Source organism: Canis lupus, chromosome 31, assembly GCF_003254725.2.
Source record: "Canis lupus dingo isolate Sandy chromosome 31, ASM325472v2, whole genome shotgun sequence".
Classification (NCBI taxonomy): domain Eukaryota; kingdom Metazoa; phylum Chordata; class Mammalia; order Carnivora; family Canidae; genus Canis; species Canis lupus.
In genome coordinates, this window is record NC_064273.1 from 16,171,663 (window position 1) to 16,243,751 (window position 72,089).

The window sequence follows — 72,089 nt, forward strand, 5'->3', positions numbered from 1 at the left end:
CTTGCAGGTACTTTCTCTTTAGGCAGCCTGCCAAAGCTCTCTCCTGCCAATGAAAGTAAGCTGTGTGTGCTACTTTTTGATGGTATTGCCCATGATAAACCTTAAATGGTACAGGAGTTCATTTCAGATAGAGATCTGGAGCTAACTTATCCAACTTATCTGGTCAGAAAATCTTGCTGTAAATCTTTCAAAAACAAGATGACTTGTGAGATTTTTAGTAATCCTGGATTGTGTCTGGGGAGAAAATGTGACAGGAGTAGTTGTCTCTACGGCTTCAGTTAAGATCAGGAAATACATGACCCAGGCAAATTTAAACCCACGTTTAGAATAAGAATCCCAAATTTCCCCCAGAGTCCACAGTGGAAGGAAGAATTAAAAATGTGCACGCTTAGTAAAATTAAATTTTATTTACCTCTAGGAGTTTCCAAATTTATCAAATTCACTGCATCTGGTATTAGAATTTAAAGACTAAAACAGAAATAATTAATATCCAATAGGACATTTTCAAAATCAAAATCTGATAGCCAGTCTTGCTTTCTGGAGGAGATAAATAAATGGTAGTGTATATCTCAAAAGTGTTATCTGACCATTCTAGTTATCTAGATGAGCTAAAACTGTTTTAAAGAAAAGAGGAGGGGTGGGGGGCGTCCAGATGGCTCATCGGTTGAGTGTCTGTCTTTGGCTCAGGGCATGAACCCAAGGTTCTGGGCTCGAGTCCTGCATCAGGCTCCCTGCGAGGAGCTTGCTTCTCCCTCTGCCTGTATCTCTGCCTGTCTCACTCTGTGTCTCTTGTGAATAAACAAATTAAAAAAAAAAGCAGTATTCTCAAAAACTAATGCTGAGGCAAAAATTTTTTTAATAAATTAGACTTAGTTTGCATTCTTTTTTTTTCTTTTGCATAACAGTCACTGGGCATAACAGAGTTTTAAAGGAGATTTAAGGGAGATATTAAAAAATCGGGCATTTTAGAAATACTGAATAATGTTAATAGTTGGCTATAAAATGTTTAAATTCCTTGGAGATAATATTAAAAGATACCAAAACACAGTCTTGCTAACATAGACGGGCCTCCCATACTTAGAGAAAAGCAAAAAACTTCGAAGTGCCTTTTTCAGCCCTTAGATTTATTATATAATTATGAAGAAGTAATCCTCCTCCTGCCACTCTCATCTTGAGAGATTTCAGGCAAAACACTAAATCTCTCTTGACCTCAATTTAGCCATCTATAAAATGAGGGGGCAGGAGCAGATTATCTCTGTATCTTGTAACTATAAAATTATACGTTCTGTATTATTTCTCCATTTTTTCTTTCAGTTCCTCCTACTGAAGTGAAGACCTTAAAAATGTGTAGTACTTACTATATGCCAGGCCACTTAAAACTATTCGTGGAAGTAGACACAATAAAGTTCTGAGCTATTTTAAAATTCAATTTTATAGATAAGGATACTGAAGTCCAATAAGTTTAATATCTAGCCCAGCTTAATGCAGATTAATAAGGATATAACAGCAATTTAGTCTTAGGTTGCCTTGAATGCAAATCTCATATACTTCCACTGACTATACCATACACAACATAGTACATAACATTTAACATATTTGTTTTTTTTTTTTTTTTGCTTGTTTTAAAGATTTATTCATTTAATCATGAGAGACAAAGAGGCAGAGACATAGGCAGACGGAGAAGCAGGCTCCTCGCGGGGAGCCTGATGTGGGACTCGAGCCCAGATCCTGGGATCACACCTCAGCCAAGGCAGATGCCTAACTGCTAAGCCACCTAGGCATCCCTATATTTGGTATTTTAAATGTGCTTTTCAACTATTGATCAAATGTGCTTTGTAATTATGTCCTTTGAGTCAAATATACTAGAGAATTTTTTTAACAAGTTTCAATGATGTTTATTTGATACACATTTACCACCAAAATTTGATACTTTATAGTTGGAAGAAAGGACTAGAGAATTTTTTTAAAGATTTTATTTATTTATTCATGAGAGACACAGAGAGAGAGAGAGGCAGAGACACAGGCAGAGGCAGAAGCAGGCCCCATGCAGGGAGCCTGACGCAGGACTTGATCCTGGGACTCCAGTATCGCGCCCTGGGCCAAAGGCAGGCGCTAAACCGCTGAGCCACCCAGGGAATTTGTGTAGAACTATTAAAGAACATAAGATTTGTTTACAGAAAAAAAAAAATATATATATATATATAAAGATAAAGGAGACCATGCCTCTGATAAATCAAGAAGAAATAATTGAAAATAGTATTTAGCAGCCCAATCCAATCATACCCTCCAAAGCACAAAGGTTTACTTCTGAAAGAAGCTAAGTGTTAAGTTTCAAGAAAAATGATGGGGTAAAAACTATAACTCTTCATATTATCTAAGAGCATAAACTTGTTAACGATCTTAAAGAGAAAGTTCAAAAATATTGAAATGAGGGCTGCCTGGCTGGCTCAGTCCATAGAGCATGTGATTTTTCATCTCAGGGGTTGTGAGTTCAAGCCCCATGTTGAGTGTAGAGATTTTTTTTTAAGTTGAAGTTTAAAAATAGTTGTATAATAATAATAGCATTATATTGAAACATAAGAAAATGGTGGTTTTGTCCCATCGTGACAATAGAAGATCAGGTGATGGATGAATTAAATTATCATTATCCAATATTATTGGTGTCCCTGGAAGAAACCTTTTTGGTGAGATAAGGAGAACAGATAGATACTAATGTTATTTTTTTTAAGGAAGGAGAGATTGAATCTAAGGATTGTATACATTTAGCATTTTAAATAAGATTTCTTAGGGAATATAAACTATCTCTTGCCTTCCTATACGTTTATCTGTCCACGTGGCATACTTTAAACTCACACATATATACATATACATACACATTTTAGTAATCATTATTAGACACTTTTAGAGAGAGTTTAATTATTTTGTCCTAAAACTTTAATTTACATTTAATTTCTATATATTCAATTAATGATTTAACAATTATTTCCTTGATTAAAAATTACACATGCTCACTGTAGAAGATAGACTGCAGACAGGAAGTTACCATTGTTAATATTTCTTTTCCAACCACATGTATCAATTAACTCCTGAAACAATTGTGTTAGTAGGAAACCATTCTGAATCTCAGTGGTTTAAAACAAAAACTCATTTGGTCATTTTTCTTCAGGTCAGCTGAACATAGCTGCTCTAGACTGAGCAGAGACAGACTCAATTATAATTAACTATAGGTCTGGTTTAGCTGACATGTCTCTCATCCACCTTGGTCTATCTGATTATACAATGCATGTCCTCATCATTGTGGCAGAAGCATAAGATGAACTGAAGGGAAACATAGGATTCCTTTAAGGAAATTGCACATTATCATTTCCATCCATAATCTATTGAGCAAAGTAAGATTAAGTCCTACATCTAGTTTTTCCTAATATAAATCTTAAAAAGTTAGTTTAGTAAGAACTTCGTTTTATCAAGATTAATGCAGCTAAAATTTCTAAGCAAAATTTTTATTGAATTCAAGGAAAATGTTTTACAGTTCCCATTTATAAATCTTGTGATTGTAAGATAAACTAGTTTGCATTTATATTTTGCTACTCAGTAGACAAAACTTAAAAAATTATTTCAATAGTCTGCCCTTTCATTGTAAAGAGACTGTCATACATGTAATTACATGTAATTAAGTATGAGAATGAGATATCATCACCTTACAAAATTTAATAATTAAATTATCTTTCTATGGAAGCAAGTATCATAAGCGGTTTGGTTTTATTAGTAGTAATGTTAACTTTAAATATGTGAAGTCATTATGTGATATGTGAAGACATATGCTTGTCTCCATGATACAAACTATAGCTCTTAAGTGTCTTCAAAATTTATCTCTTAGCTTATATATATCTATCCTTTAGGTTTTTTAGAGTTTGACTGACTGAAATAAATAACTTTGATATGACTAGAAATTCAGTTCTGCATGTAGTTATCAACTAAGATTTTTAAGACAGTAGTTTGTATTGTAGGACAAATGAAAAGTTATCTAGATGGAAATTTCTATATATTGAAAATGTGTGTGCGGGTGATTATTCCTTCATTTTCAAATAACTTGGACTTTATATCCTATGATCAAATATTTTATTGTTTGTTTTACTAACAGGTCTAGAGGTTGGAAGCCCAAGATCAAGATGCCAGCGTAGTCAGGTGAGGGCCTTCTTGTGAATCTCAGACTTTTTAGTTATAACCTCACATGGCAATAGGAGGGCTAGGGAGTTCTGAAGGGTCTTTTTACAAGAGCATTAATCTCATTCATGAAGGCTTCACACTCATGACCATTTTTTTTCCCCCTTAATGATTTGTTTATTTACTTGAGAGAGAGAAGGTGAGCAAGTAGGGGAAGGAAGAGGGAGAGACTCTTAAGCAGACTCCCTGCTGAGTGTGGTGCCAGAAGCAGAGTGCTAACTCCTAACTGTGAGATCAAGAACCGGTTTAAACCAAAAATCTGATGATCAACCAGCTGAGCCACCCAAGTGCCCCGCTAAAGGCCCTATTTTCCATAGGCATCAGGATTTCAACATCACATTGGCATCAGAATTTCAACATATTAATTTGGGAGGACACAAACTTTTGGACCATAGCAAATGTATACTCAAAATCTCTTATTGGTGACACTTTTCACTGCAGTCTTCCACTGTGGGACAGAAAGCTTGCCCAGATATATTTCTTCATCCTTTGCTGGGCAGTGCAACTCACGGAAAATCATTTAGTGGGAGAAAAAAAGTGAGCTCTGAGTTATACGAGAAAAAGTAAAGTAGACCAGGAAAATCTTAAAAATTGTTTATAATCAATAAAAGTAATGACCTATATTAATCCATTCTTGAGTTAGACAATCTGTGTGATAACCGGTGGTTTTATCAGGAGAAAGCCATATGTATATTAAACTCTGAAGCTTTATTACACTAATGTCATAGATTATGGATTCCATAATTCCAATTATGGAATTGCTTCGATACAAGTCTAGTCTTAATGATGTCTAAGTTCACAATGACATCTACCTGATGTCACAACTACCTGAAATTTTTTTTTAAGATTTTATTTATTTATTCACGAGAGACAGAGAGACAGAGAGAGAGAGAGAGAGATAGAGAGAGAGGCAGACACAGGCAGAGGCAGAAGCAGGCTCCATGCAGGGAACCTGACATGGGACTTGATCCTGGGGTCCCCAGGATCAGGCCTTGTGCTGAAGGTGGTGCTAAGCTACTGAGTCACCCAGGGTGCCCAACTACCTGAAATTTTAATGTTAGCTCATGATCTATGTGCTTTCTTGTGGTGTGTGCAAATTTCTGTAATATTTTTTATTAAATTTTTTTTTAATTTAAATTTTGTTAGTTAACATAGGGTACAATATTGGTTTCTAGAGTAGAATTCAGTGATTCATCACTGACATAAAACACCCAGGGTTCATCACAATAGCCCTCCTTAATACCCATTTAGCCTATCCCCCACCCACCTCTGTCTATCATCCTTCAGTTTGTTCTCTATCTTAAGAGTCACTTGTGGCTGTTTCTATCTCTCTCCTTTTTTCTTTTCCCCCTTCCCATATGTTCATCTGTTTTCTTCCTGGCATTATACTTATGAGTGAGATTGTACAGTATTTGTCTCTTTCTGACTTATTTCACTTAGCATAATACACTGTAGCTCCATCCATGTCTTTGCAAATGGCAAGATTCATTCTTTTTGATGGCTGAGTAATATTCCTGTGTGTGTGTGTGTGTGTGTGTGTGTGTGTGTGTGTATCACATCTTCTTTATGCATTCATCAGTTGATGGATATTTGGGCTCTCTCTATAATTTGGCTCTCCTTGATAATGCTACTATAAACATCGTGGTGCGTATATGCCTTCACATCTGTATTTTTGTATCATTTAGGTGAATACCTAGCAATGCAATTACTAGATCATATGGTAGTTCTATTTTTAATATTTTGAGGATTCTCTATATACTGTTCTCCAGAGTAACCACTATGGTGCACCAGTTTGCATTCCCACCAACTTCGCATTATAGTTTCCTTTTCTCCATATCCTCACAAACACCTCTTGTTTCCTGTGTAGTTAACGTTAGCCACTCTGAGAGTTGTGAGGTGATATCTTCTTGTAGTTTTGATTTCTATTTCCCTGATGATGAGTGATGTTGAGCGTCTTTGCATGCTCCTGTTAGCCATCTGGATGGCTTCTTTGGAAAAATATCTGTTCATGTCTTCTGCTCACTTCTTAACTGGGTTATTTGCTTTTTGGGTGTTGAGTTTGATAAATTTTTTGTAGATTTTGGATACCAACCCTTTATATGTCATTTGTATATTTCTTTTAAGATTCTTTTGTCAGAGGAATCAAATAAGGTTATTGTGATTTTTAGTCTAGTTGAATTGGTTCATTAGCTCTATGATATATTTAAATGGGAGTTATAAAAAGTTGTATTTCAAATGAAATATTCAATGCAAAGATGTGCTTTTACTATCAATTAGGAGACAACCTAATATGTTTCCAATTTCTATTTCATATGTTCTGAATGATGAATGTCTTTTTCTGCTTAATTTAATGTCTTTTAGACAGTGCTTTGCAAAATTTCTTTAAGGAAATCAAAACAATTATCCAAATCTATATGAATAATTTTTGAGGCTTTTCTTTTGTCAGTCTGATATTCTCATTTTCACTATAATTTTGCTTCAAACCACTAAATATTTTCCCCAAAGATATCCTTCATTTTATCTCTTTTTATATGAAAAATTCTTATCCATGCTAGTATTGTCAAATAAAAAAAAATGGTAAGAAAGCAAAATGCTCTAAAATTACTTCATTATTCTTTTAACTCTTCTGTTTACTGTGCCAAAGTGATAAACATAGTCAGAAAACTCTTTTCTTAGGTGGTCCCTGAAACAATCACAAATGAATTATTCAATATCTCTTATTTTTTTTTCCTCTCTTCTTATTTACCTTTTCTTTTCTTCTCCCTGAATCAGAACTTTTTCAGTGTTCTGCATTGACGGTCACTTAACATGGCCTCAACATATATAATGAGATTCTTGGATTCAATTTTCTTTTATTTACTTAATTTTCATACACCCATTGTGAGAAGTGATGATTAGTTTTCAACTCTTGTCAAGATAATATAATTTAGAAATTTACCTTTAAGTTTATTGACAACTAGTTTTAGTTTCCATTGGCTGTAGGATTAGTATGAACATTAATATTTTAAAGACAATAAATGTAGGGAGGATAGATATTTTATTTATTTATTTATTTATTTATTTATTTATTTATTTATTTATTTTTAGGATAGATATTTTAAAGTTTGGTTTTTTTGTTGTTTTTTTGTTGTTGTTGTTTTGTTTTTTTAAGAGATAGTGAGAGTATGAGCAGCGGGAGGGGCAGAGGGAGAGGAAGCAAGAGAATCTCGAACAGGCTCCAGGCTCATCACAGACTGGATGTGGGGCTCAATCTCACAACCCTGAAGTCATGATGTGAGCTTAAATCAAATGTCGGACCCTTACCAGACTGAGCCACCCAGGTGCCCCAGGACGATAGATATTTTTAGCCTAAAGGTGACACAGAAAGACAGAGAATCTCCATCATTCCCTTCTCAAATTTTAAATTCCTTATTCCCTTTAAAAGTATAGTTATGTTTCTTAAGGCAAGTAAATAGCAGTCAATTATAATCTTTTAATAAAATTATGCCTAAATTAAATGTAAAAAACATAACTTCCCATACTTTAAATGACACTAATCTCATATATTATATACAACCTTTTGTGTCTTACATAAATACATATGATGTCCTCCATTGATCTCCAACTCCTAGGATTAATGTCTTTTGCAATCCCTTCTTTAATATGGGCTAAAGCTAATAGTTTGCTTCTGGTCAATATATCACAACAGAAATGAAAGGTTACCACTTCCATGATCAGGCTGTACAGGAATGAATTTCTCTTGCGGTGTATGCTATTTGATCCTAGGGATGTATGCTCAAAGATATTTGCTGGCTCATTCCCATGAAGATTCTTTCCCTGCTCCTATTAGGGGATGGTTATATACAATTTAATAGTGAAACTAACAAGAATGAATAGATGCTTACTCATTCTACTATAAAATAGAATCCTAGTTTGTCAATAACTCCCAGACCTGAGTCTGTCCACAGTCCAAGAGATTATCATAGAGGAAGGTTTTCTTAAATGTAGTCTTCCTATAAGAAACTGAAACAATTTCTAAGTTTGCTATCAGTAATGGAAAATATTCAGACATGCAGTGATCTTTAGAATAGTAGTTGTTTATTATGATAGATTCTAGGGGTCCCCATCTGTTAGTGAAGATGTAAATGATAATTGGTATGTTATCCATATCTGCTTCATGGTTGGCCCAGGGTACCTAAAACTAAAATAATCCTATGATATTTTCTCTAACCTGGAGGGTATTTGGAATGGATAATTTTGCAACAGGACAGCACTCCTCCCCGCTCTCCAACACCCCCCCCCCCAACGGTGGTGCCCTGACTTTTGTAGTGTGTATTTTATGGTGGGGGGAAAAAAGAAAGGACCAAAGCCCAGTAAATTCCCTTCCTCTAAAAAGTAATCAATAAAAATAATTGTCTCTTCTAGAGAATTAAAGAGATTATCAACTCAAACACTTGCAAGAAGTTCTGATATGGATTTCTATTTCCTCCTCTTATTTTTGAATTTGTCAGTTTGCTCAGGAAGCTGACCCATTCCAGTCCTCATCTTAGCTGACCTTTCAGCAGTTTTTATCATAGTTCATATTCCTTCATCCTTGAAACAGTATTTTCTTATGTTTTCCCAAATCCTGTACTTCTTTTTCCTTCTACATCCTACATTGTTCCCTCTTATCTTTTTCTGTTTCCTCGTCGCTTCTCAATCCTCTGATTTTTTTTAAATAAATTTATTTTTTATTGGTGTTCAATTTGTCAACATACGGAATAACACCCAGTCCTCATCCCGTCAAGTGCCCACCTCAGTGCCTCTGATTTTTGACTAGGCTTTGTTCTACCACTTCCTCCTCCCTCCATCAAAACTCCATCTTCTGATGTTTCATCCCATTTGATGGCTTTAATTGCCATCCACATGTTGATGACTCCCAAATTTATAACTTCAGGCCACCCCCTTCCTCTAAATTCTAGGGGGGTATACTTGCTTGCCTACTACACACCTTCACTTAGACATCCAATTTGCAACTCAAAATTCTCATGCCCAACAGTGAACTCTTGATCTTCACTATCACCACTCCAAACCTGTGCTTTCTCAGTGTTCTCTCCAGTTAAGGATGACAAATTCATCCTTCCCCTTTACTCATTTACTCATGGAAATACCTTGGAATTATTGGCTTCATTTTTCCTCTCATATACTATATCCAAAGTGTCAGTTAATATCTTGGCTCTGACCTAAATACACCAAAGTATTTTCTGAATCCAGCTGCCTTTCTCTGCTCCACTATCACCCTGATCCCAGATCACCCAGAAAGATGATCTTCATCTTTCAGCTGGAGTTTCTGAGACTCCTAACTGGTTTCACTGTTTCTAATCTTTCTTACCCCTCCTCAGCCTCTAAAGTCTATTTGCAACAGAGAAGTGAGAATAATCTTTTTTAAAAAAATCCAGCAGATTTTGCCTTCCACTTTAGGGTCTTATTTATTGATTGTCTATCTCCTCAACACAACTCTCCTGCTTACATTTTTTAGTCCATTGGTCACTTTCTCTAAAATAGCCATTCCCACTCCAATATTGCCTGTCTTCCCACTCTACATTTTTCCCTAGCAATGATTAACATCTGTCACACAATATGTTTTATTTATTCTATTTTCTATGTTCCTATGCTAGAATGAGTAAGAACCATATCCTTCTATGATTATAATACAGAAATGTCTATGAAAAAAATACATAACTTTTTTGACAAATGCCTAGGAAAGGATGGTGTCAGCCAAGTTCATACAAAGGCGTTAAGTAGCAGCATCTATGTAGCCAGGCCGTGGTCAGTGTTTGGGACAGGGGTAAATATTATCTTTAAGTATTATAAGTAATACTAAGTATTATATTTGTACTATTTAGTTGTTTAAAACCCATACTTAGGGGCACCTATGTGGCTCAGTCGGTTAAATATCTGCTGTGGGCTCAGATCATGATCTCAGGGTCCTGAGACTTAACCCTGCTTCGGGCTCCCTGCTTGGTGGGGAGTCTGCTTCTCCCATCCGCTCTGCCCCTCCTCCTGCTCATACTCTCTCCTGTGGAAGTTCTCTCTCTAATAAATAAATAAAATCTTAAAAAAAAATACTTAGAACTATGGCTAGCATAGAATACAACAATTCTGTTGAACACATTATTACAATTTAAAATAATTTGAGGGCAGACCGGGTGGCTCAGCGGTTTAGCGTCGCCTTCAGCCCAAGGGTACGATCTTGGAGACCTGGGATCGAGTCCTACGTCAGGCTCCCTGCATGGAGCCTGCTTCTCCCTCTGCCTGTGTCTCTGCCTTTCTCTCTCTCTCTCTCTCTCTCTCTCATGAATAAATAAATTGAAAAAAATATTTAAATAAAAAAAATAAAATAAAATAATTTGAATTTTAAAAATGAATTTATAATGATGAATTTCCCAAAAAAGAGCAGAAATATTGCTGATTTTATTTTAAATCTTCCTTGATTTCTGAGGAATATGAGTGTTATATGCCCTGTTATAAAATTTCAGTCTGTATCTTGTAACGAAAAAAATGTATATTAGCAACATAGTTATTTTTGAAGATTTTATACTGTATAGTTTTCTTTATTTCCTAGTGTTCAACTCTGCTCCTTTTTTCCCTCTTGGATCAACTATTACAATTGTTTTTAAAGCAATGTTGAAAACCTGTGGAGTAGTAAGCGTTTTTCTCAAGTTAGAGGTAAGATTGTCTATTTTATCAGCCAGTGCCAGTCCCAGTTGCTATGAGATATATTTCAAAGCTGATGTAAGCCTATGTATATGCTAACTGAAAAACTGTATTTGCCTTTTTCTCAAATGGAATTTTTCTGAGTTTAAATTGAACTAATTTTAAATATCCTGCCTAGATACAATTTCAAAGATGCATACTTATTACCCTCATGTGAAAACGGAAAGCAAAAGCATGCAGAGTATACAAAAGTGTTATCTTTTAAGTTACTTTTTCATTCTTCTTTTTACCTTTTTAAGAAATGATTCCCTGTGGTTATACAGAAAAAGTGAATATCCAAACACAGTAAGATTCAGTAAGATGCAAAAAATGATTCTAGGCATTCAACATCTGTCTCTTTGTAGGCTTTCAAAATAATTATGTTGGTATCTGCAGCATTGCTTTTCATTTGGTAGGTTTTCTTCAAATTTGGCTACGGTGCTCTGAGTTTTTTTACCAGATGGCCATTTTGTTAGTGACTTAGTAAAATGTTGATTTAGAAAAAATGCTTGTCAATGCATAGTTAATGCCAGAAATACAAATTTCAGTGTTGCATAACATGTGATATAAGCTGAAATTTGTATATGATATAGAATTTTAAAAATAATCAGCAATTCTTAATTTTTTATTATTCTGTTGGGAAAGTTAAATGTTATATAGACATAAATTAGGATAATTCTGTTAACTGTGAAACAAATTGGACCTTGTAATTTAGAAGAAGAGTCAAGATATAAATTCAAATATCCTATAATCTATGTATCTGTAACTATATCCATATGAATTGTTTATCTAAATATTCTATGACCCGAATTGAATATAATTATCCCTGCTTTGGTGCAAATAGACGTTTGACTTCGGGTAGATATATCAGTTGAAATTAGCTAGGCTTTACTGTAAAAATCTCATTTAAATCTCATGATTTAAATAAGTTTATTTTTTTGCTCATTCTACATGTCTTGTTATGTGTCATCAGGGATTCTTCATTAATGTGGCTAGATTTAGCAAATAAAAATAAAGGGTACTCAGATTTCAGATGAACAATGAATGCCTTTGTAGTATAACTATATCCCATGAAATAGGATCTATTTCTATAGGATCCCAAATTGTATAAATATGTGATATACTTTTAACTTTGTCATTGATGTTATCTGAAAATCAAATTTTACTAGGCATTCAGCATTTTATCTGACAACTCTACCTTGAGAGTCATTCCAGGAATCAGGCTAACACAACAGCAACAATCTCAGATATTGCTAGTTTTAGCAGGGGAAAGTGAATCTTGGAGTTTCCAGATTGAAACGCAAATGTCAGATCTCTCAATCTCATCACATTTTCTTTTTCTTGTGCCATTACAGACTATCCAGGAGAGTGTTAATATTTTTTTCCCATCTCTTATTTTACATAAATTAATTCAATCTCCAGGAGTCCTCCACAGGTTTACAAGCAGTATGTGATAATAGTCTTTGGGAGAGTACATTGAGAAGAACATGCTTCAGTATAATTATATTTTATTTTTTTATTAAAAATGAAAAAGTTTTTTTTCTATCTCAGTAAGTATGGTTAAGAAAGATATAAAGCTTTTGGTCATATCTATGTGATTATATGCTATATTAGTTAAAGGGAATTTTTGAAATTACATGATTATACCAAATGTCTATTAAGTTTAAGAATGAAAGAAAATAAAATAGGATGGCTAGACATCTTGGCTAATAAAAAGAAACTGCTGGAATAATTCAATTGTGCATACTTTTTAAAACTGTTACTGAAGATTATTTTTTAAAAAAAAAAACAGTGTCCCTATGTCTATTTTTATTTAGAACAAGTCTTGGGTTAGAAAGATTTAGAGCATCTGTTGTTCCATTATTTCAATATTTCTTAAGAAATATAGCTTGATATTGAATATATATTGTCACTCTCTCCCATAAGGGAAATATCAAATTATGAATTTATAATAAATAGCTACTTGAAGTTAATAACATACATTATCTATACATTCTAATAGTAGAGCAGATTAGGCTAATTTCAATGATGGATATTTTGATTGAATATGGGAGACTGTATTAAAGAAATTTTTTAAAATATTCAAATGTAATTAAATCTGAATGTTTTTTAGTTTGGGATGTTGAAATACTGGTGTGCATGAAGAATACAAGTGATGGAGATAAACAGGATGAGTTAACCAACATTCCAAGAATGTTTTAACCTATGTCTGTAATTTGTTCTTTCATTGGAAACACATCCGTTGATGTTTCTATTTACTTGTTTTTGCATGGAAATGAAGAATTTATCTTATGGCTCAGAAAACTCTCTATCCCTGAATCTGGAACTTCTATGGGCCTTTTTAGTTTTCAGGGTGCTTTGGCATTATTGAGTATTACTAAGTGGGGTGATAAGGATTTGAGACTTTGCTATAGGATCTGAAGATATCTGTTATCTTTGTGGGTAGTAATTTTTGGATTATTAATTTTGTTGGAAAAAAAAAGAAGGGACAATTGTGGAACATATGCTTAGTCCATTTGTACTGCTATAACAAAATGTCACAGACTGAGTAGCCTATAAACAAAAGAAATTTCTCTCTCACAGTTCTGGAGGGTAGAAAATCCAAGATCAAGGCAGCTGCAGATGTGGCATATGGTCAGGGCCTGCTTCCTGATTCATAGACAGTGTCTTTTTGCTGTGTCCTCACATGACAGAAGGGGAGATAGACATCTCTTGGGCCTCTTTCATAAGGGCATTAATCCCATTTATACATTTTTAGGACTCAATCTCCTTAAAAACCCCACCTCCGAATACCATCCCACTGGGTATTGGGTTTCAACATGTGAATTCTGGGGAGGTAAAAACATTCAGTTTATAGCAATCTCTTTCTGTAAACATACCAGTATTGTTAATAGCAATTATTTACATTTTAGGGCTATGTTTGACTTTCAAAACCTTATTGTTAGTATTAAAACATCTCTAAATCAAGTGCAAGCTTTAATATATATATATTCTTTGATTTCTTTCTCTTTTTTTTTTTTTTTTTGTGATAGTCATACAGAGAAAGAGAGAGAGGCAGAGACATAGGCAGAGGGAGAAGCAGGCTCCATGCACCGGGAGCCCGACGTGGGATTCGATCCCGGGTCTCCAGGATCGCGCCCTGGGCCAAAGGCAGGCACCAAACCGCTGTGCCACCCAGGGATCCCTATTCTTTGATTTCTTAACATGATATTATGCTTATCATAAAATAAAACAACTTGCCAGAAACTATGTGATTTGATTATATTCTTATTGTAGTATATAATCTCTTATTATTATCATTATTGACATCATCAACATTGTGGGAATCAAGGCTGTGGAAAATCAAGAAAAAGTTGCACAGTAGAAGTTCTACCAATGAAAGAACTCTCTCTATAGCTACATCCCTGTCTTATACAAACCTTGAGCAGTTGTTTAGATTAAATTGTTAAGGGTAGCAATTAAATATACATAACATCAAATAAGTACTAACTAGTATTTTCCCCTTCCATTTTCTCCATCCTAGCATTTTTACTGGCAACCATAGAAAGGTTTTGTGCCATATTAGACTTAAGAAAAAAGGAAGGATGATTTACACAAACTTGAGATGCCATCTAGAATAATTACACTTACTTTATTATAAGAGAGAATAAAAGTATTTAAATAAATATATTTTATCAATTCATTTGACGTGTATTTCTATGGTTAATATTGTAATGTACTGGCAGCTGATGACAGCTTAAAAGTGTTCTAGAATGCCATTCTAGCTTGTATAATTTTGTACATGTTTTCTAACAGCATTCCAAAATGCTCCCCACCAGAAGAAATGGCATTAAAAATTTAAAAACTTTACCACCCATAATCTTTACCACAAATCTGAGAAATACAAATCATAAAAGGATGTGGTCTCTATTTATAGATTAGTAAATCAAAAGCAAGAGACAGGCTGGAAGCCTTGTTAAAAAAAGTAACATTATTTAATAAGAGAATGATCATTAAAATAGTCCTGTCTAATGTAATTTCCACTTAAATAAATTATGCCTTTTCATTTCTCAGGTAAAAGATAAATCTTTGACTTCAATTTGTTTCATCTTTCAGCCACTTTTCATGGAAACTCAGTTTGGGCCTGTCAATAAGTAAGCCAAGATTTAAGGTTCTAAATACTCAACAGAGATGTAATGTCTGTGACTAGGGATGACAAAACCTCCCAAAGGCTCAGGTCTTATCATCTCCAAGCAATCACCTGGAATAAAAGGCATTATACACACCCCTTGAAGCTGTGACAATTTGTTTAAATCACAGAATGTGTTATCATCAAAGAACAGTTCAAGAAAAAATATGAATAATACTTTAAAAAATTCTAGTTATATAAAATATAAAAATAGACAATAATTTTCAAATGTTGAGAACTTAATCCAAGTAATATTTCGTAATGTGCCTTTCCTTTCTTATTCATTTCCTTTATGCCTTTTACCTCCTCAAGGTATTTCTCCTTCCTAAATATCATGAACATGTAACTACTGCAGTAGTTCCCCCTTATCTGTGAGGAATATGTCCCAGGACCCCAGGGGATGCTAGAAACCGTGGATAGTACTGTATCCAATATATGCCATGTTTTTCCTAGACATACATACCTGTGATAAAGTTTAGCTTATAGATTAAGCACAATGAGAGATGAACTAATGAAAAAAATACAACATACTGTAATAAAAGCTGCATAATGTGGTCTCTCTCTAAATATCCTACTGTACTGTACTCATCCTTCTTCTTGTGATGATGTGAGATAATAAAATGCCTACATGATGAGACTAAGTGAGATGAATGACATAGGCATTGTAATGCAGCATTCTGGCACTATATCAGGAGGATCATCTGCTTCCAGACCACAGCTGACTATGGGAAACTAAAGTCATGGAAAGTGAAATGTTAGATATGAGAGAACAACTGTACTTCTTAACCCTATGCCTTTTATCATTGAATGACTGTTTCTACCTGAAGTTTTGTTTGCTTTGCTATAGTCCCCTGATTCTCCTGTATGAAAACCCGCCAACCATTATTGGAAATGAAAGATCTATCTTGGAAGCACCTAGGAGCAGCTAAGGAATGGAAATGAGCAGGTAAATAGAAACCCCATATAGAATTCAGACAGTATGAAGGCAGAAACAGGAGCAGTGGAAGGAGAATCACTAGAATTTTCATGCATTAGTAGTTAATACCTTTCGTCTTGTTCATGATCATTTATGCTCCTCGTCTTTCAAATTTATATGTTTAGTTCAGATTACCATTTCTCTGCCACAATGTCAATCTATTTATTTTTCCATTGGGGTATAATAAAATGTTCAAAGTGAACATCATGATATACACCTTCAACACCAATCTGATCTTCTCATCACTTTCTATTTTCCATGGAAACCACCAGTGACATCCTGTTGTACAATCCAGAATGCAATATTCACTTTTGATATCTCACCAACTCCAACACCCATGTTTATCTCCCCTCATGTCCTGTCAATTTAATGTCCATATCTCTTCAGGACATCCATTTTCTCAATATTTACCAATCACACCCTAAGTACCACCATCTCATTTAAATTATACATTAGCTTCCCAGTTGATTTTTTTTCTGAATTACTATTAGCACCTCCTAGTATATTATCCATGTTTCTTCAAGGGTGTACTTCTTTAAAAGAATAAGATATTTCAATGGTTTCTCATTTTATTAGGATAAATAATTTTAACAAGGTCTCCAGTGCTAAGTGATCTAATTCTTGTCCACCTCTGCCACATGATTCTGTGCTTCCTCTACCTTTTGATCCCTACAATCTAGTAAGGAATAAGGTTCTTTGGAGTTACAAGCCCTCTTTTTTCATTTTTCTAGAAGGCATTTTAATTCCTTCTGTTACAGGATCATTATCTACTAGGTTTCTTCTGTCAGGAATGCTCTCACTTATTCATTCTCATTATAATTAGGAAATCTAAAGGCAGATAAGAGTTAGTTGAGCCAGATGAAGTAGTTAAACATATGCTCAAGTTATTAACTGAATGGAACTAGTGGCTTTGAGACTTTCTTAACCTAGAATTATGATAAGAGCAATTTTCATATAAATAGAGAAATGACTGTTGTATTTAAGTATAATGGATTCTCTATCAAATAATTTTTCTGATGCTCTAAAAATGAGAAAATAGAGGAAAGAGGCTCAATTTGAGAGAGAAAATATTTAATTTGTAGAAAATGTTTTTAAAAGCCATTTCATTTGTTAAAATAAAAATATCAAATGAACTATCCATATAATTCAGGCAATGTATATTCTTTCATTTTCCCAGAAAATTATTGTAAACTATTCTCTGCTAAAACAATTACCTGAAACATAATTTCAGTTATATTTTAGAGTTCATATGAAAACTCTTGGAGTTATTCTACAAGGACATATTCAAATTTAGTTCCAGGGATGAGGATATTTGGTTTCAGTTGTATTTTAGAAAAAGGGGATTGGTTAGATGACCTATGGAGACCCTTCAAGCTCTATAATTTTATGAGTTAGTTTCTTCCTTCTTCATGAAATTCAATCAATTTAACTTACAGTTCTAGTCACAGGAATAAGAAACATGAAGTCTAGGGTCTTTGGAAAGGGCTTTGCTATTGACCAAATTTTTGACCCTTGGCAAATTGTTAAGTTCTCTTTCTCTGTTTTCTTTAAATAGCACTTCCCAAAAGTACTCTTTAGGGCTGTTTGAAGTATTAATTAGATAACATATAAAAGGCACTATAGTAATATTAATTGTCTTCTAATGAGTGAAGGAAAGTTTGTGTATTTCCCTCTTCCAAAGCATGACTATTTTTTCTTTATTTTACAAAAGCACAATAAAAAATATAATAAGTTTAAATAAGAGTTCACTCAAGAAAAGTGTGACTACTGTCAATATATGCAAAGCAGTATGCTAGATACTAGGGGCCTTGTTTCAAACAAGTATTCTGATTGACTGTCTTTTGGGTTTACATCTCAGTGGAGGATATTACAATTAGGGTTCCAAAGGACAGGAACCCTGTCCTGTTCCAAAGGACAATGTGAATGAAGGGCTCCAGGTAGCAAAGAATGTGTTCAAATAAAAGAAGACTCTGTGACTAAAATACAAACAGCAAAGAGAGAAGAACAGATGTGGGATGGAAAAGTGGTCTTCAATTTTTCTTTGAATGCACACATCTTTTAAAACTATTAAGTATCCATCCATATTACATAAATATTTACTTACTTAAACTGGTTACTGTCTAAGTACAAGCACTAGCAGTGTATGTTATCAAAATATATTCACATAATAAAATTTAATACAATGAAACAAAATAAAGGAGACAGTAGGAACTTGTGTGTTAAATGTGCATAACACTAAATTTAATATATTTTTAATTTAAAAAAATATAGGGAAGCTTAATCTTTTTCTTCCAGCCCTAGATGGATTATCTTTTTCCCTTTTGTAGCATATACTCTACTAGAGAGATCAGCGGGAAAGAGCAAGGAGGAGAGAGATATCATGCAGATCTTTCTAATCCAAGGAACAATTGTAGCTTTATTTCATTTGCAATAGAAACCTCAGTGAAAGTTTTAAAACACTGAAATAAGGAAATTGATTTGCATTTTCAAAGTTAAAATGCTGATTCCTATGAATGAAACAAAAATTAAGACCGAAGAAAGGAAAATAGTTTGATAGCTATTGCAGAAGTTTAGTTAAAATAAGAAGGAAACTTCAAGTAGGACGTTTGCCATAAAAATGGAGAGAAGTAAAAAAAAAAAGTCACCAATAGAGAAGGTAAAAGAGTCAGGAATTGATGATATATGTGATGTTCATAATATATGAGGAGAAGTAAAATGGGTTTGAAAATTGTTGAATATTTGTGCTGTTGCTTAATTTTTTTAAAAAGCAGGAAATACTAGGCCAGAGTCACTTTCCTAGAATAAGATACAGTGAAGAGAGAATATTAGCTCTGTTTTGCACATGTTAATTTTGGATGCTAATTAAAAATCCTCATGCAGCTCTCCAGCATAAATAGATAAATGGATCTGAAGATGCAAATTTGAACCAACAGGGCTTCTGGACAAAGATGAAAATGCACATCAAAACTAAAATGAGACACCACCTCACAGCTGTTAGGATGGCTGATATCAGAAAGATAAGAGATAACAGATGCTGGCAAGGATGTGGATACAAGGAATTCTTGCACACACTTAGTGGGATGCAAACTGGTACACATCTTTTTCATTTTTACCCAAATTTTCTAGAAAGTTATTGTTTTTGGTTTTTATCATATATGTGATTGGATCTGAAAGATTTAGATGAATTTTATATTTTTATGTCTAAGGAGAAAGTATAAATGTTAAGGCCCCAATAGTTCAGAGGTGCTGTGCCTTAAATCCAACCCCAAAGGCTTAAAAACTGCAAGGAATACTATAATCCATGTCCATAAACTGTCTCATGCTGACCTAATTTTTCCTTGTGCATTCTCTATAATAAAGCATGTGAGTAATCCTTTTTAATTAATATTTTATAGTTAATATAAGTCTTACAATATAAGCTATATAAGTTTGTAGTAAAAATAGGAGAAATTTGAGTAAGTATAAATAAATATATAAAATATAGAACATATATTTATATAAATAAATAATTATAAATGATTAAAATATTTACAAAAATTAATCCATGATTTTTCCCAGGACTCAATCCATTAGTTTTTGCATTTACTTAAATAACCACAGAGGAGGCAATCTCCTAGTATTACATCTCAGTAATTGACAGATCAAAGTTTGACTTCTCAGTCTCCGAGGTAGACCAATATCCTATTCTTTTTCTCCTTGGTCCATGTGGAATACTGTGTGACTCATCTAGTCGATATAGTATGATAAGCGGTATGTGACATTTCAACATCTCAGGCGGAGAAGGAAGCTTCGTGATTCTTCAGTCTGTTTCCTCAGGTAGAGGCATTGTGTTGAGAATAAACAGCCATGATATTAAGGCCCCCATGCTCACTGAGTCACTGCATGCAAGATTGGTGTTCTAGAGAATTGGCATGAGTCAGAAACTAATTTTATAGTATTAATCCAGGTTAGTCAGAAGATTGATGCCTCTCCTGGGATTGAGACATTTTCTGAATCAATATCCTTCTCATCTTAGTGATATTTCTCTTTAGCCTCTAATACAATTGAATGCATCTGTACTTCTTTTTAAAAGAAGATTTTCCAGATTCACTCTTGTACAATTCACAAATAGAAAACGTATATATTTACAGTGTACAATGTGATGTTTTGGCATACATATACACTGTGAAATCATTACCACAATAAAACTATTTAACATATCCATCACTTCATAGAGTTATCTGTGTGTGTGTGTGTGGGGGGGGTGGTACTATATGACCTATTCTCTTAGCACATTTCAAAGTCAGTATTATTACCTATTACCACTATGTTGTACATTGAATCCCCAGAACTTACTCATCATTTCCTATAATTTCATTCTTTGACTAAAATCTCATTTCTTTCTCCTTCCAGTCCTTGGTAACCACCATTCTACTCTCTGCTTCTGTGAGTTTGACTTTCTTAGATTCCACTTACAAGTTAGATCATGCAATATTTGTCTTTCTGTGTTTTATTTATTTCACTTAGCATAACTTCCTCCAGCTTCTTCCATGTTGTTGCAAATGGTAAGATTTCTTTCTTTTCAAAGGCTGAATAATAATTCCAAAAATTAAATTCCCTTAACTTACTTCTATTTGATGATAATGCTATTTCATGGTGAGATAATAGAAACCTGTAAAGCAGAGAACTTTCTTGCACTCAGGTGTAGAAAGAACCAATGGTCCCCAGATGCCATTAATAAAGGGACTATAGAACTGGGTTCTTCTGTTTTTTTTTTTTTTTTCTGTCATAACACTAAAAACAGGTAGCAGGCCTCTGCATAGGATTCCTCAGCAGTGACTTTTGTGGAACGTGGTGTGAGGCTGATTACCTGACAGAACAGGTTTTACTGGTTGTGGGTTCACCATTGGATAGTGGCAGATTGTTACCCTGTATCAGCCCAGATGATTGGAATAGCAGCCATAACTATGATGACAAAGAGGTACTTCAGCCTGTTACAGTGGGGATAGGAAACAGGGATGTCTCCCCAAATGTTTTTTTTTTTTTTCACCTAAAATTTGTATACTTGGGAGAGGAAATTTAACCTACAGTATATGCCATTATGAATATGGTATTAGGTATAAAAATTAATTAGGATGAGAAACATTTAAATATTACCAATTGTTTTAGAAAAGTGACAAATACTATATATATCACAATCCATGAAAATAAAACTTTTATTAACTGCCTACAGTATTTTTTCTACTTTTTTGCTATATATATTCATGGATTACCAACAATCATGCAATAATTTTAAAATATATTCTATAGAAAGGATAGGTCACTCATGTTTGACCAAATTATGCTTTTAATTTATCACTTGTAAAAGGCAACTTCAGATTTATTTATTATTCTGATTTTTTTCCCCTTTCATATCTATTCATCCAAATTTTAGGATTATTTTAAAAATATATTTTTAGAAGGTCCTCAAGTTTTATTTTGTTTTGTTTTGTTTTAGTTTTTTTTTTTTTTCAATTAATAATCTCTACACCCATATAGGGTTCAAACTCATGACCGCGAGATCAAGAGTCACATGATCTTCTGAGTGAGCAAGTCAAGTACCCCTGGTATTATTTTTTTTAATTTAGAAAGAAAACCTCTGTCAAAATAATGTTTTATGGGATCTGTAAGACGTGTAAGAATTTTCCAAAGACTAGTCTTTTGTGTCATTCTTTCAAATTTTTTTTTCTCCTCTACTACTATAGATGTGGTTATCATTACATTCTCGGGAAAGGTTCTGGAGGGCATGTTCACACTGTGTTACCATCTCTAGTCCTGCACATTTATCAGCACAGAAGACCGAAAAGTATTGTTGGAGGATATTATAATGGTATGGCTACAGTGTGAGAGAGCAAACAAATATAAAGAAGAGAAATCTAGAGGGAAGTCACTGCAAAATCATATATGTATATCTCACCAAACTCAACTAAATATATCTTCCCCTCAGCCAGATCCCAACAATCACCTTGACCAGCATAAGCACCACTGCATAGAATGGAGAGGAGACAATAGGGGCCGAGAGAAGGGAAGGAGGGGGAGAAAATAAAGATATGATTACATTAGTCAAGTTCTCCAGAGAAACAGAACCAACAGACCACACACACACACACACACACACACACACGTAAGTAGTATTTAAGAGATTTATTTTAAGGAACTGGCTCACATGTTCGTGGGGCTGGTAAGTCTGAAATTTGTAAGACAGTCCAGTAGGCTGGGAAGGGTTTAATGCTGCAGTCTTGAGGCAGAATTTCTTCTGGAAACCTAGGTTTTCATTCATAAGGCCTTCAACTGACTGAATAAGTCCCATCTATATTTTGGAGGGCAATCTCTTTACTTAAAGTGAACTGACTGTAGATGATAACCACAAATATGAAATAGCTTCGTGTCATACCTGGAATTCTGTTTGATTAAGTAAAGGGGTACTGTAGCCTAGACAGGTGGACACATTAAAGTAATTTATGTGTGTGAAATTCACAAAAGTGAGTAACAACACGAACACATTGCTAGTACCTTAACAATAAATCCATGACTATCTCATAAATTTTTCAGAATAGAAAATGCAGAAAAGTAGTGGTTACTATTTTACTGGGAATCACTTGGAGATAAAGTTTCAGAACATATCTCATGATGTGCTTTTGTAAGGGGGCCTGACAGTGAAATGACTTGTTGGGAAAACAGGTGCCTTTGCAGAGGATGATTCTAGACTTAATCCTTTATCTTTTAGAAACTGAAACTATATTCACCTTAAGAGCAGCACTTATGCAGGGCATTGATCTTAGAAATGACTTGGTAGTGACTTAGTTAAGGAGTCTCTTCATTTGGAAAAGCTTCTGCAAATAACCTTGGAAAAAATGTGGCTTAGTTAAGGAGTCCCTTTATTTGAAAAGGCCTCTATGAATAGCCATTGGAAAAATAACAAAGGATATGGCCATAAGACCTTGAGTCACTGGAAATGACAGGATTCTGACACCTGGCATTCTGTCTCATCTTCTTTTTGTTCAATGTCAAAGTCATTTTACAGCTTAAACCTTCAATTAAAAATAAAAATTATTTTCTAAAAATAGTTGAGATTCTGGAAAGATGACTATAATGAGAAGATTGAATGCATCATTATGATACTGAAGAATCCATGGGAGTGCAGAGAGGCTCAGTGAGAAAAAGGTAGGAGAGAGAACCAATAACAGCAGAAGTGAGGGAGAAAATACATATTTTAGCAAAAACAAAATTTGTAGTAGGCAAACTAACTTTAGGGCTGTTAAAAGAGGAATTGATTTTTTTAAGGCACAAAATCCTCACAGAGAAGAGAAAAAGTTGTTAAATATCAATTTACATTAGATAAGAGTTTTGCAATATAGTACAAAAAAAGAACTTGGAGGCTTTATTCTGTTACTGTAGCTAGCTTATGCTGTAGAAGAAAGAAAAGAAATCAAATGTATTTATTTAATCCTTTTTGTCAGTAATACCCAGGGTGAAGAATTCATTTGTAGCTTTTTTTTGGTGCTGAGTTGCATCTTAGAACTTCACATATGTTAAAGTGAAATGTAATGCCTTTTGATCCTAAGACTTTAGGCTATAGTTCATTTCTACTTATGAAAAAGGATGGTTTCTGCATAATTAAAATGTCATAGAGATTGTCTAAGAATCTATCAGTTATCAAAATTAAGATTTTTTTACTATTTTTGTTCATAGAACATATCTATTTACATTTTAAAAATTTTTATGTGATTCATGTTTCCTTTCATATTGAGATACAGAAGGTAGATAAGTCCTCATAATTCCAATATATTTTTAGAAACATTTAGGAGATTGTATTACTATTGTATTATTGTATTATATCCGCAAAAGAAAATACTTTCCTTTAAGCTGTCATTGGGCTAATAACTTTTTAGTCAGGTAATGATAGAATCAAATATATTGTATATATTGTGCCTTTAAACTTTTCTACTCTTGAAAAGGTAGATAAGAGAGTATAAAATGGAAGAAAGCTTACTGAAAAGATATAGCATATTAATAATTGCATCATTTATACTTAATACAAATTTCAGAAACCCGGATCATTAATGGAGACTCAAAAAGAATGAGTGAAGAATACACTACAATATGGATGAACCTTAAAAACACTAAAGAAAAGAAGCCAGACATAAATGGCTACATATTGTATGGTTCACTTTCTTTTTTTTTTTTTTAAGGTTTTATTTATTAATTTGAGCAAGAGGGGGAGAGAGAGAGAGCACAAGCAGGGGGAAGCAGAGGAAGTAGGAGAAGCAGACTCCCTGCTGAGCAGGGAGCCCACCATGGGGCTGGATCCCAGGACCCCAGGATCTTGACCTGAGGAGAAGGCAAATGTTCCTACCAGACTGAATCATCCAGAAGTCCCTGTATGGTTCAATTTCTACGCAAAGTATAGAATAGGAAACTCTATACAGACAAAAAGATTGTTTCCACTATCTTTGTTGCAAGAGAAGAGAGACATGAAAGACCAATGCCAGAAAGTACATGCTTCTTCATGAAAGTGACACACATATGTCCTCATATCTGCATATAAGGTCTATTTCATAGCAAGTAACACAGACAGGCCTACACTTGAGGAGGTGAGACAGTGCAGGTCCCCCATATTCTCAGAAGGAGAGCCAGATATCTTGATGAAAGGTACTAGGTTCTAAAACAATGTACTTTAAAAAAGGTTACATTTTAAACTATGATCATGTGTTACTTAATCAAAGTTTATTTTATTTAAAAATACAGTAGAAAAAAGAAAAATAATTACTGATAAGCAGTTTATTTAATATCTTAAGAATAAAAAACAATTTTTAAAGTCTCTCAATCATCTAACTCTACATTTATCATGATTTGTAGCATGCAGTTAAAAAGGCTGGAAAATAAACATAAATATAATCAAACTGGTTATTTCCCAGTTACAAATAACACTCTATTCATATACTCTTCTAGATTCTTTACATACATTTCCTAAAATATATATTTATGATAAGCAATTAAACACTGTTAATTTTAATGTGATTAGTGTTTCTGAATTGCATATCATTTTTTTGGCTCTTTATTTACTCTCCTAGTATTTTGATCCCATAAATGATATTTTGTTATCAATATTAGTGATAATAAAGGACAGAATTACCATAGTGTCTTCTTAAATAATATACATGAAATTGTAGTAATAATAGAGTGAAAAATTTTTATGGCCAATAACAGTGAGGTTCAGTGTAGATACATATGTTATCTATGTCTTAAATATAATGGATACTTGTGTTCCTTCACCTAATTTGAAATAATGTTATTTTCCGATACAAAGCAGCAAATAGCAGAGGACAGAGCAGTAAACAGGATTAGAAGGGGAAAGGACCTATGCCAGAACCTAGAAGGAGAGACTTCTATGGAAGATATCACCTTGAGAAATGTAGTGTTAATTCAGTCTAGAGACAGTCAGTCCATCATTGTGTTGGGTCATGGATGGACTCAGAAGAATAAGTACACTTACATTACCATGCTCCCTTGTCCTATCTCCTTCTGGGATTTCCATTGGCTGAAACCTTCTGGTAGCAAAAGCTCATGGGTGCCTTTTGAAGTTGTCACATGGGTCAGGCTTCAAGACTTTGATAAGACGGTAAGATGGGGAAGTGAATCAGGAAGGCAAACAGAAGTTAACTGGAAAATGTAGAATCACCAACTTATACTTGGAGGAAACCTATTGCAAACATTTCTTAAATTTCTTGGTTTTATTTTTTTTTAACATAAGGAAAAAGGAATAAGTAATTTTTTAAGGCAATAGTGGCTAGAAAATCTATTTAAAACGATAATGTATTAGTAAGGGATTATAAATTTTCTTCTATGAAAAATTATTTTGGAATGAAAAATATGAAAAGTGATGACAGATGCATCATGTATACAAATATTTACAGAATAACTCCATAATTTTTCTTTTTTGCCTGTAAATTCAAAGTGTGGGAAGCACAAATCTAATCTGTACGTTGAAAAGAGATAAACGTGAAAAGACAATCCTTTTCCTCTGATAAATTACAAGCAATTAAAACTTTTAGAGACAATTTCTTTATATATAGAAGATGTGCAAAATTTACTTTGTCCAATTAAATAAATAGGCACAATTTAAGGAATGACTTTAGAGAACAGAAGAGAAGACATAGATTAACTAACCATTTAGATAGTTTAAATGTGGAAAACAATGCACTTACTTTGCATGTAGATTGTAATTTGCTTCATTGCATGCATTAATTGTGGCAAAGATTGCTTGCTGAACTGCACAGATTTATGTCCCCTTTCTGTTGTGCACAGTTGAGGGAGCTGTCCACCTGCCAGGCACTGCATTTCCCAGCTCCCAGTGACACGATGATATCACTGTACACTGGGTAGTAGACAGGAATGCTGTGCATGTCATTGACGGGCTCAGGGGGTGAAAGCACAATTCTCCAAAATTTCACTTTTTCTAGTCAAACAACTAAATGCAGGGGACTATGAGGACCTGGGCCATTGTGGGGCCACTAAATGGTAAAAACTTCAGTCCAGAGCCCTCACTTAGTGAAGAGGAGTCCAGGAGGGCCACTTGATGAGAAATATTAGCATTTTACTAATCACGGGAAAGAAAAAAAAATTCTGTGTTAACGCACTGAGACTTTAGAGTTGTTTGTTTCAGTAGCCAATGCCAATTACCCAGTCTAAAAATGTAAGTGTTATTAATCAAAAGAGGAAAATGAAAATAAAAATAAATCAAAATTAAAATTAAAATAAAAAAGGGGGGGTTAGAAGCAATTCTGGACATAGTGTGTTATGTTAGTGTTAATGTTTATAATATATACCATATATAATATTTACATTTATATAATACATGGTATGTATACTTTATATATAATAAAATGCACAACAAATCTTGTCTTCTGTGCACAGTCTGTTAAAAATCATTCAACAAGTTTGATTTCTTTCTTTCAGCAATTGTATTTTATACTCTAAAATGTACATATGATTCTATTTTTATCGATTAAATTTTTCTGTTAAAATTTCCAGCTTTTCATCATTTTTGACTACCCTATATTATATGTAGCAAATTAATAAGACCTTGTTTGTAGTCATGTCACTATTAGGATTATTATTCTGTTTGTGTTCATTACTAGTCAACTTTTACTTGCCTTTCTGCATGTCTGTTTATTTTTTTTAAAAGAACCACAGTGCCTTCACAAAGTCTATTTTGCCAAAGAGGGCTATCCCTTTCCCTTAGAGGAAGACGGTGTAAAAAGTTGATCTCAAATTAGACAGAGATTGAATTGGTTCATCTCTGTAATCATTTAGATTGTTTAAAAGTGCAGTCTCCATAAGATTCAATCTACTCCTGGTCCATCTCTGTTCTTGAGGTATGTTCTCAGGACATTTCAATCTTTGGATTGAGACCCTGGCAGATCTTTCTTTCCTTAGCCCTGAAAACATGGGAGCTTTTGACCTGCAGAAATTTTATGTTTAGCGCTCCAGTGTCCTGATTCCTCTTGCTTCTAAGTATTTCAGATATGTGGAAAAGAAAATTAACTATGTTTTGAGGCAGGCTCCATTTCTCTGGTGAGACTCGTGCTAAGTACGACATAATCATTGGAGTTATTACTTGGCTTACTCGTAAATAAAACCACCAGCTAGCAGACTGAGATTCAGAATTTGTGCTTAGGGGAAAACTGGCTGGACCGGGGTATTTTCAAGTTATCTGTTCCTTACATCAGCCCTGTAAAATTTCAAGAGAATGACAGTTTTTACTTTCAGTCGAGTTCCTCAGCATGGGCCAAGTCTGACTTAGAGCCAAGACCCTCCTTGGTACCAGCTTATAATTAGCAAATGTCACCAAGAAGAAAATAGTCAGTGATAGGCTAGTCAGCTCACCTGCAAAGAGTCTCCTCATTTCTGGAATTCCAATTCTATTCATTATTGCTTCCACTACTCCTTTGTATCTGTAAAATGATGATTCTTACAATAGACCGAGCTTTTCTAATTGTTACAGTGGAACTGTTAAAGTTGTCATGTTCTTCCCAATATGAATATGAATATATGAATTAAATGCGTTATGAAATTCATGTCCATGAATTAAATGTATTCTGAAGGTCATAGATATATTAATAGAAATTATATGACTATAATAGCTTCTGATGTGTCTCATTGATTCTAATCTTAATGAACCCCATGTTAGAGTTACACTTTCCCAGAAAAAGAAGGGATGGTCCTTTAAAATATAAATACATTTATGGTGTATCTCCAACCTTTCTAATGGTTTCTGTGCACATTTAAATAAACCCAAGTCTCTTAGGAGACATTACACTACATGATTCCTGACTGGTATTCTGACTTTTTAATTTCTAGAGGTTCGAACAGGAATGTCATATCTTTAAAATAGGTTCCCATCTTTAGGTTTCCCTATTATGACACCTATTACCCATGGTTATGATGCCTTACCCACTCTCTCCAACCTTGCTGAACGCATAAAGACCATATTTCTTATGCTTGAAGATCTCAAGCTTATTTTCATCTTAATTCTTTATCACTTGCTCATACTTTGCCTAGAACTGTTGAACTGGTAAGCTAATTCCTCACCATTTAAGAATTCAATCAAATGCCACTTCCATAGAGAAGCCTCCCCTGAATACCTTACTTAAATTAGCCTCTTCCATCATGCTCAAGTACATATTATTTTATTTCCTTTATAACACTCAACCCTATATGAAATTATCTTTTGCATTTGTCCATTCTCTACAGCATACTTCCAAAATGTAAGGAAGGCTATAATAAACTTTATTGTACCATTTTATTTTGTCATTTGTTAAATTATTTTGATATGTATTTAAGGCAGATCAACTTTATATCAAAGTTCATTTTCTCTTTGTCTTTGACTCATTTTTAGAGAAATATTTTTACCGAGAACCTCTATACTGTGTTCCATAGTGGCTGTACCACTCTGCATTGTCCCCAACAGTGCAAGAGGGTTCCCCCTTTCTCCAGATCCTTGCCAATATCTGTTGTTTCTTGTATTATTGATTTTGGCCATTCTGACAGGTATGAGGTGTTTTGATTTGTATTTTCCTGGTAATCAGTGATGTTGAGCAACCTTTCATATGTCTGTTGACCATCTGGATGCCTTCTTTGGAAAAGTATATATTCATGTCTTCTGCTCCTTTTTTAATTTGATTATTTGTGTTTTGGGTGTTGGGTTTTTAAGTTCTTTATGTTTTTTAGATATTAATTCTTTATCAGATACATCATTTGCAAAGATCTTCTCCCATTCTGTAGGTTGCCTTTTAGTTTTGTTCACTGTTTCCTTCACTGTGCAGAAGCTTTTTATTTTGATGAAGTCCCAATAGTTCATTTTTGCTTTTGTTTACCTTGCCTCAGGAGACATATCTAGAAGGAAGGTGCTACCGCCAATGTCAAAAGGATTGTATCCTCCTCTAGGATTTTAATGGCTTCCTGTCTCACATTTAGGTCTTCAATCCATTTTGAGCTTACTTTTGTGTATGGTGTAAGAAAGTGGTCCAGTTACATTCTTTTACATGTTGTTTTTCAGTTTTTCCAACCACCATTTGTTGAAGAGACTTTTTTCCACGGGAATTTTTTTTGCTTTATTGAAGATTAACTGATGATATAGCTGTGGATTCATATCTGGGTTTTCTGTTCCATTGATCTTATATGTCTGTTTTTGTGTCACTACCATACTGTTTTGATCACTACAGTTTTGCAATATAAGTTGAAGTCTGTAATTGTTATGCTTCCAACTTTGCTTTTATTTTTCAAGGTTGCTTTGGCTATTTGAGGTCTTTTGTGGTTCCATATAAATTTTAGGGTTGTCTGTTCTAGTCTGTGAAAAATGCTGTCAGTGTTTTGATAGGCATTACATTAAATGTGTAGACTGCTTAGAAATGAATTATTTCCTTAGCAGATTAGATGAATACCAAAAAGTTGATTTCATTTTAATTGTATTTATTACTAAGGTTTATTATTCATTAGTAAGGCCAAAAATTGACATATGCGGGTTTTTTTTTAATATTTTATTTATTCGTGAGAGACACACACACAGAGATATAGAGAGAGGCAGAGACACAGGCGGAGGGAGACGCAGGCTCCATGCAGGGAGCCCAATGTGGGACTCGATCCTGGGACTCCAGGATCATGCCCTGAGCCGAAGGCAGATGCTCAACCACTGAGCCACTCAGGCGTCCCGACATATGCAGTTTTTATCCAAATGTTGCTTTATGAGTGATACATATATAATATTTCTCCTCGCTTTTTTCTTTCTTACTTCACGTCATCATTATGATTTCTAAGAAATTCCCTAACGGGGCAGAAATTTGTGTGTGTTCTGTCAATATGTAAAGTACTCATCACAAAATTTAAAAAAAATTCTGACTTTATCCCTGTCCAACTTTCACATCTTCTAGATAGAAATTTGATGCAGCTGATGTATTTGCATTAATAACATCTGCTGATTTCATCATTAAATTCCACCCACTGCTTAATGCCTGGAGCTTCAAAAAGGAAAATTAGCTAAAAGAGTCTCAAATTAAAGAAAAAAAAATTAAAGCTTTGAAAACATGTGTTACCACCTATAATCTTACATAGTGGGAAAAATCACAGCCCCTAGCCATACATGAAATGCATCGCATTCCTTAATGGTGGAGGAAATTTAAATCAAAGGAAATTATTGGAGGAAAGTTAAGTCTATGCTGTGTTGTTGGGTCAAATGAAGACTACGAGAATGAAGTAATCAGTATCATAAATGTGATGTTGAAGGTCTGAAAAGAGGTCTCATTTCAAAATAATTATACGTTCAACTATGCATAACATAAGGTAATTTGTAAGTAAGGAATATGCATTTAAACAGTAAATGCAGGTAATATAATTAAACATATATATCACACATATATGGAAATGAGTCTTTTAGCATACTTTTAGTATGTGAAGATTAAAACAAGGAGTACAATAGGAGTGATATAAATAGGTAATCATAGACATTTTATTGTAAGGATATCCACACATATTCTTGTGATGAGAACTTTTAAGATCTACTCTCTTTTTTTTCCACTCTATAATACAAGTTAATATGCATTAGATGAAGAGCCACCTCTATTTAGATGTCGAGGTTTTGGTTTAGGGATTTTCTAAGTGAGATTCTTTTGCTATATGCTTGGCCAAATCTCTGCTTTGTCCTCATTTACAGGTTACTAAGATTCCTTTTGTCCAGTAAGATATTATCTTCACTTTCAGAATTCATAGCTCCATTTTGTTGATTTCTACATTTCCTCCCCACCATTCTGCCCAGTAGCATCCTGCATAACACTACTTAAATCTTACTGGTTAAGTGGCACATAGCTCCTCCTCAGTAAGAGTTTGAAACTTTCTCCAGAATTTGAAAATGTTTAATAAATATATAATAAGTCACAGATTATTTTTAGACTCCAAAAAATGCTAAAATGCTAAATTTCTAATTTTCCAACTGTAAATTAAAATTATTAGGTGATAACTTCATCAGAATGAAATATATATATATATGTGTGTGTGTGTGTATTATTGTATTAGGACCCTAATTTCTAATAATGCTATTGAATTTTTAAAAATGACTTTTTATCTGAATACTATGTAATTTAAATTGTTGTCTGATACATATAGGCTTCATAAAGTGTTAAGACACATATCCTGATTCATCAACCAAAATTTTATTCAGGATCTGAAATCAATGGCAGGCTTAATGCTTTTTAAAATAGATAACACTGTTTTAATTAAAAATGTCAGCAATGTAATTACTCCTTAAGCAAAAGGCCACAGAGAGGAAAATTGGATGATACTTAAATTGAGCATATGAGAAAATTAATTTGCGTTAAAAAAGTAGCAATTAGACATTTCCATGGGAACATGAGAGATCACAATTTTGTCTTTTACTCCTTTGCAAAGTAGAATTTTTTGAATTTGTTTATTTTTAAAGGGAAACCAAACCTACAGAAGTATGGAAAGCAGTACTAGTTGCAAAGCCCAAAAATGCATGCTATCTTAAAATATTTCTAGGATATTTCATATTGCACTTAACCCTTTCAGTCTTTTGTTTGTTTATTCCCAAAATAAATTACTGAAACTAAAATTTTAAATCCCCTTCAAGTCTAAAATGCTGAAATATCAATACAGATTTTGTGAAATATCTATACATATTTTTGGTAACATATGTACTGCTTGGAATCTAAGCAGATTGATCATCTGTTTAGTCAGCAAGAAGAAACCGTTGTCTTTCCTCTAAATACTTCCTCTAAATACAAATACTTGTACAAAGATTTTCATTCTCAGTATCCTTTTATAATTCATATTTTTAAAAATCTCAAAATAAGTAATTGTCTATTTACATACAATCCTGACTTTAAAACCTCAAAGAAGGCATACTGAATTTACTTAATTGAAGTAATTTGGTTAATTGTAATTGTTGCATTATAATTTTATAAATACAAAGGAGGTAGGCCTTATTCTCTACTTAGATACAGTCTGCAGTTAGTCTTTATATTTATTAAGATTATTCTCTATCTTGTCTTTCAATACTTATTTTGTTTCTCTTTTCCAGTTAAAACTGTTCCTATAACTGGTAGATGGATGATATACATGGGTATCCAGCAGATTTAAAGTACTCTGTCACCTTACTGACTGTAGGTCATAATCACGATCACTTTTTCTTATCTTTCACCTGGGCTGGATTTCATACCACAAGGAAGAAAGTAATGATATCTACTTTCTACTTATTTAGTTACCAAGGATGGCTCACACTCTCTCCAAAATCTTATTTTATTCCATCACTTCTAGAGAAAAGTAGGACTATACCATGTAAGCTAAAATGTTCATGTGCCTGTTGTGCCAAATTTTACTAAAGATATGTAAAGAATTATGTTATAAAACATTAAAATAATGAAATAAAACCTTTCTTCATAATATGGAATATCCATACACATTTAATGGGATCTGACTGAAGCCATTATATTCTTATTGCAGAAGTACAAAGTTTAAGTGTCATTAATCATTCAGGTATTGTTTTCTTATCTTCATACCTTAATACATTTCTTGGTTTTAGCATCCCTAAATTTTCTACTCTTTCAAGTAGGTCTAACCTCATCAAAAAGCTATTTTTCTTCTAAAAATATCTACCATTCTCCTAAGTATTTATGATATAATATTATTTTGAAACTAATTTTTAAAAAAGATATTCTCAGATGATATTTTTTCTTTATTCAAGTTTTTATTTAAATTCTAGTTAATTAATATATAGTGTAATGTTAGTTTAAAGTGTAGAATTTAGTGATTCATCATTTACAAAAACACCTAGTACTCATCACAAGTGTCCTCCTTAATACCCATCACCTATTTAAGGCATTCCCCCCAACGACCTCCCCTCCAGCAACCCTATAGTTAAGAGTCTCTTTTCTGGTTTGCCTCTCTTTTCCCCCTATGTTTTGTCTCTTAAATACCATATATAATGAAATCATGTGGTATTTGTCTTTCTCTGAGTTATTTCACTTAGCATAATACTCTGTAGCTCCATCCACATCATTGCAAATGGTAAGATTTCATTCTTTTTTATGGCTGAGTAATATTCCATTGTACATATAAGTTATATATACAATGTTATATATACAATATTATATATACAATGTTTTATACATATATATATGTATATATATTGTCTTTTCCTCAGATATTATTCAACTGTAATATCTCCTCTTGGAATCAAATGAATTAAAATTTAAGGGAATAAGAGTGATAATATGATGATATCTTGTTAATATAAGAGTATTTTTATACTATATTTCCTTTCCATGGCAGCCCTGTTTATGGATTTTCCAGGTGGCATTCATCCTCTTCCACCAGCAATTAAATCTTAAAGGAAATGCATAACAAATATAAGTTTTTTCTCAAATTTTTTAGTGTTGTTTTTCATTTGAAATACCTTTAAATTTAATTCCTTAAATTATTTACTTTTAAAAATATGACTTAATTCCTTTTTTTTTTTCCTACAAGAGAGAATGAAGTACTGAAATTTTATGGTTTTTTCTGGTTTGTTTTTGCATTAGGTCAAATGTGAATGTTTGAAGAATCTCTCAGCGGGGCCAATAAGTATATGGCTGACATAGAAATATATGTCTGTAACTGATAAAAGTGGCATAAACTGAAGTTTAGGATTGATAATTAAAAGAATATATGGGAGAAATGAAAAAAAAAGTAATTGGGAGTGAATATGTAATGTGGTCATAGAGAACTTGAAGAGGTACAATTGATAACTGGACTCACCAGTGAGAGGATAGTCAGAGAAAGATGATTCAGTGAAGCACTGGAGAAAGAATGATCAGAAAAACTGAAGTAAAACCTTGATGCCTTGGAGTCATAAAAAGAAAGATGACAAAATCACAATGTAGAAAGACATGCCAATGGTATAAAATGCTTCAGAGATTAAATAATAATTAAAATGCATCCATTGATTGAGCAATCAGTAGGTTTACGGGGGTCACATTTATGAGTCATTCAATGGAATGGTAAAAAAAAATGGATGCTAAAATGCAGTAAGTGAAGAAAGCTGATGAGGTGAGAACTGATTATAAATTATACTTTGGATTATAAATTATACTTTGGATAACCTCCCCTGGCAAACTAAATGGAGTCAAGGAAATAGCAGAGTAAGTACTAGAGGAAGGAGGGGGTATACTGAGGTTTTTTTTGTTTTGTTTTGTTTTTTTTTTCAGCCTCAGGGCAACTATACTTTATCTATTCAGGAGGAAGCATCATCCCTGACAAAGAAAAGTAGGTCTTTGCCTGCAAAGACAATCTACATGATGAGTAGGTCAAAGTTTTGACATAGTTACCTGGTAAAATTATGACCTAAAATCAATTACACAGAACTGATAGCAAGAATAAAGTATAAAATAAGTTGTGTATAAGACTCATGTCTGGACTCTGACCTGATACATTTCCCTGTGTATACTTGCATACTAAATTTTACAACTCTAAATAAAATGTAAATGTCATCCCTCAGCTGTGCTGAAGCCTCCTCAGTAGGGTGCCTGTGCCATAGTGGTGGCCAAAACCCAAAGTCATACTGGAGTTGCATCATTTTAGCATCCCCTTGGGGAGGAGGCAGTCTCAACATTTGCACTTGGTATTGGATGAACAATAAAGTGACATGAAAGCCTGGGGTTCTTTGACTATAAAAGACCATGTATTTATTCCAACTCAGAGTGACCATGTTGTCTTGAAGAATGGTTGCAGCAGGCTAGACTGATATCCATGAGAGAAAGGCCATTAAGACTATCAGACTTGAAGCACAAGGATTTGCCATGCCACTGCTGGCATAAAAACAGAAGCAGCCACATTATGTGGAATATAGAAATTGTAGAGACAGCCAATTTTGTTGCTTATATTTACAATGGCTAGTTAGTGACTATTTCAGAAGCTCTTCATGTACAAGTAAGTGATTTTTTTTCATACTTTATAAACAAAAGACTAAATCTTCATGGGAAAATTGGGTGATTGTTAAACTGCCCTGGATCTACAATTATGGTCATTCATGCTTCAAAGGAAGAAAGGATAGAAACTTTTAAAACATGTATCACAAGCTAGTTGACTTGGATTTGGTGTTTTCTTGAAGCATTTGTGGTCACTGTGACTTTGATAATAATCTTTGTGGTAGTACTTCCTCTAAATGTATGGATATTTATATAACAATATGCTTACTCGTAATTGGAGCATTTTCAGAATCCCATTTTAAAGGTACGGATAGTGTTATTAAATACATTTTTGTGGGAAAGTTTGCATGGGACATCCCTTGGCTCGGATTCTTCTGCTTAGCTTTATAGTCTATGTAAGCACAAAGGTTAATTATATCTAAATAGGGCCCTGAATATAGTCAACCCTTCTATAGTGATTCTATTATATTAGGTATTCTTTATAACTTCAGTTTTAACTAGTTTAGCTCTTCTTTCCAAGGACTGTTAAGATTGTGCCTGTTAATGGTACTTTTAGTGCTTATCTCATCATTTCATGGGAAAACAATATAATATTTTTGTGCCTCTTTTTAAATATTTTATTTATTTATTCATGACCGATGCAGAAAGAGAGGCAGAGACACAGGCAGAGGGAGAAGCAGGCTCCCCGTGGAGAGCCTAATCCTGGGACTCAGGGAACAGGACCTGAGCCAAAGGCAGATGCTCAACCACTGAGCCACCCAGGTGCCCCTGTAAATGTGCCTTTAAAGATGTCGGCTTTTCTCTACCAAATCAGCCTATGTCTTTTCAAAAAGATAAAAAAAATAATGAATGACAATCTCTTAATACGTATGCAATTCTTCATAATAATGAAGAAAACTTAACTGGTGTAATTTAATAGCAAACTGGAAAAAATCCCCTAGAGAAATGGAAATCTGATAGCTTCATGAGAAAAAAAAATATTTAAAAGGCTAATCTGTAATTCTGCTACTAAATGAATTTGAATATCAAATGTGTCTGAAAAAGGATTTTCCTTGTGTTAAGCAGAATTTTAAGATGTCCCTCATGACCTTTACCTCTAGGTGTTAGTCCCATGATTATGTCATGTTACATGGCAAAAGATGTTGCAGATGTAGGTAAGATTACTAAGGAGTTGACTATAAAATAGGGAAATTATTCAAGTGGTGCTAATCTCATCACATGACCCCTTTGCAAGCAGAAAGTTTTCTCACTGCTGGAAGAAGATGAAGTCAGAGATTTGAAGAACAAGAAAGATTTACTGTGCTATTTCCAGCTTCAAAATGGAGGGAGCATATTAAAAGAAATGCAGGTGACATTTAGAAACTGAAAGCAGATCCTGGCTGACAGCCTGACATGGAACAGGGGCTTCAATCCTAAAATGACAAGAAACTGAATTCAGCCAACAACCCAAGTAAGATTGAAAGATAATTCTTCCTCAGAGTCTCCAGATAAGAATTCAGCATCTTGACTCAACATTTTGACTTTGGTCTTGGGATAACTAAGCAGAGACCCAGCTGAGCATGTCTGTACTTCTCATCAACAGAAACTGTGAGATAATAAAACGATGTTGTTTCAGGCCATGAAGTTTAAGGTAATTTGTTACTCAGCAATAAAACAAACAAACAAACAAACAAACAAACAAAAAAACCTGAAACAGTCCCCAACAATATTTTCTAAAGACAATTATCTTATTTTCTAATTTAAAACAAAAACAGGGCAGCCCCGGTGGCTCAGCAGTTTAGCGCCGCCTTCAACCCAGGGCCTAATCCTGGAGACCCAGGATTGAGTCCCACATTGGGCCCCCTGCAGGGAGCCTGCTTCTCCCTCTGCCTGTGTCTCTGTCTCTGTCTCTGTCTCTGTCTCTGTCTCTCTCTCTCTCTCTCTGTGTCATGAATAAGGGAATAAAATCTTTAAAAAAATTAAAAAATAAAACAAAAACAATTGCCTCTTTTATAATTACACCATATTAGGTCACAAAAATGACCTAAGGGTATGATTAATTTCTATATCTTTTAGCATTCTATTCTAGAGATATTTTAAATGTTGACTCCTTTACCAAGAAATAAACGCACTAATGACAATTTAAAGGATGAACAAATACTTGATTTCCTCATCGGTGAAATAACAATTGTGTAAGATAGAAATGCACTAGTATGCTAGACCTCTTCACCAGAGAATTTGCATTTTATCTGCTATTAAGACTGAAGGAAAAAAATGAATATCCATTGCTATATGTGATAGACTGTATTATTTCTCCAAATTATTTTTTTTAAGATTTTATTTATTTATTCATGAGAGACACAGAAAGAGAGAGAGAGAGAGAGAGGCAGAGACACAGGCAGAGGAAGAAGCAGGCTCCACACAGGGAGCCTGATGTGGGACTCAATCCCGGTCTCCAGGATCATGCCCTGGGCTGAAGGCAGGCGCCAAATTGCTGAGCCACGGGGGCTGCCCTCTCCAAATTATTTCTATTCTGCCCAAACTTGTCATGGTTTCCTTGTGGGTTCATTACACTTACATACACCTCATTGACTAAACCTGAGGCTTACTTTGGCAGATGGAAAGAAATCAGAAGTAACAGTGGATCAAGTTGTGAAATAAAGCCATAAGAGGCATGACCAGTTTCCCTCACTCCTTTTAGAGCTTTCGCCACCTGCTATGATGAAGCAGGCCCCAGGTGAATATGGCATCCTCAGCCTGGATTTTACCTTCAGCAGTGGTCCAACAATGAAGGTATATGGAGGTGACTTGGACTCACACCAAAGTTTGGAGTTCAGCCTAGCCTAGAAGTACCTAGTTGACTGCAGATAAGATAAACTTCGTCTCAACCAACATGCAAACTTCTAAGTATGATATAAATGCTTGCTCCTTTTGTGAGTTTCTGTAATACAGAATTATGTTTTTTGTTTGTTTGTTTAGATTCCCCTTATAAGTAGAATCATATGGTATTTGTCTTTCTCAGTCTCACTTAGTTCACTTAGCATAATACCCTCTAGGTCCATCCATGTTTTTCAATTTTTTTAAAGATTTTATTTATTTATTTGTTCATGAGAGACACACAGAGTGGCAGAGATATAGGCCGAGGGAGAAGCAGGCTTCCCCTGTGGAAAGCCCGATGCAGGCCTGATCCCTGGACATGGGTTCACTCCCTGAGCTGAAGGCAGACACTCAACCAATGAGCCACCCAGCCACCCTAGGTCCATTCATCTTGTTGAAAATGGCACAATCTCATCATTTTTACGGCCGTATAATATTCCATTTTACATATATAAATATAAATATATGTATGTCACATACCTCATTTCTGCCTTATCCATTTATCTATTGATGGACACTAACATACAAAAAGCAGAATCAGACCTATAAATACAAAGAACAAGCTGATGTTCACCAGATGGGAGAAAGGTAGGAGGTTGGGCAACTGCTGAAGGAAAGAGGGAGATTCAGATTTCCAGTTATGGAATGAATACATCTCAGGAATAAAAAGCACAGCAAAAGGATCACAGACAGTGATACTGTAATACCAATATAACAGGATAGGTAGCAGCCATACTTGTGGTGAATATATTATGTGTAAATTTGTCAAGTCACTAAATTGTACACATGAAACTGTGTAACATCATGTGCCAAATATACTCATAAGAAAATATAATAAAAAATTTGAGCAGTACAGTCTAATACCAGATATAATTTATGAAAAATATAATGGTTTGGGTATGGGAGAAGTATTATCAATTTTCTGATTGTAACAATAGGAATTATACTACTTTTAGAGTTTAACCCTGACCTAAAAGGAGAACGTTAACAACTGAAGGCCCCATTTTAGTTTCCATTTTGATATTAACTCCCTTCGATTTAGTTTCCTTTCAATAATGTATAATAGAAGTATAACCTTAGAGATAATTATTAGTCCAGAATGTTTTATAAGTGTTACAACATTATTCATATTGAAAGCATAAATTTATTTTCTCTTCTTTGAGGTTGATGGTTTTAGTCATAATCACTTTCTTTAAGGGAAGAGATATCTGTTTTGTCCTCAAAATAATTATGGTAAACAATTATGTTATATATTAAATTATCCATAAATACTGAGTGACTGAAACAAATACAACTCAGTCACTCAGCAAGTAAGTACATTTCTTGGCCATTAAAAACCATTCTTGAAGATTGACTGTAATTATAATACATTACTATTTTAATAATAATAATGTTATACAAAATTACTTTATTAATGATAAATATATTTGAATTCAAATAACAAATAATTTTTCCCTATTTTGACTATGCAGTATTATGAAAAATAGAAAGGAACTTTAGTAATAGAGCTATCTTGTGCCAAGACAGAGAATTATCTTTAAAAATCAAAGCTTATGCTCTGCCTCATTGCCCAAGTAATCAATTTCATAGTGTGACTATTTAGTCATCTTTATAGATGAAGGTAATACAGGGGAAAGGTTTAGAAATATATTATTAAATCTACTTAAGAAAAATACATTTTAGAGTTTAGCACTTAAGCTAAAAATTTTATAATGCCTAATGGGAAACAAAGTGCACTAAAGACTAAGTGGAGAGAATGGATGTTCAATTTTGGCTATAGAGAAAAAATAGATAAGCATATTTAAGGAAAACTAAAGTCCAGCCAAAAAAGTAATACTTATTTCATACTCCAGTCTTTCTGTGAAACTTTTCTGTGATGGTAAATAAGTCCATGACATGCTGCTCTTAAACATAGCAAACAAGAAGAGTTTACTGTAATACTTAAGATATGTGGCACTAATTGCAACTATTTTGTAATATTGAGCATATACAAATATAAAAGTATATACTTTTCACATATCATTGAAAATAAAAAATAGAAGAACTCATGAAAATACATGAGAAGGGTGGAAAATTCTTATAGTATATAAAATGTAATATACATACAGTAATGAAGCAGTAAAGTTTTTCTAGAGGTATTTCAGAAAAATATTTTAAATATATGATGTGATTGATATTAAATTTTTAAGATTATATTAAGAGAAAACAATGCTTTATTTTTTTTTAAGTTTTTTTTTTTAATTTATTCATTTGAGAGAGAGAGAGAGATTGACCAAGCGCATGAGCAGAGAGGAGGGTTAGAGGGAGAGGAAGAAGCAGACTCCTTGGTGAGCAGGGTGCCTGATGTGGAGCTGGATTCCAGATCCCAGGAATATAATCTGAGCCAAAGACAGATTGCTTAACAGTGTAACTGACTGTGCCACTCAGGTGCCCCAATGCTTTCCTTTAAAATAGCATAAAATGTAAATGATTTTGTGAAAAGATCTTTTTGAAACGCTAGTTTCTATAAATTCGCAAAAAGTTGAGAAGGAATACAGATTTACTTATACAATTTAAAATATTTAATCTTTCAATGTTCACACAGTTAATGAAAAGTTTCAAAGGAATTATATATATGCAAATATTTATGTATGTAAAAACATACTTATCTGTCTGGTTAAAAAATCTTTAAGCATTTTAATCAATATTTTCATTGACCAAAATTAAATCAATAATTCAAAGTTTTTCTTACTTAGTTATTAAAGTCATAACAAAATATTCTAAAATGTAATCAGTTTTCTTTCATCCTTTTGATCCAAAAATCATGGTTGACTTTTTTTATTTAATAGAATTTAGAGAAGTCAAGAAGACAACTTCATAAGCAAACTAAGGTTTTTATTTACAAGTACTATATAAAGTCCTATCTCAGAGAAATTTCTTGGCTCATAAATAAAAACATGTTCTCAAAATGTGAAAAATCACAACCTTAGCATTTCTCTTACAGGTATAGAACAATTTTTAACCTCCTATTTTTTATTCTTTCTTTAATTATACATTTATTATTTTGCCTACACCTTTCTTTGACTTCAGAGTACAAAATTTATCTCTAGCTCCTCTAATCACATTGTACTAGGTATAAACTAACTGGATAATCAATATATTATGCCATCTAATAAAAGCTTCCAAATTTCAGAAAAGTTGTGAGTAGCATCTCTCAGATGTCTCATTATACATGATGTAACAGAAAGCTTAGGGTATGAATGAGGAAAACTAGTTGGCATACTTCTTCTCAGCCTTTTTTAAACAAAAATAGATAGCCTTGTTTGCCAGGGATTTCAGAAAATGTCAAAAATGATTTTGTTTCATTTATTCACAAATTGTAGAAATCTAGAAATCATTATGTTCAAAATTTTTGACCCAAGGATTAAGGAGCTTTAATTTTAAGGTAGGCTTAACATTTTAGAAAGGAACAAGTTTTGTTATCTCTTAACTCACCTAATTAAACCCACTTTCATCTAATTGATAGTTGGTTTTCTCTGGACAAATATGCTCTAAATCAACAAATTTCTAAAGCCCTTTTATGTATATTTCAAATTCCAATACGATAAAAAAAAAATCTTTTAGAAAATATCCTGGGATGTTTGTTGTGATGAGATAGAGAGACACAGGTAGCTATAAGTTCCCTAGCAGAATAAGTTAATTTTATTTTGTGTAATTTTTAAAAAAGATTTTATTTAACAATTCATGAGAGACACATAGAGAGAGAGAGAAAGAGAGAGGCAGAGACATAGGTAGAGGGAGAAGCAGGCTCCATGCAGGGGGACTCAATCCCAGGACCCCGGGACCACACCTTAAGCCAAAGGCAGACGCTCAACCGCTGAGCCATCCAGGCATCCCTATTTTGTATAATGAAAAGTAAATCATTTTAGGGGCTTAATAGTCATATCTAATGCTCCGTTGCAGGGCAGACATAGCTTTGCATGTGTCTGCATATATTTGGGGTAGTACTCCATTTAGAAAGCCATTTGTAACTAAGAAATGGTTTTTTGAGAACCATAAGAAAACTATTATTTCTCTAATATTCAAGCACATTCCAGGAGATACGTTATTGTTTAAGGTTTTATTGGCATTAGGCATTACCAATGTAATATAGTAGAACAATTAAGAGCAATATTAAATACCATAAAGTATTAGGGGAACTGGAGATTATTTTTAAGGTAGGAAAGATTTCATATAGGGTATATAAATTGAACCATAATTTCATAGATAAGAGGGATTTGGAAAAGTGAAGAAGATAAAGAACATTCTAGATAACAGCATACTCTAGTATAAATGGAAAAAGAGTTTGATATGTGAATAAAATGACATGAATAAAAATTTGAAAGCCCTAATACCATCAAAGCAAAGCAAATACATTATATTGGCTGGTAGTAAGTTCTAGTGGAAAGTGGTAGATTTGTAATTTGTACTTACCATTCTTCCTTTTTTCTGGTAATAATACCCTTTTGTGGGAAGAGTTAGTACATTGTCTCTACTTGATACAAGGAAGAAGAAGTGAGCCAGATCTAGCCAAATATCCTAGTTTTCTGGGCAGAGTGATTTATTCATAGAAAAGTGAACACAAATATGTCAATCAGATTCCCTGTATGGTTTTTGGATCTCAGAAAGAAAGAATTGGTGAGATTTCTCGAGATAGATACAGTTTTGGAAAGATCAATTTGCCACCCGGCTTGGCCTTATTTGGCACCTTTAATATTTCCATCTAAATTTGTTTAAATCTAGACCTTTGCATGAAAAAAGAACTAAAATCAAAGAAAATGGAGTCTAGAAGTAGAGAAAAAGAGAAAACAATGGATAATATCATTTTAGCATTTGAACTTATCCTTGCCTGACTTTTCAATTATATAAGACAAAAAAAGAAAATCTCCTTCTTACTTTTTTTCCCCCTTATTTCTTTAACAAGCAATTAAAAGAAGTAGGTTTTAAACTGGGAATGGTTATAAATATAGCCAAAAATTTGGTCATGAAGGTGAGAAGATGTTTAGTATATTTAATCAGTGATAATAATAAATATCTTTTTGACCATTTTACAGTATAATAGTGTATATACTCAGGAAATGCTTTCTTTGTACTCAAGAAGGTGCCTGGCCAAGTGTCTTTCTACCATACAGAAAGTGGAAAATTAAGATTTGTGGACTAAATGAAGAGTTGAATGGCCATGCTAAAAAAACAAATGAAATACATCTTAATCCCCTTGTTCAATGAAAGCATTTGTATGTTCTTTTTCTTCCCTTAATTCTATGTGCTGTGTTCTTAGTTATTTCTATCCTAGTATAGAAGGTTTAGTTTATCTGCTAATACAAAGTCTATAACAAGGGAAATACTACCTTTGTGTAGACAAAAAAATAATAGAACTAATAGAATAGAAAGATCATCCATTCTCTAAAATTGCACTAAAGGAAAAAAAACACCAATACTGTTTGGTTGATAGTCTGATATAGATCTGAGTGCTTAATTATCAGAACAATGAATAAACTTTTATTTTGTAGAAAACAGAAAGTAATTGCAAGACAATTAATGACATCGTAAAATGAACCGAATGTTGGCATCATCAAAGTTTTAAGAAGATCAGCCTTGCAGCTTTTGCTAGAGGATGGAGAGAGAGAGAGACAGTGTGTGTGTGTGTGTGTGTGTGTGTGTATGCATGCGCATGTGCTCAAATGTTGAAAAGGCACTTCCTAGGTTTAGGAGGGAATAACTTAAATATATGTTATTGTTAGCATTTCTCTGCTAGTTTAGTCTAGGTTCAAGAGTTACGTGTTCTCTTTTTCTTCTAATTTATCTAATGCAACATCAAAGTAAGAGTGTAACCAACAAAGCTAATAGATCCACCTATAAAAGTCTTGAAAAATCTGTAGATTAGAAGTCTGGTCAGGCTTATCCTCAACCTCTGCAAAGGGCCTTACAAAGCCAAAGCAAGGAGTCCATTGGGCTCTTACCTGAAGGGATGCTTTCAATCTCATTCACATTGTTGGCAGAATTCAGGTCTTTTTGCTTGTAGGTGTGAGGTTCTGGTTTCCTTTTGGTTGTCAGCCAGAGACCACTTTCAGATTTTATACATCCATTGCATTTCTAGACACACAGCCACTTCCATCTTCCAGCGAGCAATGGTGGACTGAATCATCTTCGTGCTTCAAATCTCCCTGACTCCTACTGCTACCAGCCTGAGAAAACTTCCTGCTTTGTAAAGATGGAATTAGATTATGCTTATTCAGACAATATCTCTACCTAAAGTCACAAAATTGTTAACTACATCTGCAAAATCTCCTTTGCCATACAATATAAAATAATCACTGGTGTAATGCCAGAGGCAAAGGTTACAAAGGCCATCAATTATTTTTTTAATTATGGTAAGAACATTTAACATGAGATCTACATTCTTAAATACTTAAGCAAAGAATACAGTATGGTTAACTATAGGGACAATGTTGTACCACAGATTTCTAGAACTTAATCATCTTGCAGAACTGAGTTTTATTCCTATTGACCAATAATCTCCCATTTCTGTTGGCAACCATCATTCTACTCCCTGCTTCTTTGGATTTGACTATTTTATTTTATTTTTTTTAATATTTTATTTATTTATTGATGAGAGATACACAGAGAAAGAGAGGCAGAGACACAGGCAGATGGAGAGGCAGGCTCCATGCAGGGAGCCTGAGGTGGGACTGGATCCTGGGTCTCCAGGATCAGGCCCTGGGTTGAAGGCAGCACTAAACCGCTGAGCCACCTGAGCTGCCCAAGGATTTGACTATTTTAGATAACATATGTAAGTGGATTCATGTAGTAGTTGTCCTTCTGTGACTAGTTTATTTCACTTAGCATAAAGTCCTCTTAATTCACCTATGTTGCTTATGACAGGGTTTTCTTATTTTTAAAAGCTGAATAATATTTCACTGAATATATATGTACCATGTTTTCTTTATCCATTCATCCATAGGTTGTTTCCATACCTTGGCAACCGAGAGTAATGCTACAGTGAACATGGGCATGCAGATAATTCTTCGAGGTCCTGATTTAAATTCTTTTGGAATATACCCAGAAACAGGATTGTTGGTTTACAAGATAATTCTATTTTTAAATTTTTGAGGCATGTCTATAGTATTTCCCATAGTGGGTGCACCACTTCACATTTCTACCAACAGTGTACAAAGATTCCAGTTTTTCAATATCCTCACAAACACTTGCTGGTTTTTGTTTTGTTTTGTTTTTTAATGAAATGGCCATCCTAACAAGAGTAAGGTGATGTCTCATTGTGATTTTGATTTGTATTTCCCTGATGCCTAGTGATGTCATCACCTCTTTGTATACCTGTTGGCTATTAGCATGTATTGTTTTGTTAAAATGTCTATTCAAATTCTTTGTCCATTTTTAAATTGAGTTATTGTTTCTTTGCTCTTAAGTGTATGGGTTACTTACATGTTTTGGATATTAAATTCTTATTGATACGCAGTTTGCAAATATTGTCTTCCATTCCCTGGGTTGTCTTTCATCTGTTGTTTCCTTTGCTGTACGGAAGGTTTTTAGCTTGATAAAGTCACATTTGTTTGTTTTTCCTTTCATTGTTAATGCTTTTGCTGTCATATCTAAGACATTATCACTGAGACCAATGTTGAAGATTTTCCCCATGATTTCTTCTAAGTTTTATATTTGCATATACTGTATTTAAGTCTTTAACCTATTTTGACTTGATTTTTGTGTAGTCTAAGATGAAGATCCAAGCTTATTCTTTTGTAGGTGCATATCCAGTTTTCCCAAAACTATTTGTTAAAGAGACTATCTTTTCCCCATTGTATAGCTTTGGCCCCCTTGTCAAAAGTCATTTCATCATATAAACATAGGTTTATTTCTGGTCTGTTACATTGACTATATGTCCGTCTTTATGCTAGTACCATACTATTCTGATTACTGTAGTTTCATAACATGTTTTAAATTCAGGAAGTATGAGTCTTCAAGCTCTTTCTTTTTTATGTTTTTTTTGTTTTTCTTTATTTTTATTGTTTGTTTTTTTAAAGGTTTGATTTATTCGTTCATGAGACACACAGAGAGAGAGGCAGAGACACAGGCTCCAGGATCATTACCTGAGCCGAAGGCAGATGCTCAACCACTGAGCCACTCAGGTGCCCATTTGTGTTTAAGCTATTTAAGTATTTTGTGATTCCATATGAATTTTAGGATTGACTACTCATTTCTCTATAAATGTCATTGGGATTTTGATGGGCATAGCACTGAACAAGGGCCATCTTAAATTCTGCCTGATATAAGGACAATGCATTTTCAGACAGGTTCTGATGTTCAAATTGATTTAACAGCAGAATTACTTGTTAGCCTTTAAGTATCTTCCTCAAAAAAAATAATAATTCTATTTCTTTAGGAATTTTTTTTATCAGTTTTCCTTTTTCATTTTACTGGTTAAATTATCTTCATTTTCTTAAAGAATTGCATATATATTAGAAAGACTTCCATTGACTGATTTTCATCTTTTACAAAAAACCAAATTGGCTAGTGGATAAGTGACAACTTTAAAAGCATAAGAATATCCTCAAAATGATGGCAAAGAAGATACTAAGGCATAAAACCATCAATAAGCATAATTGTCCTTAAGGAAATATCTGAACAAATTTTAAACTCATGTTATAAAGAATATGCAAAAATCTTATGGTACACATTCTTTCAAAATTTGTCTATAAAATCTGAATAAGATATTTGTTATAGACCTCACTTAATCCTGTATAATTGGTAACAAAAAATTTATAGTTTTTTAGTAGGATTGTAAATATTTCATCTCAGTAGCTATGGGGAAGCTCAAATGTTTAAGTTAAGCAGACCACAGAAATTTCAAGAAGAAATACAAATATTAGTATTTTGTCAAAAATGACTCCTGTCATCAAACTAATAAAACTATTATTTTTCAACAAAATCAGAATTACTCTTAGCTATTCACAAATGTTTGCATTTTAAACTTCTTGAGCAAAAGGGTTAATTCAAAGGTGTTTTACTAGAAATAAGATTTTAATTATTATGGAAGATTCAATAGTAGCTATTATTGTTTGAAGATACATATGTGAAGAGTAATTTTAATTTTTGGCTAACACCAAATATTTATATAGGTCATTGAGTATTTTTATGCACTCAAAAAATTAAATGAGTCATACAGTAAGTAAATTAACCATATTAATCACAGAATGCAAATGACATCATAAAACTTAACACTTGCACAGTGATTACAGTTGCAAGTTTTCAAGTTCAGTCAAATTTGCATTGCAAATAAAAATTGGAAAGCAGTGGTAAAATATGCAATCATAAACTGATTAATCCTCAAACACATGCTATTGGTTTGTAAAATTAATACACATGGGTCATATTTGTCAGGAATAAGTCTTGTCCTCAATTTCTATTTCTTTCATTCTTTTCTTTCTTTTTCTTTTTTTTGCACTGCCTCACAAAAGTAGTCTAAACTTATGGATTTGCAAGTGTTGAAAATGATAAAATACCAGATAAAAAGACCTGATGTGATATTGAATATTTATTAAAAATATAAAATATTATTAAACTATAGGTTTTAAGCCTTATCCTAATTGGTATGTCTTAGTTTATGAATGAATGTATATTTATATATGCTTATATATGTAGATATGTATTGAAAGATTTGCATTAATGTGTTAGAGTGAAAGGAAGTGATAGCCCTGTGGAGATTGTAGATAATATTTAAATTCCTAATTGTCATTTACAGTGAATACAATTGAATATTACAGAGTATTCATTACATTTTTTTTTAAGATTTTGTATTTTTAGAGAGAGAAAGCGTGAGCTGGGGGGAGGGGCAGAGGAAGAGGGAGAGGGAGAAATCTCAAGCAGATTCCTCAGAGCCTTACATTGGGCTTGATCCCACAACCCTGAGATTATGACTTGAGCCAAATCAAGAGTTGGACGTTCAAATGTCAGAGCCACCCAGGCTTCCTAGAGTATTCATTTCTATGTTAAATCAATTCAATTGTAAGTTTTTACAGGCTTTCAAAGTTCATCAGTAAAAACTTACCTATAACCAGAAAAGTAAGGGATAGAAACAAATTTTGACTTTTATTTTACCCAATAATATGCTGTATTATCAAAATATTCAATTTATAAGTTAATAGCATTCAAAATTCCCATATAAACTTATTCATAATTGAATATGGTGGAAGCACCATTGCAATGATACTCAATGACTGAATTATATGGAAGATGTGACAGCCCTGTTTCTAGTTAGATATTTACATGTGAATTATCAGGAAATTATAGGCCAGTCAAAGATTGTCTACTATTGGGAAGGTAGAATGCTTGAACTATCAGATAGATTCAGTTTATATAAAGAGTGAACCAAAATGTCAGTCTAAATATAGTGGCACTCTGGTTCCTGAATTATATTCCTTGCCTGTCTTAAGTTAGCAATTTAATAGAATAATTGGCTAGATTTAGAGCTATTAAAGCACAACCTTAAAGAAATAATTTTAATACTTGATAGCATAGGTAGACACGTTCATTATTAATAAAAGTGGCAAGATCTATTATTGAATTATGGGGCAGAATAATGTGAATTATGGAAAAATTATAATAAAAGTGGTTTAAAATTCTCAATAGAAGTATGCATTTGCATACCTTAAGATGATCTGAGGAAATATATTTTAAAATTTTCAGCAAACAATATTGAAAAGAAAAATGAAACTATACAAAAGTTGAAATATATTTGGCCTGTTTATTTTGTTGTACATATTTAGTTAATTATGAAAGCATCACCAATCACAATATACCACCACCACCAAGAACCCGGATGTGATCTGATTATAACAATCAGAGTGTTTTATAAGTGGCTATATATTTTAACATTTCAAAAATTGTAAAAGCTTTAGATTTAATATATTCACTTACTAATTATGTGCTTAATTTCTTCAAAGTATGAGCTCTCTCAGTAATAGCTTTGCTTCTTAATTCAGTAAAATGAGCTTTGGGTTCAAAGTTTATGCTATAATTGTTTCTGACCATCCTCCTATCAAAAGATCAGATAGGGCAGCCCCGGTGGCGCAGTGGTTTAGTGTGATCCTGGAGCCCCGGAATCGAGTCCCACATTGGGCTCCCTGCATGGAGCCTGCTTCTCTCTCTGCCTACTTCTCTCTCTGCCTGTTTCTCTCTCTGCCTGTGTCTCTGCCTCTCTTTCACTCTCTCTGAATAAATAAATAAATAAATCTTTGAAAAAAAAGATCAGATAAAAATAATGATAATTGAGCTGATAAGGCCAATCAACTTTTATATTGGTTCAATTAACTATGCACATACTCCCCATTTACCTTTAAACAAGATATTGAAAGAAATTTTAACTGCCAGTAAAATACTACAGAGTAAAACACAAAAATAGCAATTGAGTAATATCTATTTTATGGCTTCTTGAAAGAACATAATGAATATATGATTTTAAGGACTTGAGTTTTTCTTGGTGAATTTCAAATATTGTTAATATAATATATACTATGAAAATTTATTTCTGTTTATGAAACAACACTTGGAAATGATAAAATAGTAAGTGAAAGTTCATTAGAAAGGAGGAGGGTCTGTTACATTATATCCCCTCTTAAAGTTAAGCATTAAGATGTGTGCTCTATGCCCTTTGCTTAATCTCATTGCCTGTCAGCTTTCCTTTTTCCATTTCAGCATTAAAACTCTCAGAATATTAGTTACCCAGGAGGCTTTATTTCATATCACAGAAGCTCTTTGATTTATATAATCACGGAGATTTCTTATTTAAGGTCAGTTATTATGTTATGTGTCACATCTCTTAAAAATTAAATATAGCCATCTTTATCTTTCTACTTCACCTGAGGAGCCAGTGTGTCATGCTTATTACCTAGCACATAAATTGCTCTTAAAATGAATTGGATTTATTTGGCTTAAAAAAACTTTGATATTTAAATTAAACACAATCTTAATTAAATTTGTACTTTAAGAGGAAAAGCAATGATCCTTTACTCTTACTAAAGGGAAATAGCTGTAATCATCCCAACTATTTTAGAGATGATCCAATTTTACTTTTATCTGTTAGTAAGAAATATGTCAATATTCTGGTAAATGCTTTACAAGTAAGTTATCTGTACATCATTTTTTTAAAGATTTTATTTATTTATTTATTCATGAGAGACACAGAGAGAGAGGCAGAGACACAGGCAGAGGGAGAAGCAGGCTCCACGCAGGAAGCCTGATGTAGAACTCAATTACGGGACTCCAGGATCATGCCCTGGGCTGAAGGCAGACACTCAACCACTGAGCTACCCAGGCGTCCCTATCTGTACATCTTTTATCAAATCTTTGTGTTAATTTCTAGTGTAAACTGTTACTTTTGTTTTTATAATTATACAACTTATTTTAGTTTTATTTGATGAAGATTTTTCTGGTCGTTCTTAACTAATTTTAATGTAGTTTATTAAGTATTTAAATAATATTTCATTCCCTAACACAAAATTAATTTTTTTAATGAATTAAAACCAAGTAAAATGTTTTAACATTATATACACATGTTAAGTGACCACTGTGATTATAAGATTCGGGAATGGAAATTTAAACCTTAACTCCATTCTTTTATAAATATGTGCCTATCGGCTTGTCACTTAAATCATTTTTTATCTATAATTGAGAATATTCAGGTACACATATAAATTAGTACAGAGCCAGAAATATTGTAATCAAAATAGCTATAGTTTAATTAATCATCTTTTAATTATAAAATGTTTTATATAAAAGCTGTTTTAGGTTTCTTTGAAAGTTCAGTTGAATTGTTTTGTTTTAAATGTATCCTAGTCTACCTTTAATCTCTATTTCAATGATGATTTCTATCTCAGTTCACTAAAGTTTATGAGTATTAAATGTATAAAAATGGGTAAAGAAATCAGAAATCATAACCATAGAATTTTATAACTGTTATGTATCTTAAAGATCATCTCATCCAGCACCTTCATCCATTGGACAGAGACTAGTTACATAAAGCCCAGCTAGTTACAAGCAGACTATTGATTAGAACTAAGTTATAATGGTGGCATTAAAGCAATCCATCTAAAAATAAAGGAATCCATCTAGAATGCCAAACACTCTACAATACATACAACTCTTAAACTTTTATGAATTTCTTTATAAAAATATATTTTTTGATAAATAATTATAAATTAGAGAAAATTTTTATTCTATGAACATGGTAGAAAATGCATATGCACTTCATCACATTTTCCTTAATCCCTTTCTTTCTCCACTCCCAGTGATTACAGAAAAGAGCAACTAAGTATATTCATTTGCTTGAATTAGTTCCATTTTATGTGTGGTTGTTGGGAAATTACTATCTGTTGAACCTGTCATTACAGGAATTCAGAACATAATTTATATAAAATTGTGTTATTTATCAGTTGCTATATAACAAATTATCTTTGACCTCCCTGGCTTATAGAAGCATTTATTATCTCAACTTCTGTGGGTCAGGAAGCCAGATGCTGCTTACCTAGGTCTGATGGCTTTGGTTACCCAAAGAGCTATCATCAAGGCAGCTTGAAAACAGCAGTCATTTCAAAACCTTCTAAAGAACCCAGTCAGGCTTACTCACGTGGTTGTTGGCAGGTTTCAGTTTTTGCACGTGATTGGCAAATCTTAATTAAAAATTAAATTAAAAAATTAAATCTTAATCCTCCTTTGTCTCCTTGCTATGTGGGTATTTTCACAGGAAATTCACAATTCACAACACGGTTTCCTTCATTAGAGTGAAACAAAAAGGTGAGAGGGAGAGAGAGAGAAAGAAAGAGAACACAATGGAAATCACAATCTAAAAAAAATTTAAAAATTTTAAAAAAGGAAATCACAATCTTTTGTAGTTTAATCTTAGAAGTAACATATCATACCTTTGCCATTTTGTATTTATTGGAAGCAATAACTCAAATGCCTGTATTCAAATGGAGGGTTTTACACAGAGTATAAATATCAGGGGGTGGTGAACATTGGGATCCATTTCAGAAGCTGCCTGCGCAGAGATTATAAATGAGGAGTGGCTTTACTAATGTCTAAACTCTTCGTATAATTTTCTCACATTCATGTAGAACTGGCTGTCTTAAAAAATGACCGAGGAGTTTTATTCTAAATACTTTGTATTTTTGCTAGATACATTTTAAAAAATATTGTTGAGTTCTATATCACCCACTGAAACAATTTTTTGAGACAAATGAAATATTTATAGAGATGATATTTAAGTAATGGTAAGCATGTAGGATGTACTTTATAGTTCCAACTTTAAAGTTGAGCATCTATTTATAGTCTCCATTTTTTTGTTATTTATTTGCAGCTTTCCCTTAAAATTCCAAAATTCTTTACAATTTTATTTTGTGGCAAACATGTTAAACTCAGCCTCGCACAATGAATGTTGAAGAAAATTTCTCATGATCTCAGAAGCACAAAATGAACCTTCAATACACAAAAATATATAAAATATTTCACCATGTGATTTTTAATTAAATGAAGCCCTCACTAACCTAGATGGATTATCCTTTGTGATACAGACCAAATGGACTGCTTTTCTACTTCCAAATAGCAGACTCATTGATAGAATATTGGAAATGTGATTCACACAGATGAGAATCTAAGAGAAGGAAAGCAGAGTTATTAACTTGGAAGCCAATAATCTTAGCAAGTACATATTTGACATAAAAATTAGGAAAATGTATAATTCAAAAATATTCATAAAATCAGCAAAAAATTATAATCAGAAAGCATGATAAAACATAATCTGGTTGTGTGAGCAGCACACTTTGCTTTAAAACAGAAACAAATTCTGCTCTTTACAAATTTTGGGTTAACTCTTATGGATTTAAATTTTTTGTTTGAGGGTTAAATACAATGCTGAATAGTGCATGTACTTTACAGTCAGGTGACTTTCACATTACGTTTGTTTGGGATTTCATATTTATTTTATATCATGAAACATTTAGTATCTTGACTGCATTACTGAAATAATAATTATGCAAATATAGTTAGGATAAAAAGAAACAGTATAATTGAAGCACTGCCATAAAGCCTTCCCCAGCAAAATCTCAGCAAAAGTAGGATACAATATTTGAGAAGTAAAATTTCCATTTGCATACAATTTTGTTCTGTTATTTTAACTTATAATCAGATAACTAATCCATTATTGGTGTAGACAAATTAGAAGTGCAAACAAACAGAAAGAAAAACTATTTTCAACTTTATGAACAAGAGATAACCACAACTGCCATTTTGCTGTGTGTTTTCAGACTGTTCAATACAAATGTATACCTATATACATTTCTTTTTCTTTTTAAAAAATTTTATTTATTTATTCATGAGAGACACAGAGAGAGAGAGAGAGGTAGAGACATAGGCAGAGGGAGAATCAGGCTCCATGCAGGAAGCCCGACGTGGACTTGATCCTGGGACTTGAGGATCACACCCTGAGCCAAAGGCAGACACTTAACCACTGAGCCTCTCAGGCATCCCCCTATATACATTTCTAACTAACTTCTGATCATAATGCTTTATGATTCATCTTTTAATATAAACATTGTAAGGAAATATAGATATAAACTGGTTCCCTGTCACAGAACATGTAAATACACAGGAAATTTAAGGTTCATATTTTCCCTCCTCATTATTTTCTTAGTTCATTTCCCCACTCACACTTACCTCCAGGGTTGGGAAACTGCAAACTTATAAATAAAAAAATGAGGGAAATTTAAATGAACACTAAACATTAAAGATGGATTCATGCAGTATTAATATATGGAACTACCCACACTAATAATTATAACAAAGTAAATGATTCATTGATTTTGCAAATAGTGTAACAGATGTATCTTCCAAGGAAATATTATTAATATATATACCTCTCTGTTTTCTACCTCTCCCTTTTTAACTGAGATACATTTTTAAAAAATGTTTACTTGTTCTATTGTTTTACTGACCGAAATAAATTATAGTTAAAGAGAAAACACCTGCAATTCTACATTTCTATGTATATACAAAAATATGTTTCTGTGTATATATATATATGTGTATGTGTACACATGTGACATACATGGAGACGTGATTCCAGATGTTTAAAATCAATTTAAAAATTATATTTATATTTTTATTCTAGTTATTTTATATTAATGGTATAATGTGTCACACAATATATAAAGTTGTTATTATTTCAAATATTAATCATGTATCATATCCTAGTAAGTACTCATATTTATAAAACAAATAGAAGTTTGGTAAGGAATAATTAGCATAACTGGATTTATAATATAATTGTAGTCAGAAATTTTCTGAAATAAAATCACAAATTAACCTCTAATGGGCTGCTGTTCTTAAAGTTGTATATATTATATAGATATATATAATTTCATCTTATGCTACTCTTTTGAGAACCTCTTTCATAGATACTGAATCAATGCAACTTCCCAATTACTAGAGGTGGAAACTAGAACTTGTCTTAGAAAGGTTAGGTGACCTGCAAACTGTTACTTTGCTAATATACATAATGGAAGTAGGATACATCAGGGTCTCCTAATTTTAGACCTTCTGATCTCTCCTCCACATAAAATTGTTATCCTTTCTTTTATCCTAATACAAAGGTATTCAATCTCTTTTTGAAAAGCTGTTGGAATTTTGAACACTAATGATATAAAATGTAATATCACATCAGTATTGTATTTTTTAGAGTCCACTCCCATGCTTCATATATACTTCGGTAGGAATCCTTTGATAATTTAAGCACATTCTGAGCTTGTTACCTAAAAAATGTCAAACATCAAGTTTTTTGGTCAAAATTAAGTTCTAGAAAATAGTAAATAATTCATCAGATATGCATATAATACTAGTAAAATACTGTCTATAGTGGTCAAAAATGGAAATAACTATAATATCCTCTAATTACGTATTTGAATATTGGGAGATTCTTTGAGTGCTTATGTGCCTGGCTGTCTGATAAACTCTGAGATATATTCACATGAAAACTGTCCTCGTTGGGCTGACAATCTAGCACAGAGGATAGACTCAAGCAATATGTATGAAATGTAATTGGATTACTTAACCTAAGCTCATTGGATTTAGAGGATATTTTTCAGTAGATGGGACATTCATATGAGGTTGGAAAGAAAAGTTTCAGTCTAACAGAAGAACAAGTATGACGCTCCCTAGCCAAGGAAGAGATGCTTAGAAAGTTTTAGTGTGTCCGAGGTCATAAAGGACCTTAGGTGTATACGTCACAATGAATCTCAGTGCCAAGGTTTGAATATTTGTATTCTCCCAAAATTCATATATTGAAATCCTAACCTCCGAGGATGATGGTATTAGGAGATGGGAATTCAGAAGGTGCTTACATCATGATGGTGGAGCCTCTATGAATAAGATTAGTGTTCTTAAAAAGAGATCTGAGAGAGCTCCCTTACCACTTGTATGCCTCACCCTGTGATGATACAAGAAGTCTGTGACTTGGAAGAAGATTCTCACCCGACCATGCCGGGGGAATTCTAATCTCAGGTTTCTAGTCTCCTGGACAGTGAACAATAAGTTTCTGCAGTTTATAAGCAACCTAGTCTGTGGTACTTGTTATAACAGCCCTAATGGACTACAGCACTTAGAATCTGTATTTCAGGAGTTTGAATTTTATTCTAAAATCAAAGAGAAACAATAAAGCGTGTTAAACAAAAAAAGAGTCATGATCCTTTTTTAGAAGAATTTCTCTAAGCAGCACAGAGAAGCATCAATTGAAGACTCGTGGGATGGCACCCAATTAAGTTGTGGTAGTAATTTCAGATGAAAGTCGTTTTTCAAAACAGTAATGCCACTGTGGGTTAAGGAAGGCAATTAAATTCAAGTCCTCTGCTCATTAAAGGAGGGGAAAGGGTCAAGTTCACCTTCCAAGTTTCAACATGAGTTACTACTGGGTTTATGGTAGTATTCTTCACTAAGATTAAGAACTCAGGATGAACAAGGCACTAGGAAGGTAATAAGATGAATTTTCACAAGCAACTCAGACCAATTTTTCCCAAACAGAAGTGATTCATGTAGAGTCTAAAATCATGTTGAGAGAATTCTTGGGTAGTATTATTGTTTAAAGAAAAATTATAGATAAAAATGTATTGACCTGAGAAACTGTTAAAGATATAGTGAATGAAAATATTGCAAAACTGTATTTATAGCATACTTAAAAATGTCTTGAAAAATCTACATGGTATTAACAATATTTATGGTTGGGTGGTATATGTTTTATTCTATTCACTTTTATTATATTAGTTTCCAAATTTTGACCACTGTATGCTTCCTTAATGAAAAATAAAGTACTAACACATTCATCAGAAGTTTTGTTCTTGTGGACTTAAGACAATAATCCCCAAACCTGCAACTTGTTATTTTGTCTCACCATATTATTTTTCACTATTTATATTTTTATTTTAAAGCATTGTATCTGTATTTTTTTAAATTTTTATTTTATTCATGAGACACAGAGAGAGAGAGGCAAAGACACAGGCAGAGGGAGAAGCAGGCTCCATGCAGGGAGCCTGATGTGGGACTGGATCCCGAGACTCCAGGACCACGCCCTGAGCCAAAGGCAGACACTCAACCGCTGAGCCACCCAGGCATCCCACATTTTATCTGTATTATAGAGGGTACTATATATTATATAATGAATTGATCACATCGTGACAAAAGCATTGACTAGGTAGCAGGAATAATCATGACTTTTACAGGTGAAATAAAGGGAAAAAAGTCAGACATACTAAAATAAACCTAGTTTAAATAATCATGTAATAGAAATATTATGTGATTATAATTATGATTCTTATGGATATATAATTCATTTAAGGGATGTTTCAATAAGCCAGATCCTCTGTACATAAATGCAATAATTTGTGTGTCAAAATGAAGACTTAAGAAATGTTTTAGAGGTTAAAGTTAAAATATTAAATAAAACAAGATAAAGAAAATTTGTCTAACACTGCATGATATACCAATAGGGATGCACAGAGTTTATTTCTTAAAAATACTAGCAACATCAATATTATTAATTTTAGGCTTTCATCACAGGCTCACATAACCAAACCACTGAGTGGACAAATGTGAAGTACACTTTTTATATCTCCCCCTATAAACAATAGTTGTATTTAATTGTTTTCTCTTATTTCAGCACTCTGGGGAAGGCAAAATGAATTTAAAGTTTAACAGATCTATAATCATTGGGGAAGTTTCAAAATAAGGTTCTTCAGATTATAAGTATGAATTTTAAGGAGGGGAACATTACTGAGGATTCAGGATTATGAGAAAGATTTGTAAGGCTGGTTTTAAAGAAGGAAAACATAAAGATAAATGGTAAGATTCCATCAAGAGAGATTGGGAGAAGCAAGATATTGCAGTTGAGCCTTACCAGAGGTGATCAATGTGAACTAGGGAGAAAGTTTTGGCTAATTCAGAGCACAAGTGGTCAGAATACCATGCAAAAATCTTTAAGTTTGACACATAAATAAATGTGGAGTCTGGATATTTTTAATTATGATAGTAATTAAAGACATGATACAATGGCAATATTAGTTGGTATATTTATTTTAATTTGTATATTCTCATTTTTATAATTGCATCTCTTGATGGATATTGAAATTGCTTCTGGTTTGGTATATTATGAACAAATCTACTGTAAACCTATGCTTTAGCTACACTTTTGCACTTACATGACTTCCAGAATAAGCTAAAGGGTATGAGTGGGCTAATAACACCAACTGTTACATATATGGTAAAGCCTGCTGCTTATTTTTTAGACATACACATTGTTTTTTTCTGACCCATTTGAAATTATATTATTTACATTATACTCCCTCAGTATTTTTAGTATTTACTTCTTAAGAATATACATTAAGGAATGTAATTTTTGACATATTAATAAGTTATTACCAGAAGTTTTCCAAATAGATATTGAATATTTATTCCCACCATGAGAATATCTTTTCATTGTTGTCTTCAGGGTATATGAGTGTGAGAGTCTGTGCATGCATTAGATAATCCATTCTGGTCAGTATATTGCACTATATCACTGTGCTTTTAATTGATATAATTTTGAATACATAATGTTAAGTACAGTTTAATAAGTTAATTTGATATTATAATATTCCATTTTTTTAAGTACTTTATAAAATTTGATTTCCAGCTACAGGTGAACCTGAGATGAGTTCATGCAATTATCTGGAAAGCGATCCGAGGAAAGCATATAAAGAAATGGTAGAGTAAGAGAGGGAGCAAGAAAAAGGTGCAAAAGCCTCTATAATTGAATGGATGATTATTGTGGGAAAAGTGCAATGAATTCGCTGGGGATTGAGAAGACACTTCAAAAATTCACATTTTGGGCCAAATATATTGGGGTATGGAATAGGCAAAAGAACATTCTGTCAAAGGTTCTATGTTCCAATTCCCAGAATCTGTAACTATTTTAGGTTATGTGACAAGGGAGAATTAAGGTTACAAATCAATTGATCTTAAAGAAATTAGTTTAGACTATCCAGGTGGGCCAAAGAAATCACAGGGGTCCTGAAATGGGCTTGTGGGAGGCAGAAGTGTCAGAATCAAAGGCAGCATCTTGAAATTGTGGTACCCAGACATTACTGGCTATGCAGACAGCCTAGAATCCAGAAAAGGCAAGGAAATGGATTGTGCCACAGAATTTCCAGAAGCAATATTAGTCTAGCAAGATGCATTTTGTACTTAAAACCTATGAAGCTGGGATCCCTGGGTGGCGCAGCAGTTTAGCGCCTGCCTTTGGCCCAGGGCGAGATCCTGGAGACGCGGGATCAAATCCCACGTCGGGCTCCCGGTGCATGGAGCCTGCTTCTTCCTCTGCCTGTGTCTCTGCCTCTCTCTCTCTCTGTGACTATCATAAATAAATAAAAATTAAAAAAAAAATGTATAGAGCTGTAAAATAATACACTTATTTTATTTTAAACAACTACATTTGTGGTAAAATGTTACAAAGCAACAGAAACTAGTGCAGGGAATTTGTCCATCATATCTCATTCCTTATCTATTGAGGTCATATCTGGGACATTACCTTTCTTCAACCTTCCTCATGGAAGCTGCCTCAGTCCTGTAGCTAGAAAACTCTCGGATGCAAAGATTCAGGAAGACTTAGGTGGGAACTGGAACTGTATAGGAGGGGGTACAACATATTTGTTAGGACATTAAGAGTATCCACTATGTGGCTTTCAGATTTTCTTCCCCTTTTTAAAATATACATATAATCTTTTGAACCTTCTGAGAGTAAGTTGCTTATCTCAAACCCTTAACTCCATAATACTTCAATGTATATTTTCTAAGAGATTAATTCCCTATGTTACCATAGTAGAGTTATAGTAGTGGTCAAAATCAGAAAATATTGATGCAATACTTTTATTTAATATAATCTCAGAGCTTCTGTTTGTTTGTTGTCTGGGAATACCTACTTCATCTTAATTTTTAAAGGATAATTTTTCATTTTATAGAATCTTAGATTTGTGGGTTTTTTTTTCCTACAAACATTAAAATGTTATTTGTCTCTAACTTCTATATTCTTAGTTGAAAAATCAGTGTCAGTCCTCTTTTTCCTCCTTGAAGACACTGTGTCTTTTTTATCTGGGCACTTTAAGAATTTAGATTTTCCCCTCAATTGGCATTCCTAAGTTTTACTGTGCTATTCTGGGGCTTTCTCTTCTTTGAAATCATCCTACTTCCTGTTCACACATTTTCTTAAATTCATTGGTTTAGTTTTTCAACTACTTTGAAAAATAATAATCTATAGTTCAGTGAAAATTGCCTTTCTTATTTTAGCTTTCTCTAATTAAATTACCATTAGACCTTTTTACAAGTTCCCATATGTTCATTATAAGTTTTTAAAATACATTTTAAAATCCTTTTTATCTCATGCTTGAAATTGGAAGAGAAATAAGTAGAAAGCATCCAGTTTGGAAAATATAGAGAGAAAAGACTGAAAACCATTGCTTGATGTGTTTATCCATTCCTACATTCTTTTTTTTTTTTTACCCTCTTTAAATTTTAGCACTTTGAACCTGGTGAGGAGTTTTTTGGGGGGGATTTTTGGCATGTCCGGAAATTTTTTATTGAAAGCTCTTCAATTCTATTAAAAAAAATCTAGTCATTGGTTGATATGCTCTTCCTTCAGAATGGTTTAATTTTCCCTTGACTATTGTTTAGAATTAAGGCAATACGTTTGTTTCATTTATGTTTTATTTATGGCCTCATCTTAGTCCATGGATATAGATTTCACTCCTAGAACATAGCCTTTATTATTAAAGTTTAGATCTTGTGGGCTCTTTTAAAATGCCCAAATGACTGTACTATGGCATGCCCTGTACTTTATTCTGTGCTCCTCAGAGCCAGACTGTTAAACTCTCTGCTTAGTTCTTTTGCAATCCAGGGATTGTTTTCTTCATACTGTAGCTCCTGATCATACATGCTCAGTTTAGAAACTGACAAATGACTCAGGAAGATTTTATGCATGGAGAATTCTTGGCTGAACAGGGTTTTCTTCTCTTTAAGATCTGGGTGCCTTGTTTACTCTTAGCTTCAACCTATCAACAATATCAGATGCAGCTAGTGGAATCTCAAAAAGTATCGTTCTTCTTAGACTCTATTTTCCTTGCTGGAAAATTAGTAAATTTCTTTTAAGAGGAAAAAAAAAAAGTGCCTTTTCTGTTGATCTGTTGATCCCTCACATTTTGTCTTCTTAAAAATCTTCCTATATTCCTTAAGAGTATTCTTGTGTATCTTCTAGCTCTTAGTGTTTTCAGCAGAAAGTTTATTTTTATAAAACTATTCAGTCATGAACCAACGTGGATGTTTTATTTATAAATATTTTTAAACATTTTTACAATTATAAATAGGACATTTATATATACATGAGAAAACTAGATAGAATTATATCATTTGATAGTTTTAAGTTAAAACTTCATTTAAAGGTGATACAATAGTCACTATTAATACTGAATGTTATTATCATTCTATTTTGTTTGCTTTATGAATAAGTTTTATTGGGTGTCAAATGAAACATGTCATATGAACATTAATTATAAGTTCATGTATTTATTTAGAAGAAACCTTCAATATTTTTTTAAAGATTTATTTATTTATTCATGAGAGACACACAGAGAGAGAAAGGCAGAGACACAGGCAGAGGGAGAAACAGGCTCCTTGAAGGAGCCCGATGAGGGACTTGATCCTGGATTCTCCCACCACGACCTAAGCTGAAGGCAGCTGCCCAACTGCCCACAACCTTCAATATTTTAAGAGCACTTTCAAGTTTAAGGAGATTAAGAGTGAAAGCGTGAATCCTTTATTCCAGTTAACACTATCTTAAAAATAATTTTCCACATTATATAATTAAAAGCTTCAACATATAAAAAACACCTCGACAGAGGGAGTTTAGTATTTTTCGGAATCAAATACTTGGAAATACCAGAGGGAGAAAGCCCACTTTTCTTAGCAAGCTCTTTAAAAGAACTTGAGCAAGACTTATAGAAAATTAAGAGCAGTGACAGTAGACCAGAAAGTGTTCTCTTAAACATTTACAAGCTTTATTACTGAAGATTCTATGCTTAAGTACTGTAATAAAAATGAAAATTATTTCATTGCTTGGCAAAATCTATAAGTGTTAAATAAAGAGACTATGACTTAGAATTTTATTAAATAGAATTGCAATTTGGCTACTCCTGCCTAGATATATCTCTCTATTCTGAGCTTTCTCAAGAAACAGTAGAGGCAATTTGTTAGGTATTCAACTTAGTTGGAAAATGATTTCTTTTATCTTGAAATTTACATAAATAATTACAATATATGTTTTCATGTAGTATTTCTCTACTTTTTTTAAAAGATTTTATTTATTTATTCATGAGAGACAGAGAGAGAGAGAGAAAGAGAGAGAGAGAGAGAGAGAGAGAGAGAGAGACAGGAGGAGGGAGAAGCAGGCTCCATGCAGGGAGCCTGATGTGAGACTCCATCCCAGGAATCCAGGATCACACCCAGGGCTGAAGGCGGTGCTAAACTGCTGAGCCACCCAGAGATCCAATTTCTCTACTTTGAACCATAAAACTTTCATCAATGCATTAATTTATTTAGAAAATGACAGATTTTCTCAAAAGCAAACTTTTAGTTTTAAATCCTTCTGTAATTTAGCTGTAATTCAGAGTTTTCCATAGCTTAGTCTTACATTCTAGCATGTTGCAAGTGACCAAACTTGTTGCTAATTTTTTTAAGAAGCATTTGGAGAATAGCCAACTATCTTGTCTCCTCTTTTTCTGTATCTCTTCCCCTTTTTCCTTCCCATCTTCCTAGCCATATATACACATTATTCCTTCAATTTCAACTTCCAATATGTAATATATTTGAGTTATTGAATAACCTGAGATAAGAAATATATTATGCCAAAGCTCCATGAAATAGGATGATATATTTGTACAAGATGGCAGATCAAGAGATGCAATTTGTTAATGGACGTATAGTAATTCAAAAGACTTATCTATTGGGTGGCACGATAACAGGTAAAAGGCAAGAGATATATTTCACACAAACAAGAACTAGAGATGTGAAGAACTTAGTTGGGAAATAAAAAATAAAGCTGAAATCAAACAGTTCAGAGGGTTTTCGGCATTAAGGCTGAAAGAGACAGATAAGCCAAAATCCTTCTTGTCAAATAGACAACCCAAAAGGCTTGCATGGATTTTATTATCACTGATTCAGTACACTCACTATGGTTTTTATCATTAAAAGACATTTAAAGTGAGATACTGCTTTTTAGTAAAGACTATGTTTTACAAAATAGTGAAAGAGGTATACAACATTAGAAAGGGGAAAAATTGGGATCCCTGGGTGGCGCAGCGGTTTGGCGCCTGCCTTTGGCCCAGGGCGCGATCCTGGAGACCCAGGATCGAATCCCACATCAGGCTCCCGGTGCATGGAGCCTGCTTCTCCCTCTGCCTACGTCTCTGCCTCTCTCTCTCTCTCTGTGACTATCATAAATAAATAAAAAAAAAATTAAAAAAAAATAAAAAAAAAAAATAAAAAAAAAAAAAAGAAAAAAAAGAAAGGGGAAAAATTATTGTCTCTTTTAAACCAGTTTAAAGTAAAAGCACTTGAGCTTTAAAAAGTAGTGATAATGAAAGTAAAATATGAGGGAAAGTGCTATCTCCAATATATAAACATAATAGTTGTCCTTTACTGAAAAATTCTCAGAATGTATTCTGAGAAATTTATTTGAAATAATTACATGATTTCTCATAATTTTGACATAAAAACAGTTATTATCACCACATTACAAATAAAGAAACTGAGATGTTTAGAGTTTGAATATTTTTCATAACGGCACACATCTGACAAACACTGCAGACCATCAAAGCTGGGCACAGAAAGTGGTAACAAATGGTACTTATTATTTATTATTTTGATAATAAGCTCTCAAATATTGAAATCATAAAATCAACAAAACTGTGAGGTGTTACTAATCAAATATAAGAACTACTTTGGAAGATTATCAAAACAATTTAAAATTAAATAAATCATTTTTTTCATTAAAAAGAAATTAGGAAATTTTTCCCAAAATATATATTATTTTTCTTCTTTTAAATACAGGAGTTTTATTTTTATATTGATGCAAGCAACAGAGAAAGTGAATTTTTTTTTTTACTATTTGTGCAACAATGAAAGTATACATTTCATTCTTTTATTTTTTTTTTTTAAGATTTTTTTTATTTATTCATGAGAAACACAGAGAGAGAGGCAGAGACACAGGCAGAGGGAGAAGCAGGCTCCATGCAGGGAGCCCGACGTGGGACTCGATTCCGGGACCCCAGGGTCACACCCTGAGCCAAAGGCAGGTGCTCAACCATCGAGCCAACCAGGTGTCCCACGTTTCATGCTTTTAATCAAATACCCTAAAAATATGTGGCACTATAAAGTCATTGAAAATTTAAATATATGTAGCTCTGAACCTTTAATGTTAAAAAGATACTTTACGATATCTTTAAGGAAGTTGTCTTTTAAAAGTAGGGATTGTTAAAATGTAAAAACTACATTAAATAATATAAAATAAACCATTAAGAACACAGTATATAACCTGTCAAACCTTCCTCTGTGAGATTTTCAGGGTGACATGAAAAGCAAACATGTTTCACCCAAGAGCACTGCTTGTCAGGAATGACTCATGGCATAACAGATATCACTGAAAAGATAAATGGTTAATAAAAGAAAATTGATATTTTCAGATGTGCCCTAGAATATCTGTCAATTGTAAGGTTAAATTCAAAAATTCTTTAAATGTTAGAATCACAATATAATGTTGATGCCACTGCTTTGATAATTGATAGAGTACAAATAAAATAGAACTCTTATTAATATATAAATAAACATCAATATATTAACTAAGGAGGAAATTTCTTGGATTTTTAGAATTCTGAGATTGTTTAGACACATAGTGGATGTTCAATAACTATTTATTTTATTAATGAACCAATTATTATCTCTTTTAGTCTATACTACCTGTACATTCATACATGTGTCCATATTTAACTTTTAAATCTATATTATCTATGGATATGACTGTGTATTTTTGTTTCTTTTGTTAAAAATAAAATTTATCATTGCTTTAAAAAAACATTTTTAAATGTACTATTAATTAGTGCAGTTGGCCCTGTAGCTGTGGTATTATCTCATTAAGGTAGCTACTTCATGGATAGGAGAGTATTGTGGTGTATAGGGGTAGCTCACGGTAAGTCTTTGTACGACTCTTCCTGTTTTACTATTATGTCTCTTATTTCTGTTCTCTGGTATCACATCATTATCATTCCAAATGCACTACTCTCATACAATTCTCTTCCTTGAACTCTACTTTGGAGAAAACCCAGAATAAAAAACCTATATTTATTTGAAATTCATAATCAATAATTCATATTTAGGAGTCGTGAGTGTTGCATTAAATTCCACAACAGAAAGAACTTGTCGCCTTTATGTGAGTATAGAGTTCTAAGCAGTGATAATCTGTGTTAAATTTATGTTTGTAATCCCCAAAGAGCCTAGTGTAATACCTTATATACATGATTTAAAAAATGAGTCTTATACACTCAATAAATGCTTACTGAAATAATTCTATAAAATGCTTTAATTTGTAATACCAGGGCTTTTTTACCATAATGTTTCATATGAAGCTTAATAACACAGCACAAACAAATCAAAAATACCTTATATCTGAAAAATATAAATGATATAATTATTGTAATGCATGAAAATATGTTTATTACTTTAATTGTGAAAGATACATATTCAAAATTATAAATTTATTTACAAATTGTATTTATATGGGAGTAGAAAGCATTTTCTATTTGCTAATCACAAAAAAAGAGTTGTTATGAAGAAAGAGTTATTTCTTTTAATCAACTGGCATCTCTAAATATAGTAGGGTTGATGCAGTGCCATTTACTTAGATTCACTTTTATATTCTAAAATTTATTTATCCCAAATGCTTGAAATATTGTGAATAATTTTATTTCACTTAAATAGCCTGATAATCATCTACATTATTATCATAACAATGCAGTGTTTTGTCTAACCATAGATTAAAATAATATTCTATATATAAAGAAAATTGAAAAAGCTACAAATTATTGTTCCTAATTTACTCACTGATTACTTCTATTACTATGTGAAAGTCTATAATCTTAATCATGAAGAATTACATTTAAAATAAGATTTGTTGCTCATTAAAATAATTTAGATACAATAAAAAAACATTTTATATGATTAGTATATGAAATTTCCAGGTCATCAAAATATTAAAATACATAATTTAAGTGTTGCTACATCATGTGCTTATACAATTTGCAGGCTGCAGCTACTCAGCTCTCTGTGAATTGAAGTTGAAAAGAAATATGATCAATTTGGAGCTGATATTGCCACATTTCAATCACTATACTGCAGAAAAAATGCTCAGTTAACTAAGGTAACTGCAATTCTCACCTACCCATTTCATCAGTGAAACCAAGCAGTTTTAATGCCAGCCTCTGGGGCCAACAGAAGGGGGAATAAACATAAAATATACAAAGATAAAACTTCTTTGCTGGAGGTAGGAATGAGGAGTATAGAATGGGTTCAAACTTTAGGCACCATCAACTTAATATAGACTGCTATATGCAGAAGATGTTACATATAAAGTTAATGGTAACCACAAATCAAAAATCAGTAATAGATATGAAAAAATAAAGAGCAAGGACTCCAAGTATATTAAAAAGAAAGGCAGCAAACCATGAGAGAAGAGAGCAAGAGAAGGAAGAAACAGAGAACTACAAACAACCACAAAACAAGTAACAAAATGGCAATAAATACATACCTATCAATAACTACTTTGAATGTAAATGGACTAAATGTGCCTATCAAAAGACATAGGATGAAGGAATAGATAAAAAAGCAAGACTCATCTATATGCTGCCCACAATACACTCATTTCAGACCTAAGGACACATGCAGACTGAAAATAAAGGGATGAAAAAGCATTTATCATACAGATGAAAGTGAAAACAAAGCTGAAGTAGCAATACTTATATCAGACAAAATAGACATTAAAGACTGTAGCAAGAGACAAAGAAGGACACCACATAATCATAAAGGGAATAATCTAACAATATGATATAACAATGATAAATATTAATGCAACCAACATGGGTGCACCCAAATATGTAAAGCAGCTAATAACAAGCCTAATGGAAGTGATCAATAGTGAGACTATAATAGTAGAGGCTTTACCACCTAACTTCTATTATATCAATGGATAGATCATCCAAAGAGAATATCAATAAGGAAAGAGTGGCTTTAAATGACACATTATGGGATGCCTGGTGGCTCAGTAGTTGAGCATCTGCCTTCTGCTCAGGACGTGATCCTGGAGCCCCAGGGATAGAGTCCCACAATGAGCTGCCTGCATGGAGCCTGCTTCTCCCTCTGCCTATGTCTCTGCCTCTCTCTTTGTGTCTCTCATAAATAAATAAAATTTTAAAAAATAATAAATGACACATTACACCAGATGGCTTTCACAGATATATTCAGAAACATTTAATCCTAAAGCAGCAGAATGCACATTCTTTTCAAGTGCACATGGAATGTTTCCTGAATAGATTACATGTTGGTTCACAAAACAAGTCTCAACAAATTCAAAAAAATCATGTCATACCATGTATCTTCTGACCACAACATTGTGAAACTAGAAATCCATCACATGAAAAAAATCTGGAAAGAGCATAAACTTGGAGTTTAAATAACATGTGACTCAACAATGAATGGGTCAACCAAGAAATCAGAGAAGAAATCAAAATACATGGAGACAAGTGAAAATGAAAACACAATGGTCCAAAATCTTTGGGATGCATCAAAAGTTGTTCTAAAAGGGAAGGGCATAGCAATACAGGCCTACCTCAAAAAGCAAGAAAAATCTCAATAAAACAAACTAACCTTACACTTCAGGAAGCTAAAAAAGGAAGAAAAAACAAACAAAACGCCAAAACAGTAGAAGGAAGGAAATAAAAAAGGATTAGGGCAAAATAAACAAAATAGAAACAATAACAAAACAAGAAAACAGATCAACAAAACCATGAGCTGGTTCTTTGAAAAGACCAACAAAACTGATCATCATTTACCCACTCATCAACAAAGAGAGAGAAAGAGAGAGGATTTAAATAAATAAATAATAAATCAGATCAGATAAATAAAATAAATAAAATAAATAAATAATAAATAAATAAATAAATAAATAAAATCAGAAATGGAAAAGAAATAACAACAAATAACAACAACACCACATAAATACAAAGGTTTATAAGAGGATATTATAAAAAACTATATGCCAAAAAATGGTATAACCTAAAAGAAATAGATAATTCTTAGAAACAGGTAACTTCTCCCAATTGAATCAGAAAGAAATAGAAAATCTGAACACATCAATTACCAGCAATGAAAATGGATCGAGTTCCCAACAAACAAAAACCTAGGACCAGATGGCTTCACAGGTGAATTCCACCAAACATTTAAAGAGAAGTTAATATCTATTCTTCTTAACTATTCCAAAAAATAGAAGACAAAGGAAAGCTTCCAAATTCATTCTATGAGGCAGGCATTACTCTGATACCAAAACCAGATAAAGACTACAAAAAAAGAGAACTATAGGTCAATATCTCTAATTAATATAGATACAAAAATCCTCAACAAAGTTTTAACAAACCAAATCCAACTATACAATAGCAAAATCATCCACTACGATCAGGGATTTATTCAATATTTGCAAATCAATCATAGTGATACATCACATCAACAAGAGAAAGGATAAAAATCATATGATCATATTAAATAATACAGAAAAAGCATCTAAGTAAAACTCCCATTCATGACAAAAACCCTTAACAAACTAGGTTTAGAGGGAACGTAATGCAATATAATAAAGGCTATATATGAAAAACATATAAATAACATCATATTTAATGAGAAAACTGAGAGCTTTCCCATAGGGACAGGAAGAAGACAGGGATGTCCACTTTCAACACTTTTATTCATGATAGTACTGGAAATCTTAGTCACAGAAATCAGACAAGAAAAAGAAATTAGCGCATTCAAATTGGTAAGGAAGAAGTAAAGCTTCACAACTTACAGATGACATGATACAATATATAGAAAACTATTAAAGACTCCACCAGAAAACTATTAGAATTGATAAATGAATTCAGTAACATTACAGTATACAAAATCAATCCATAGAAATCTTTTGCATTTCTATACACTAATAATGAAGCAGCAGAAAGAGAAATTAAGAAAACAATCTCATTAACAATTACATCAAAAAGAATAAAATATCTAGGAATAAATTTAACCAAGGAAGGGAAAGACTTGTACTCTGGAAACTATAAAAAACATTGATGAGAGACACCTGGGGGGCTCAGCAGTTGGGTGTCTGTCTTTGGCTCAGGGCATGATCCCAGGCTTCTGGGGTGGAGTCCCTCATTGGGCTCCCTGTGAGGAGCCTGCTTTTCCCTCTGCCTATGTCTCTGCCTCTCTCTGTCTCTCATGAATAAAATCCTAAAAAAAAATTTAAAAATGATGAAAGAATTTAAAGGTGACACAAACAAATGGGAAGATATTCCATGCTCATGAATTGGGAGAACAAATAGTGTTAAAATGTCTATGCTACCCAAAGCCATCTACAGATAGAATGCAATCCCTAGCAAAATACCAACCATGTTTTTCATAGACTAGAACAAATAATCCTGAATTTTGTACAGAACCACAGAACACCCTAAATAGCCAAAGCAATCATGAGAAAGAACAACAAAACTGAAGATATCACTGCCCAGATTTCAACATATACTACAAACCATAGTAATCAAAACGGTATGGTAATGACACAAAAATAGATCAACAGAGCAGAATAGAGAGCCCAGAAACAAACCCATGATTATATGATCAATTAATCTATGGCAAAGGGGGCAAGAATATGTAAGGAGAAAAAGACAATCTCTTCAACAAATGGTGTTGGGAAAACTGGAGAGCAACATGCAAAAGAATGAAACTGGACCACTGTCTCCCACCCTATGCAAAAATAAACTTAAGATGGATTAAAGACCTGACTATGAGATATGAAACTATAAAAATCCTAGAAGAGCGCATAGGCAGCAATCTCTTTGACATCATCATAGAAACATTTTTCCAGATAGGTCTCCTAAGGCAAGGAAAATTAAAACAAAAATATACTATTGGACCCTACACCAAAATAAAAACCTTTTGCACATGAAGGAAATAATGAACAAAACTAAAAGATAACCTTCTGAATGGGAGAAGATATTTGCAAATGACATATCTGATAAACAGTGAGTATCCAAAATATATAAAGAACTTCCACAACTCAATACCAAAATAATAATCATCATCATCCAATTAAAAGGCAGAAGATATGTACATTTCCCTAAAGAAAACATACAGATAGCCAAGAGACACATGAAAAGATGCTCAACATCACTAATCATTAGAGAAATGTAAATCAAAATCACAATGAGATTATCACCTCACCTTTGACAGAATGGCTAAAAGATGAAACAAAAACAACATGAGAATGTGGGAAAAAAAGGATCCTCATGCACTGTTTATAGGAATACAACCTGGTGCAAGCACTCTAGAAAACAGTATACAGGTTCCTCAAAAACTTAAAAATGGAAGTACCACATGATCCAGTATTGCACGACTGGGTATTTACCCAAAGAATACAAATGCTAATTAAAAACATATATGCACCCCTATGTTTTACACAGCATTAGTTACAGTAGCCAAGTTATGGAAGCACCTCAAGTGCCTATCAAAAGATGAATGGATAAAGAAGATATATAAATAAATATATACCGTATCCTCTTTATCTATAAAGATATGTGTACACACACACACACACACACACACACACACACATAATGGAATATTACTCAGCCATAAAGAAAAATGGAATCTTGCCATTTGCAACAACATGGATGGATCTACAGGGTATGATGCTAAGTGAAATAAATCAGTCATATACCATATGACCTCACTCCTATGTGTAATTTAAGAAACAGCAAAAATGAAGAAAGGGGGAAAAATAAATTTCCAAACCAAGAAACAAAATCTTAACTATAGAGAAGAAACTATTACCAAAGGAGAGGTTGGGTGGGTTAAATAGGTGAAGATGGATGAAATAGGTGAAGTGGATTAAGAGAATACGTACCATGATGAGCACTGAGTAATATATAGAATTGTTGAATCACTGTATTATACACCTAAAACTAATATAAAATTATATGTTACCTGTACTGGAATTAAACACCAATGAACAAAACCAGCAACAACAGAAAAAAGTTATTCACCTTATAGTTAATAGGGTATGCAGTGAATATTCTATCAATTTACTAGTTCTATCCTTTGCCAGCAATGAATTTTGTGAAAACCCATTTCCTGACACCAAAAAAAAGCTAAATTAGTCTTGACTAGGGAGCTTATTTATTTTTTAAAAGATTTTATTTATTTATTCATGAGAGACACAGAGAGAGAGAGAGAGGCAGAGACACAGGCAGGTGGAGGAGAAGCAGGCTCCATGCAGGGAGTCCCCTGATGTGGGACTAGATCCTGGGACTCTAGAATCACGCCCTGGGTCGAAGGCCAGGCAAACTGCTGAGCCACCCAGAGATCCCCAAGGGAGTTTAAATTAGTACTTTTAAAGTACTTACTGATGGGGTAGGAAGTACCTCTGCCATATTGTTTTCTGTCTTTCTCATAGCTTGTTGTCCCTCTTTTCTTCTTTTTGTGGTCTTCTTTTTGTGGTCTTCTTTTTGTTTGTTGGTTGTTGTAGTGACATGCTTACATTCATTTCTCATTTTATTTTGTGTATCTATAGATAAATGTTTTTTTTTTGTGGTCTTTGATCTCTATTATTTCTTTAAATAAGCTTTTTGTCCCTTTGTTTCTCTCTTCTAGGACTTCTATAATGCATATATATATGGGTTGGCTTGATGGTATCTCTTAAATCCTATAGGAT